Genomic DNA, 70,944 nt, shown 5'->3' with positions numbered 1-70,944 from the left:
CTTCCTTCTTCTCTGCTGGCAGTCCTAAAGGCCTGAGCAAAGATGTTTAGGCTCACAGTACCGCCTTATAAGCATAGCCAGTAAGAGTGACTGAGAGGGGGCCCTTTGCTCACTGGAACATCACATGCTTTGTATGGGCAGGGTCCCAGGCTCAAGGTTGCAGGAAAAGATCTCATGTGACAGGACTTGGGGACCACATTTTCCTGCCCTGAAAACTGGGAGAGCTGCTACCAGAGTCTCATACAATACAGTACAGAGGATTGTGTTGGAAGAAGGGAATGGCGATGCTCAGGCCTTTAGGACTGCCAGCAGAGAAGAAGGAAGGCAACAACCATAGAGTCAGTAAGATAGATAGGCTGCTATCAGTCTCCTTCCTGCCAGGGGAACTTCCTTCCTTCCCCTCGTCTCTCTCTTCTTCCCTGCATGCACCAGGAGAGGCAGCATGGTGTCGCCTCCTGAGAGAGATAGCCTACTTTCAGTCTAGCCATCCTAGCTAGTTAGATCAGTTACTAGTCCTTTCTCTCCACTAAACTTATGTAAATATATTTCTTTAGACAAATAAACAGTTATTGGTTCTCTAACTTGGATGAGAGTTTTCAGTGTGCAGTTTGTTTAGTTAACGTGCCTTAACTAACACCCAATAGATTTCCAGTTCCAGGTTGGAAAATTCCTGGAGATTTGGGGGTGGAGCCTGGGGAGGGTGGAGTTTGAGAAGGAAGCTCAGCAGGGATGTGATGCCATAGAGTCCACCCTCTGTAGCTGCCATTTTCTCCACAAGAACTGATCTCTATTCTCTACACTTCAGAGATCAGACGTAATTCTGGGAAATCTCTAGGCCCCACCTGGAGGTTGGCAACCCTAGGAGTAGCAATGTGAGTAGTGCAATGTTTCTAGCTAGTCTTGGACTTGTAGCTTCTCCATTCCCCTCCTGTTTAACTATGCCCCTTTAACTATATCCTAGCTTTGGCAAAGCCCCTTGTTTCAAAAGACAGACAATTTATTATTCATGTATATAAAACATCAAACTTGAAAGAAATGCTGCTTTTAGAGAACAGCAGGCCTGAGCCACGACCAGAAGTGTCTACTAAAAATATGGCATTACCCAATTTACCTGCTCAGAGACAGATATTGCATTGGTCTGCCTGAAGCCACCACCTCTTCTACTGTGGCTTGCACCACTGCTCTGCTGATCAGTCTGAGGGCCAAGCTACAAGTGACGAATGACACAGGTTGGACACTTGTCAGCTTCCCTCAAGTTTTGATGGGAAATGTAGGCATCCTGGTCTTGCAGCTTGGCTCTCCGACTGCTGTCCAATGGACTTTTCAACTGTCACTTGTCCAACATTCCGCCAAGCTGCCTGCATTTCCCGTCAAAACTTGAGGGAAGCCGACAAGTGTCAAACTTGTGTCATTCGTCACTTGTAGTTTGGCCCTCAGTATCACATGACTCTGTGCTGCTGTTTTTATTTACTCTGTGGGCCACACTTAGGATTGCTGGGTTCTCTGGGGGCCAAAATGGGGGGACAAGGGAGCAGGAGGAAGTGGGTACTTTCCTCATCACACACAAAGTGCACACGCGTGCACCCATGCCTACCCATCACTCCAGAAATGACTTGGTATTGGAGGTGATATTTAGTAAATTTCCCCCTCTGGTACAACCCATAGCTTCCACATCACACACATGTATGCTTCACATATGTGCCTCCCTCCCTTGTGCCTCCCACCACACACCTACCAGCCAGGTGAGCAGAAGTGGGGGCAGGAATCAGGTGCAGGAGATAGCAGCCCTGGCCAAACTAGATAACTACATGGCAAGAGCATCCATATCTGTTGTCTTAAGGCAGGGTTCAATCATATGAGGTTCACACCAAAGTAAAAGTAAATGTAATAGTTTATTACCAAACACAGTATTCTCCTGACTTCCCTGAATGCTGTCTGACCCCCCCTATTGCCCAAAACTTCTCCCTCCTAGCCAACAGGGATCCTATTGTTCCTCTAAGGATGTGTCTCTAAAGAGTGTTTGTCAAGTGTAGGGAGACGCAATGTTAGCCAGGAAGCGTAGTTTTAAAAGACAGAGCTGGTGGAGATCGCTCTTGAGAGGATTTGTCAATTTCATCTTCGCCTCTCAGAAGGCTCTGTCCATTTTACCTCTCCAGTCTAAAACTGTGTGGGATAGCAACCAGAGGGCAGCAAGGAATGGAAATGGGCTTCAGCTGCCTTTCAGAGCTGGGATTGGACCTGAAGAGGCTATAATGGGCTGAAGTTTCCCTTCTGGAATTTCACAGCCCCTTCACACAGCTCCAATGTATAGCAAAGCCTTTGCCCTGCCGCCAGCTCTGTCTTTTTAAACTACCCTTCCTGGCTAACCCTGCATCTCATGTAGAGACTCTTAATTACAACAATCACTACATCTGTTGCTCTGTTCATGGATAAAATGGGGTCAGTGGGAGGGGCTTGTAACACACAGGTTCAAAGAATCCACATTTTATAAAGGTCGTCTAATGCCCAGCCTCCAACACTGCTTTTAAAAACACTTTAACAGTCAACTGACCCAAGAACATGAGCCAAAACAAGAGACATTATGGAACCAGACTAAACACTCGGGTGTGCAACAGCGCCACCCATTGGCTGGAGGTATTTACTGCAAGTGAGGGGAGTGGAACCTCCCTCCTTTCTTGTCTTGGTTCCCTACTCTCTGTTGCCGCAGATAGAGTATGTATCTGTGATAACAATTGGATTAAGAGGAGTAAATGGAGTACCTGGAGCTGGAGGTAACTGCTAAAAGAACCGTCTTGACAAAGTGGGTACTAAACAGGAGAAGTGCTGGCATCCTGTTGAGTGGTTCTGGACAGCTGTGAATTCTCCTTCTTCTTTGAGACTGAGAGTCCCAGCAGGTCTCCCACCCGGGAGTCAGCATCCACACAGGCCACTTCCGGCCTCGAGTTTTCGCCTGGGGAAGAATTTAGAAGAGTATTTCCATAAAGATTGAACATCCCTAGTCTCAAACACGAACTCAAAGAAGAGGAAGTGCTGTGACTAATATCTCCATTGGAACTCTATCTACATCAGGCTGTATATGATCTGAGTATGATTGTATAGGAAATTTGGAATTGTAATTACGAATCTCATGTAAATTGCACTGTGCACTTTAAGAGGGATTGATAGCGAACCTTCAGTTCTTGAATTAAAGAAAGATACGATTGGATATTATTGCACGGTGCACTTTAAGTACGTGATTGTTTCCGCGATTGGTAATTGCTTGCTGCATATCATTGTAGCCGTGCCCCCCCCCCTTTTGGTCTGATCTAGATGTAACGCCAAGCAAAAGGTCACTAACCTCCACCTTCCACCTATCACTGATGGACCCAGAAGGGCAAGAAGCAGTGAGACACTACCACCACCTCACACACATGTGCCTGGATCCAGCTCCTGCCGAAGGCCCTTCCAGCGTTTACATTTTCTAGTCTAAACCACTTTGAGAATACCTTTCTCCTTAATCAAACTGAAGAACACAAACACAGCGGTCCCTATCAAGCTCACTTGGAATTAAGGAGAGAGTGTGATCAATGCATTTATTAAATGAGTTAATATACTCCAGTGTTCTTGTTGGGCAGGCACTCTATTCTCTGGCTGTGGTTTGAGAAACCTAAAGGTATTTTCGTCGAAGGCTTTCACGGCTGGAGAACGATGGTTGTTGTGGGTTTTCCGGGCTGCATTGCCGTGGTCTTGGCATTGTAGTTCCTGATGTTTCGCCAGCAGTTGTGGCTGGCATCTTCAGAGGTGTAGCACCAAAAGACAGAGATCTCTCTGTCTGACTGTGACACTGAGAGATCTCTGTCTTTTGGTGCTACACCTCTGAAGATGCCAGCCACAGCTGCTGGCGAAACGTCAGGAACTACAATGCCAAGACCACGGCAATGCAGCCCGGAAAACCCACAACAACCATCTAAAGGTATTTTGCTGCACAACCTGAGGATCTCACAGGATGTCAGACCCTATAAAAATAATGTTGGGCAATATCCTGCCATGGGCTCCAAGCCTGCTGGGAGCTTTGCACTCCAGTGTGAGCAAAAACAGGGGGCGGGAAATAATGTCGTGTCACATTGTAATGTCACTTCCAGTTTGAGACTGGACTGACACTTCCTGAAAGTGATGTCACGATGCTCTAGGAATTTCCAAAAATCTCTATGGTTTTACCACTGAGATCAAGAAATTCCTAAAGTATTGTGACATCATTTCCAGGTAGTCATTGAAGCATCACGATGTTGCTTCCCAAGTCCCTGAGCCCAAAATACTTCCGCTGGTTCCCAGCACTTGGCTGGCAACTCTGTTTGTAGCTATAAAGCCTGTATATTTGTGTGATGTATAGTCATCAAGGCAGTGCTGTTGCCTTGCTCCTTGACCACTGTGATTTAGTTTATCCTGTAAGGCAAAGGGAATAGTAATGTGTTTTGATAGTTTTAGGTATCTCCTTAATGGACCTTGAATGTTGGGAAAAAGAGACGAACACCACTGCCCCAGCTAGGGTTGCCAGCCGCCAGGTGGTATTGGCTGGAGATCACCTGGAATAACAGATCTCCAGGCCATAGACGCCAGTTCCCTCTGGAGAAAATGGCTGTTTGGAGGATGGCGTCTACAGCATTATATACTGCTCAAGTCCCTCCCCTCCCTAAACCCCACTCTCTCCAGGCTCCACCCCCAAATCCCCAGGAATTTCCCAACCTGGAGCTGACAACCCTAACCCCTGCTGAAGAGAACAGCCTGATGTTTGTCTGTGTGAAAAAGAAAACTCAGTCTTTTAATGTTGCAAGGAGGGCTAGAGGAGAAGGGCACTGATGGCGGACTGAAACACTTTGGAGATGCAGAATCTCTCTCTTTCTAGAGCTCTGATGTGGAAAAGCAGGTCTTTTGTCCTATGTGAGTGCTGCTTTGACTCCCCCATATACTCTTCTTCTTGTGTATTTGTGAATAAAGCAAGTGCTCCCCTGCTCTCCTCCAAAGAGAACTGCTCAGGTAAGCAACAGCCCTTGTAACTTCCCACAGTTGGGAGAAGTGGACCTCGCATAAAAATATACTTCTGACAAAGTTCCCTCGAGAGACAGATTTGACCTTTCCACAACGGCATGAGACCATGACAGGAGTAAAAAAACTGCATGAAATGCGCATGGCACATGGCCATTGTTTCTCCAGGAAAACTGTTGATTGTTACATAGAAAACCATGGAAAAATGCAACATTTAAATGTGAAATATCTCTCTCACACACACACAGATACATTTTTTTAAAGCCATTATATTTACTGTATCTCATTAACCAAACTATGAGCCAACAACATAACATTTGTATTAAAGCAACTGCTGAGGACGAGCTAAAAATTCCTTTTCAGGCCAGATTTGGCCCGTGGACCACAAATCAGCCACTCCTGCTTTAGAGAAATTGTTGTTGTTCCGCCTTTCTCACTGAGATCAAAGGCAGATTACACAATAACAACAGCAACAACTGCGCTTATATACCGCTCTTCTACACAAGTAGTGAACAAAGTCGGTGTTATTATTATCCCCCACAATACAGTTGGGGAGTTGGGACTGAGAGGAGTGCCTTACCTGCCACTTACTGAGCTCATGGCAGTAGCGGAATTTGAACCAGCAGAGTGCTGATTTGCAGCCCAATCACTGAACCACTATGCTATAACAGCATAGTGAATAAATGTGCATACATTGGCATGAACAAACATATACGCAGGAGGCATTTGAGGATTTTGCCCTGTAACTCAACTGGTAACCATATGCAAGCAGTTATGTGTCCATGTTGCCGTAGTACATTTGTGTGGCGTGCATTTACACATGCTGATACCTGACTGGCTGTCTCTCTCTGGCTCCTTTACTCTTACCCACTCACAGACTGATAGAAACAGATCTGCCCCTGGACATGCCAAGGCTTAAAATAGATGTTGAGAGAGAGCAGCCCGGGGTTTTTTTTTGTTTTTTTTCCCCCTCCTTCAGCAGCAACAGCGTCAGCAGCAACAGCAGCAGGGAGAGAGAAAAGGAGAGATGGCCGCCTAGATCTCACGACCAGCCTCCCTTCCAGCTGAGAAATCACAGCTTTGACAAAGGTACAGTATTGATCTGGGTGGCTCTTTTTGTTCCTGCCTCTCTGGGTCCGTCCATGGCTCTACAGAGCATGTAAGCTGAGTCTCGGGTCTGGAAACTGCACTCTGCTAGTAGAACTATGCCTGTCTTCCCTTTGAAACTGCCAGGAAAAGCAGAACCCAGCCCTTGATTATGTTTTCTACACGTCAGGTGTCTATAGTAGAGCTCTGGCAGAATCTATGCTTGCGGGAGAGTTCTGATATGTGGGGACCTAGAAGGCAACAGTGGCATTGACTGTCTACTAACTTTATTCCAGTCGTGCTGAGAAAGGAGTGGGATAAGGGAATGCTTCTGGGTGGTGTTTCAGCATGTCATATTTTAAGGAAATGCCCCTGATGGAGAAGAAATCTCCCACCCATTGCAGCCACACAGAACTGAATGAAGTATGTTTTTCCTCTGCAACCTGTCAGAGGGCTCCTTGTAGTTGAAATATCTGTCGGGCCAAGAGCCAGCAAGATGTAGCTGATAGACATTTGGACCAAGATCTAAAGAAAGATGATTGAAACCCACCTCGTTTCCAGGCTCATTGGATAACTTGAGTAAGACACATCTGTTTGGAATCCAGCCTCATTTTCCCCATCTGTGAGATGGAAAGAAAGGTGGTACTTTCATGTGGGCTGCTATGATGATGGATAAGGACTGTAAAATGCATTATGCATGGGGAATCCTATGCAAAAGATTAACAGCAACTAGAAATATGCGCATAGTGGGACACAGCTTTCTTTTGCAGGGAGAGGGTCAGGAATTGAGGAGTGGGGTTGGGGGCGTTAAGCAGGAGAAACAGCAAGCAGTCTGTCCTGTCTACTAGTGCTCTGCAAAGAACATGAACGAAGGCATTCACTGTGTGCAAAGCCATACAAGATTAAAAGGCCTCTTGCAGACCAGGGCTGGTCTTCTAGGGGTTTCAGGAGGTGAATTGCATCCAAGGCCCCATCTGTAATAGGGTCTCCCAAAATGCTAAACTCTCATTATCCAAATTGCCATCAATTGGCATTCCAGCTGAAACAAAATAGTCTCTCTGTAAACAAATAAAAGGACAACCCAGCTAAGAACATGGGTGGCCAGAATCCTGAGCCACAAATATGGCAGTTCTTACTTTGAATCTTGCCTCTGCCATGAACTCACCTAGGCAGCTTCATGCAAGACTCCTTTTCCCAGCTTCATCCCCCCCACACACCATCTGCAGTATGAGAGTAATAATATTGACATACCGTAGAGCGTTACTATAAGAATTACAGCAATATAATGCATGTGAAGTGCTTTGAAGTGCTACATGAATGTGCTAAATACTATGAGGCATTCCTGGCCTATGGGAAGGAAGAACTGAAATAAATGTAGAGCATTTACTAATATGGTCCTAAACTCTTTAGATGTATGGAATGGGAGGGGCCATTAGCTTACTACTTTATCAAAGAACATTATCAAAGAGCATTATCAAAGAACAGCCGCACACCATTTGTTTGCATGGAAAGACATATGATATTTAAACTGGCAGACCAAACCAAAATGTTTTTACTTAGAGATGCATCCCACAATAGGACTTGATTGCTAGTCAGCATGTTTAGGACTGTAGCCATAAGTCTAATTTTCATCTATATTGTCTTGCATTTGTGGCAGTGAAGCCTCCGATTGGCTGAGCTGGCAAGTTAGCACAGAACGTTCACGAACATTCCAATGATTCAAATGTCGAGAATGTTTGCAGCCCAGCTTCTGCACTGTCAGAAGAGCTTTGTGCAAATGTCTGCAAGCGCATTGCACTGTGGCCTACCAGCTAGCACATTAGAGTCTTTTCCCTGATGAAGAGTTGATGTTCCAAAAGTGTCAGAACAATTTTGTCACCTTGTCATGTGAAGTAAACACTCTTGGACTCTGGTAGGCTTCCATTGCTGTGCTTCGTTTTTCCATTGATACAGCTCCCATTTGGATTGGGCTTTAAGCTGAAGCCCATGGGGGAACAGAAGGTAGATGGTAGAAAGGAAAAGAAAAATCAGACTTTTCCGCCTCCCCTTAACACTCCTGCTTCCACTAGCCTGCAATTTTTCTAGGTCCTCAATTGTGCTACTCTAGTTCTGTCACAGGAGGGAAGGCAGTATGACAAATCTCGGAAGCTAAGCAGGTTTGGTGCTTAGATGGGAGACCATCAAGGAAGACTCTGCAGAGGAAGGCACTGGCAAACCACCTCGGTTTCTCACTTGCCTTGAAAGCTCCTTGCTGGGGTCACCATAAGTCAGTTGTGACTTGGCAGCACTTTACACTTTACACACACAGTTCTATCACAGTACATTAATGAAACTATCAGCAGCATCCACTATGAGCAATAAAAACAATCTGGAGACGTTAGTAAAGAGTGCAGAGGTGGATGAATTATGCTATCTCACCAAAGCTCATATAATTACCCAGTTCAGAATATGCATTTGCCTACCTTATAATTCTTGTATATACTATAAAGAGTGTTTCTCCAAGAAGGGCTTCTCTTACTCAGCATGTAAACTGAGATTCCGCACATGGAGCTACAAAGCATATAGACTAGGGCTGCCAACTCTGGGTTGGGAAATTCCTGGATTGTGAGGGTGGAGCCTGAAAAAGAGTGTTTGGGGAACGGAGGGACTTCAGTGGAAAATAATGCCATAGAGTCCACTTTCCAAAGCAGCCATTTCCTGCAGAGGAACTGTTCTCTGTAGCCTGGAGATTAGCTGTAATTCTGGGAGGTCTCCAGGCCCCACCGGGAGGATGGCATCCCTAATTCAGGCTGACCAGGCTGCTTTGAGGCCATTTAGTGCAAAAGTGTGCTCCATGAGAGCGGCCGACTCATTGAGCAACTAGGCAAATTGCAAGAGTTTCTAGGTGGATTCTTTCGAGTATTACAATTTAAGTTCCTTGGAGTCCTTTCAGTGCTGGCTTGAGTTTGTTTCCAGGAGGTTGCTTCTGAGTTTGGCATAAAGTGAAGTTATACATGGACTCATCAGTGCAAGAGATTCTACCTCACAACCACACAGGAAGACTGATAGTGAAATCCAAAACAGAGCGACACCCTTCTAAGTCCACTGAAGACAATGAACGTAGAAGGGTGTCACTCTGCCCAGAGGTGGGGGGGGGGTTGCTTCTGAACTGCAAGTGATGTACTCAAACTGGACCAGGGAGAACTGAGAGGGGAAGGAATGTGAGTTTCTGCTGAACACACGTGAAGCTGCTGTATATTAAATCAAACCATTGGTCTATCTAGGACTACCTAGACGGGCAGCGGCTCTCCGGGGCCTCAAGCACATCCCCTCCTGCCTGGTTCTTTGAATTGGATATGCTGGGGATTGAACCTGGGACTTGTGCATACAAAGCAGAGATTCTTCCACTGAACCACAGCCCCTCCCCCAAGACAGTTCTAATTCAACATGATGTCGAGTCTTTCTATTAATCTCCTGTGATGTCAAGTTGACTGCAACTTTTCCAGAGAAAAGTTGAGATATTAGTCAACTAGCAACAGAGCCCATTTTTTAAAAAACAGACCCCAGAATACGGGGAAACTGGGCTTGCTGCCACGACTCACCAGGCCTACCGTCCACTATGGTGCCCTCTAGAGGGATGGGCAGGCTCACCTGGCCTTCCTTACACAACAGCACCTTCTGGAGGCCGTATTGGCAACGACTCAGATTTTATCCTGGTGCTCCAGGACAAGAATGGAGGCTCAAAAGAAATCAGATTCTGAGAGCTATCCATGATCAGATTTTCCCAGTATCTAAACTACAGCCGTGTTGTTGCCGTGATTTGGATCAGGCCCATGTAGGTATGGGAGAGAAGGTTTAACTCTTTCACCCCCACAATTCTGCAAATCAAAAACTCATAATAATCCTTCACAAAGACACAGATATGTGAGAGTAAGGCGCCAATCTTGTCTTTTTCCTTTAAAATACTAAGGGCAGCACAGGGCTCTGGTTTTGATTTGGATTGTTGTGGGTGGCCATGCATTGGAGAAAGAGCGGAATGTGGCACAACCTGGAGGCAAGGCACACCCTTCTTTATGATGACTTTATACATTCCGAGACATTGAAAGATTCCAGAGCAGCGTCCTGGCAAGTTCTGGCTGAGCTGATACCCTGGTAGGTCCCTTTAGATGTTTAGTTTCAGGTGGGGAGCTGTGTTGGTCTGCATTAGAATAGTAGGATTTGAGTCCAGTGGCACCTTAGGGACTAACAAGTTTTTCAGGGTATAAGTTTTTAAGATCAAAGTATCTGAAGAAGGGAGCATAGACTTTCAAAAGCTTATACCCTGAAAATCTTGTCGGTCTCTAAGGCACCATTGGACTCAAATCCTGCTGTTCAGTCTCAACAGTTTGGGGAGTTGAGAAGATGGTCAGTTGTTTCTGTCTTTGTCCTTCCCCTCTGAGAACGCACAGCTGCGCGTGCACACACAAAATACAGCGAGCGTGCAAGAGGTAGTTTCTCTACATGTAAAACCAAAGAGGCATCCTGGAATTTTCCTTCTTCTCCCCTGGTCTTTGGCACTGTGTCCAAAGCTGCCAGCTCCTGCTCATCATTCTTGTTACCGCTCAAACCTTGGCTGCCCCTGATCCGGCATGATTGTGCTGGCAAACATTTAGGAAGGAAAGCAGCAGCTGAGCTCTCTCTGACATTACTCACTAGGTTAAAGCAGAGAAAAACAGACTAGCCTTTTCTCGTTTGCTTATGTTAGTTGCAGAAAATCACAAAAAAGGGGGGTTTTGTTGATGGCTGATTAGCAGTGGGGTGGAGAAAGAAAGAAAGAAAGAAAGAAAGAAAGAAAGAAAGAAAGAAAGAAAGAAAGAAAGAAAGAAAGAAAGAAAGAAAGAAAGAAAGAAAGAAGAGAGAGAGAGAGAGAGAGAAAGAAAGAAAGAAAGAAAGAAAGAAAGAAAGAAAGAAAGAAAGAAAGAAAGAAAGAAAGAAAGAAAGAAAGAGAAAGAAAGAAAGAAAGAAAGAAAGAAAAGATGACTAGCAATCCAACATGGAGCAAAACATGAACAAGTAAGCAGGCAGATTGAAAGACAGAGTGTTCTAACTTCTAAGCGCCTCCAAAAAAAGTACTTCTCTGCAGGCTTATGATGCTAGGTCACACACAAAGAAAATGAGAGCAAGGCCAAAGTATTCTCAGGATCAGTGCCAGCTTGATGGAACTGATGGCTTCTTGAAAATCACGTCTGCTTAGGACAGGCTCAGACCCAGACAGGAGAAGAGGTAGGGCTGTGGCAAGAGAGATGATCCAATGGGGAAGGGCTGGAGATACCAAGCAAGTCAAACGGAAACCATGAAAGCCAATATCATGAAGAAAGGAGTCAAGTGCCCCAAGGAATTAAGTAACACCTATCCATCTCACTAATAGGGCTAATTGAAGGTATCTTATACACATAAAGCTCCCTTGCTCTGAGCCAGAGTATTGGTCTATCATGACCAGTGAGTCTACTCTGATCCACAGCATCTCTCCAGGGTCTCAGGCAGAGGTATTTTGCATCCTCTATTAACTCAGGCTTTTTTAACTGGAGAAGCCAGGGATTGAAACTGGAGCCTCCTGCTTGCCAATCAGATGCTCTAATATGAGCCACAGCCCCAAATTTCGCTGCCTCCATCTATGCTACTATCAGCATAGACCACAAAGAGTTCCAGTGTTGTAGTGTGCCCCATGCTTTTCTTGGATCCAGGAAGACAGCAGTGCAGATCTACAAAAGAAAAGGCACGTATCTTGCCCAAGCCCTCCATCCGTGCTTCTACTGGCTGGATCGAGGCAAGCTCCAGAAACACTGCCTCGATAGAGTCTTGGGCAGCTAGAGGCTAGGAAGTGGAGACAGTTATGTCATAACCACACCAACTTACAATGTCACTTCCAGCACAAAACTGATTAAACTGTTGAGTTTTGGGCAAATCCTAGAGCGTTGCCCCAAAGTGATGAATCGCTTTCCAATTTTCTGCAGGAAATGTTATCACACATTGGCATTACACCAGAATGCCTCCCCCCCCCCCATTTTCTCCACCAGTCTGTGAAGGAGCAGTGGGAAATGGGGGCCAATGCTGGGATGTCCGTGGGAGACCTGCTCCTCCCTGGCAGAAGCAGTGCAAGCTGTTATTGATTACACAATAAAATTTAGGAAGTGATATACTGGCTGCATGTCATGTCTAATTTGACCAGTAGACAATATGCATCTGCCATTTTTGTTCTTGTTCATTTACTTACAAAACTCTATGGTGTTCAGAATTTGCAATAGACTTCTGAGATGTTATAACACCTGGTTTGCAAGTCAGACATTCTAATCTGACCCTCTGAATGGGCTTTTAACAGCTAAGCACCAGTATTAGGTACCAACTTAATATCAACCTTGTTTTTATCCTGCCTTTCCTCTAAGAATCTCAGACTGTGGTACATGGTCTGTTCCTCATCTCTCTTTGAGGTAGGTTGCGCTGAGAAAAAGTGACCAGATGAAAGACCCTCTGAGAATTAAGTACCACGGAGCTCAATGGGGTTAACTGACTAATAAGCTTAGGAATGCAACCCTAGTGAGTTTCTTGGCAGAGTAAATCAAATTCTGGTCTAGGCCAACAGTGAAACCACAATATCACACTCTCTGGATTTCTCTCAGTACTTTTATATGTAGGGGGAAATGGGTTTTGTGGTGGTTGGAGAATATCTAACATGATTGGATGTACATATAAAATTTAAGTTTTATAAAGAGGCTGCAGTAATAGTGGCCTTTGCAATAGTGCTGCCTTTTTGTGGCTTTTCCTTGTTTCTAGTGTCTTGTAATTTTATTTATTTCCTTATAGTCATCCTTTCTCACTGAGACTCAAAACTAGATTACACAATTAAAAACAATGGAGTAAGAAAAGCACAATACATGCCGTCAACGATGCTGCAAAACTGGATTACAAAATTAGAGGGCACACTAAAAACAGTATGATATATACAACTAAGTGTCAAAGGTAAATCACAAAATTAGAGAACAATTTGGAAAGAAGGGTCTCCGTTCTGCACAATGCCTAGTTAATTATGCAACTAATTACATAATGCGAATAGTCCCGAGATATTATGTCACATAGACAGCTTCGACACAGTGCGCCCTGTGCATTCTTAAAATGGAAAGACAATAGAACTCAAGACAGACAACAACAAAGAGGCTTCAGAGAAAAGTGGATCACTCAGAAAACAAGGTCGGTCGCCCTGCAGGTGCAGGTGGCTGATATGAGCTGTCTATCACTGCCTTGGTAGAAGGAGTGATCAAAACTGGAGGGATGCTTTGTACAAGATGATTCTCTCACATGGGTGCCTCTTTTGTATAGGAGAATGGTCTCCTGCTACACAACAAAGTGTAATGCACATTATTTTGCCACATATATATAAAAATTACAGCAGGGGGCTGCTGTATGTCACAGCAAAAGAAATGTGTGTTCAGTTGTACAACTTTGCGATGTGAATGCAGTTCTCTCACCTGGAAGCAATAACTATGTAAGATAATCACCTGGTATGAGTGAAGGGTTAAAGCTCTAGCAGTAACTTAGTATCCTCCTGAGCATACAAGGATTCTGTTGTTTTGGGTCCAGCAGCACCTTAAAGACCAACTAGATTTCCACGGTATGAGATTTCAAGAATCAGAGCTGCCTTTGTCAGGTACTTCTAAAGGCATCTGAAGAAAGGAGCTTTGACTCTTGAAAGCTCATACCCTGAAAATCTAGCTGTAGCAAATTGGTTAAATGGTTCGGCAGTGAATCGGTTCTCTACTGGTTTGAATCCCACTACTGCTATGAGCTCAGTAGGTGGCTTTGGGTAAGCCACTCCTCTCAGCCCCAGCTCCCCAGCTGTATTGAGGAGATAATAACATTAACTTGTTCACCGCTCAGGGTGAGGCACTAATCTGTCTAGAAGAGTGGTATATAAGCGCAGTTATTATTATTTAAGATGCTACTGGACCCCAATCTTGCTCTTCTACGAGAGACCAAGACGGCTACCCACCTAAAAGTATCTGTTGTTCTGGTCTCCCTCTTTTTCCACTTTTTATTTGTACATGATCAAAAATATTGATTCTCTGCCTTGCTTAACTCAGAGAGGGACAGGCGGGTGGTAATCCTAGAACTAAATGAGGTTCTCTTAACACCGTGTCTTCTTCTTCCAGTTAGAACCGACCGTGGGTCGAAGTAGCAGCAGAAACACTGTCCCATCCCAGCCCCACCAAGAGCCCCGGGATGCTCCAGGGGGCTTGGCAGCACCAATGGCCTTCACTTCCCGGTTCTCCCGGAGTGGATCCAGGACTCCCACTCAGAGGACTCATGACGACTCAATCAACCACCCCATCCTCAGCGTCTTTGAGCTGGAGAGGTTACTGTACACAGGAAAGACTGCCTGTAACCATGCCGATGAAGTTTGGCCAGGACTGTACTTGGGCGATCAGTATGTACCAGCTTAGCAGCTGAATCTTGGCCTTACTCATGGGGCTAAGGGTAAAAGATTAATGGTACCATCACAGTAGCTGGGGATATGAGCCCAAAGGAGGGAAAGAACTGGACTCAGAAGCACAGATGGATAAGACACAGGCTCCTTTTGCACACATTGGATAATGCACTTTCAATGCACTTTAGCAATTGTTTGCGGCTGGATATTCCCAGTTGCAAAGAATTGCTAAAGTGCATTGAAAGTGCATTATCCAACATGTGCAAAAGCAGCCTATGCTAAATATGATCACATGGCACCCATAAACCCAGGCTAATGGCTAAATAGTAGTGCACAGGGAACAAGCACAAAAGGGGGCTCTAACCACCATCTTACCACTGAGCAAAGTTCATTTGTTTAATTATTTAATAAAATATTTATATCCCGCCTTCTCTTTTGGCTCAAATTTGAAGTCTTTCTCCAATCCTCCTCCAACTTTAGTGGCTCTTCTTTTGGAGGAACAGCCACTTAAGCTGGAGGAAGTTTCCGTAGGCTGGAGGAAGGATCCTTGGAGGATGGTTGGGACTATCCCAGTATCCCCTGCAAGTTGAGATAGCCGAGGGAAAAGGAGACGAGGGTGGAGGTACCCGTGGAATGGGCTGAAGCAGTGGCTTTAACTCAGACTCCAAGGTATGGTCTGATAGCCACTGTTGCTGAAGTTAAGAACATACAGGTGTGGATATTGCCTGGTGAGGAGATTCCTGGGAACCCTATGAACTTCACCTTGAATTCCGCAATGGGAAAGAAATGAAGAGTAGTAAATATTTGGGATCAGGAAGCCTGGTTAAATGAGATCCCCTGCTTCGTCCTCTTTCCCATGCAGAGATATAGCAGCCAACCGTCGTGAGCTGACACGCCTATGCATCACCCACATCCTGAATGCTTCACACAGCAAGTGGCGGGGAGGCGCCGAGTTCTACGAGGGCATGGGCATCTGCTACCTGGGCATCGAGGCACATGACTCGCCCACCTTTGACATGAGCCCCTACTTTCAATCCGCAGCTGATTTCATCCATCAGGCTCTGAGCAGGAGTGGAGGTGAGTGGAAGGGAGCAGCTTTTCCCAGAGGACTCTTCCCTCTTCCATTCTCCCCTTTTCCTCTTTCGTTATCATCTTGACCACCTCTTCATTCAAAGTATGCTAAGCTCCAAATAAGCCATCCTCTTTGTCCTTGTGATTAAAATAATTATTTCAATCCCAGGGGAAGAAATGGCTTGATTTCTAAACAGTTGAAGCAGAGTTGTTGTTGCCTTGATAGGGAGAAGCACTCACATCCAGGAACAGGCGGCCAACAACATCTCAAAGGCTTTGATGTATTCGTTGTCTTGACTTTAGGCAATAGCAGTGGAGGGTGGAGCGCACCCCTAAAAGAAAACTGCATGGGTGCCACACCGTGTGCCACATGGTATGGCTTCATGGCCAACTGTGCTAGAACTCAACTTTGTCTGGAAATCATGCTAAACACTTTTCACATGGAAGCCACAATGGGCAACAGTTGGTATTCGCCAGGGATAGTCCATGGCACCTTTTTAACCACATTCCTTCAAGTTCCAGTGCAAAAGGTGGGTTGAAAATGGCAACCCCAACAACTCCAAAAGTCACCAGCCACCACTGACAAAAATGATTACATAGCTACTTTGCCACGCACAACATGTCCATTCAATCCAAGGGCCAATTAGGTTGCATAAAATGACTCTGAAATCAGTGAGCTGTTCAAAAAAAGTCATCTCCCTGATCAGTAGTACCCAGTGGCTGAGTTGCCACTTTTATCAGGAAATATATAGTGTTTCACACTGATAGGATAGTCCAGGCAAATCTTGTCAAATCTCAGAAGCTAAGCAGTGTCGATCTTGGTTGATAATTGGATGGGAAACCTCAAAGAAGACCAGAGTTGCAGAGGCAGGCAATGGTAAACCACCTCTGTTAGTCTCTTGCCTTGAAAGCCCCCACCAGGGATCGCCGTAAATCAGCTCTGACTTGGTAGCACTTTCCACTACTTTCCACTACTACGACATCCTCTTGCCCTCCCAGCTAAGTCACCATGGCCATTCTGCCTTCTTTACTCTTCAGATCCTTTGAAGGCTCTCCAGTGCTGGCTGCCATGGTTTTTTTAGATCACAAAGCATTCTCCCTTTAAAACAAAATGTGTATCATGATATATGCATTCTGAATGATTCACATACTTGCACTAATAACATTAAGGACCAAGCAAGAGGGGGGGGGGCACAGTATATGTAGCAAGATTACAGAAATTACAATGGAAAGAGCTAGTCAGAAGGTAGGGCCTAGAAGGTTATCATGGGGCAGAAATGGCAGAGGACTGGCATGTTTAAGCTTTTAAATACTGGATGGTATGTTCAATCCTATGTGAAATGGTATCTAAGGTCTACGGTACTTGAAGCTGCTGTATACCGAATCAGATAATTAGTCTATGATGGTCAGTATTGGCTATTTTGACTGGTAACAGCTCTGCAGGGTCTCAAGTCAAGGTCTTCTACGTCACCTATTTACCTAATTCTGTTAACTGAAGATGCTGGGAATTGAACCTGGGACCTTCTGTATGCAAAGCAGATGTTCTACCCCTGAGCCACAACCTACCCTATTATCAGTGGCAACAGCCATGAATTATAGACATCATCTAGGATTCTAGGTACGCACAACAGCCCTATGTAGGGTTGCCAGCCTCCAGGTGGTAGCTGGAGATCTCCCGGAATTACAACTGATCTCTGGGTGACAGAGATCAGTTCACCTGGAGAAAATGGCTGCTTTGGAGGGTGGACTCTATGGTATTATACAATTCTGAGGCCCCTCCCCTCCCAAACCCCACCCTCTCCAGGCTCCACCCCAAAAATCTCCAGGAATTTCCCAGCCTGGACCTGACAACCCTAACCCTATGTGTTCACTAAACATGAAAGGAAGTGGGGAAACACGCTTGCTGGGCCAACCCCTGCCTCTGTACAATCGTCTGATCATCTGCAGGGGCAACTGCATGGAGGAAGCAGCTGCACAAATTCTCCCTCCCCATGATTAGTAAGTCAAACTCCAAAAACAGAGTCACTGATCCTGGGGGAGGAGACTTTGCACAGCCATTTCCTATGTGCAATTGCGCCTGCAGACAATTAGGCAATTGCATGAAGGTGGAGGAAGGGACAGGGCCCCGCGCACACTCGCTCTCATTCTCCCACGTGTGGGGATGCTTTATGCACTGGGCTACTATCTAGGCCCAAACCTGGTGCCATTTTCCTAATCTATTCTGCCCCTCATAGAATTTCTATGATACTACTAGTTCTTTGTGTAGGGATACAAAGTAGTATTACCTAATTTACACACACAGAGAGACACAAACACACTTCCTTGCAGAGATGATAACAGCTTTTGTTTAGATCAGGAATGACAGGATGCATCAAGGGAAATGGTACCGGGAAGAAGCTTAAATTCCTTCTCCCACAGCAGTATCAAAGACCTTCACAGCTGTTTTAACATAAAAGAAGAACAGGAGTTCTGATCACAGATGTCCTGCATCACATCTGTTAGATAGTTTGGCTATATATGGCATTATGAGGTCAGTATCCTGGTCTCCCATGAAGATGGGGAAGAGAGGTGGTGGTGTGCTGCTGCAGGGGCCCCTCCAGAGTTTTGATAAAGAACACACCATCTCTGAAATTCCGGGCTGTAGGTCCCCTACTGATATTCAATACCAATCTTTTTCTAAAACTCAAATGCCTTTTCATCATGCAGGAAGGATCCTTGTTCACTGTGCTGTCGGGGTGAGCAGATCGGCTACCCTGGTCCTCGCCTACCTCATGATCCGCCACCACTTGACCCTAGTGGAGGCCATAAGGACCGTCAAGGACCACCGAGGCATCATCCCCAACCGGGGTTTCTTGCGCCAGCTGGCCGCCCTGGACAACTCCCTCAGGCTGAAGCAGAGACCATGAGCGGGTGGGTCATAAGGAAACCACAGATTGTTGGCGGGTATGAGGCATTTCTTTCTGGGCCAGATTTCAGGTTCCAGTGTCCCTGAGCTTCCACAGATTTTGCCCTGCAGAAGCCCAACTGTAAAGCTTCCCAGGCCTCCACCTGCCTTTAATCTACTCAGTCTTTGCTTCAGGTGTCAAGCCAGCTCAGGTTTCTGAAGGTCTTTCTCCTTCCCTCTTTGCTGGCTTTAGGAAGCCACGGAATGGGGTTCTCCTAGACAATGTGTCAATCTGAGACTGAGGCAGATGTAAGCTGCTTACATTTCTTTGGAGTGCTGCGTGAAATTGCCTGTTGCTTCCTGTTTGCTCGTAACCTTTGTCAAAGAGTTTAGATACCTCCCCACCCCAATGTACTTTATCTATAAGAATAAAATCCTGCTGAGATTATTCGCCTCAGAAGGTCTTTGATTTTTTTAGCAAATGCTCAAACTAGAAACATGGACAGAAAATGAAGTCATGTACATGCTAGGGTTGCCAGCTTCCTGGAGTTCTTCCAGAATTATGGCTGATCTCCAGACCACCCTGATCAATTCCCCTGAAGAAAATGGCAGCTTCAGACATCAAACCCCTGCTCAGCGCCCTCCTTGGCTCAGCCCTTGAATCTCCAGGAATTTCCCTACCTGGAGTTGGCAACCCTAATGCAAACAAAACATCAAAAGGGGGGGTGGAAGAGCCAGGATTGTAGGGTGATTGCTTATATTGGTGGTCCGCTAGAAAACTTCCTGCTGCAATTTGGTCATCCAAGAAACAAAGAAAAATAACCCAACCTCTAGTTCCACAGCAATGGTACATGTGCAGAGCGAGTTGAAAACACACTCTTTGTACATTTGCCTACACGCTACAAATGATTGCTTCACCTCACCTCATCATCAATGGAGCAGGCCTGACTAACAGTGGAATATGGGACATGTAGTTTCTGAGGAAGATGTGACTTGGCTAATACCAGAGAGAGAGAACTGTGACATTTGAGGCTGGTTCAGATACAGTCATGGTACCAAGCTGCAGTATCAAGCACACGTTGGCTTCCAGTTTGATTTGGGAAATCAATTGGTGTATTTTCTATAGGCCGAGTCCTGGAAATTGCCTCATCCCATCAAAGAGTTTCTGGGAAAACAAAGATAGGAAAACCCACACTCAGTTTTAAAAGATGTGAAATTTTATGGAACAATGGCCATGTTTGTCTATAGGACAACTCTTGTGACATCTCTAGTAAGGAAAAAAAGAAACAATTCCCATAAATTCCTTTCATCTCATGAAAAAAGGGTGTGGGGAGGTTGTTGTTGTTTTGCATTTTTTTACCATACTTACCAACAAGTAAGCACAGCATTTGAAGTATATCTTTGTTTTTCAGTATCAGACTGCTCCATTTTCTTTTTTTTAAGGCACTATCTCCTTGAAGTAATGTCCCCCTGCCATTCCTAGTGCTCCAAAGAATTATCCTCTGCATAAGCCCAAAGACTAAAGGCCTGAAAATATCTCTTGCTTCAATCAGATGCAAGGCCTACTTGGGCCAGAATGCTCATTCACATAACAAATGTTGCTCCTCTGCTGCTTCTTCCACATTAACAAGAATTGAGCTGTTATGCATTTAAAAATTAAATAAATATGTGAATATGTCCTGAATTTGGCATTCAGGCTGACAGTGCATAATAGCCACAAAGGGGCAGCATACTCTGAAAACATAGTCCCCCAACCAAGGTCCTGCAGGGTGAGAGAAGCAGCTCTGTTCTATAGATAACAGATCTTAAGATGTTTAGCTGTAGGTCCCGGAAGACATTACCTTCTTTTTGCTCTGTATGTTGGGAACAAGCTCAGTTTCTTACCCCCACACCTACAAAGCAACGTCACTCCAAGATATGAGGGAACAAAAAGGGACTCATCATGATTAGGGAAATAGCAAAGAGTCCAATAGCACCTTTAAGACTAACCAACATTATTGTAGCATAGGTTTTCGAGAGCCACAGCTCTCTTCGTCAACAGGACAGTACCAGACCTGAGATCATGTGTCCGACACAGAAACTGGTACATCAAGAGCATTTGAATCAATTGTCTTGTGCTATTCGATTGCAACTTTGTATTCAGCATCTTGGTCTTTGGGCAATTACTGCACATATGCAATTTCTCTTCCCGGAATGGTAGTCAGGAGACATAGGGCCATAAAATAATAATGGATTTGGCAGTTGCAACCGTGCATCTACACAGCCCACTATATTTGATGAAGTGTCCTGGGGGGGGAAAGCAAGCAGAAGTCTTCAAGACTGGATTATGAAGCAGTCAGATTCTAGGATGGCAAGTGAGATCTGATGGTGAGGTGGCAAAGGTGATTTAGGACAGGACTGCACATGTAGTTCCAAGACGAATGTGTTTGGACAATAAAAGAGGTGTTGGACAATAGCCAGTCTATTGCACAACTTTGATCTACAGAGCATTAGAGCTCGGGAGGAACCAAATTTTTCAGAGGTTCATGGCCTCCAGCATTTCATAGATGGAAGCAACTTCCTAGTCCTAAAAATCACTGCTGAAACCCCCTTGCCCCACAGTTTCACATTATGGAAGGCTCTGTCCCACTAACTTGGTGCTGCATTGGTTTGCTCTACCAAACAGCCTGCCTTCTGTGGGTTTCAGAGCCAAGGCAGTGTTTGTCCTTTGGGCTGATACTTGGGGAAAAGACAGAATTGTGTTATGATGATACATTATCAATGATTTAGACTGTGCCTCAGCAGCTGATGCAGAATGTGGAGTGGCGCTGCAAGGTACCCTAATGTTCATGCTCATGCATGTGCAATATAGAAAAGATCCATCCACTCACTTAGGGATTTAACTTCTAGAGATGCAGAGGAGGGTTTTGAATCTGGAATCTGGAAGAGTGACATTGCTAGTAATCAGGTTCAAAGTGTTGGTTCTTACTTTTAAAGCCCTGAGCGGGTTGGGACCGGCATATCTTCGGGACCGCCTCTCCCTGTACGTTCCCCGGAGATCGCTTCGATCAGCGAATAAATATTTACTTGTGGTCCCCGGCCCTAAGGAAGCCCGCCTCGCTTCAACCAGGGCCAGGGCCTTTTCAGTCCTGGCCCCAGCCTGGTGGAACGCTCTGTCAATGGAAACCCGGGCCCAGCGGGACATATTATCGTTCCGCCGGGCCTGTAAGACAGAGCTGTTCCGCCAGGCATTCGGTGATTGAAGGGGGCGGTGCCATGTCGGCCTCCCACCTTTGGGGTGGGGGAGGGTTCTCCCCACCACTGCACTTTGTTAATTTGTTTTATTATTTGTATATTGATTTTAGTTCTTGTTTTTATCAATTTGAACTGTTCACCGCCCAGAGCCCCTGGGGATGGGCGGTATATAAATTGAGAAAATAAATAAAAATAAATAAATAAATAATGTGCATTAATAACATTTTAACAAGGCAAAAACAGGGACAGTGATCTACCATAAACTGGAAAACAGACTATCACTGGTAAATAGGGAGAGGTGGAGTGTATACTGCTTACCCATGATTCCAACTCCCCAAATCTCATGGTCTGGGAAAACCTAGGAGGAGACCAAGCACCACAAGGTGTGTATCTTGTCATTGAGGTATAAATTTCATGCATCCTCAACTACTAGAAGTGGAATTTTAAATAAGAGCAATGACTGACTCGCTACCAGCTTTACAGTTTTGCATTCTAACAGATCACAGACAATATTATCAGACTGGATGCACACCTTTTCATATTTGCAGCCTGAATATAAAGCATATATTGCCTAAAGTGCACACGTGATTTTAAAATGGCCCTCTTGAATGCCACATTAACAACTCACACATGAGTACAAGATGCCAAAAGCTCTCCTGGAAAACAATAACCATGTAAGACTGTTTTCATCAGTGTATGCATATTCCAGCTATGTGAAAGATAATGCAACCCTCTTTCCAGCCGCACGATGCAGCCTGCCAGGTAATTCAGAGCCCTCATATTTGAGTACAGCCTACGACAGTGTGGTCACATAAGGGAGCCTCAGCACAACTGAGAATCTTGATCTCCCAGGAAAAATAAACAGGAGTCTTGTGACACCCCATAGGTTTTATTCCAGCATAAGCTTTCATGAACTAGAACCCACTTCACCAGCTGCATGAAGTAGGAGATCCTCAGTGACAGATACAGCTACCCCACATTTTCCAGGATTCCATTACACTGAGAAATCCTATACTCATACAGATATAAATCCATGGGTTTAATTCCAACTTTAAAACCAATGCGTGGAGTTTAAAAACAGGGAAAGCTCGTGTGGTATTGCCTCACACACAATGGAACATCTGAAGATAGAAAAGGCTTAGCACAATAAAAGTTATTATCAATAGACACAAGATGGCAGTGTTGCACTAGAACAGGGAACAGAGCAGAGCACCAGTGTTTCACACTGGTGTGCTTTTGGTGTTTCTATTGGATCCTTTTGAGTTTTGCATAGAAAGGTCACAGAGACTGTATCACTTGCATTTCATGGCCTATTAAAACCATTGCTCACAATGTTTCCTCTGCACCCATATGTGTAGTGTGAGTGTGTCTGCATTTCTCTCTCTCTCTCTCTCTCTCTCTCTCTCTCTCTCTCTCTCTCTCTCTCTCTCTCTGTGGGTGGGCAAAGGGGAGAGCTCCTAAGTAGAGAGGAGCTCTGAATAAAAACTGGATCCAGGCCATAGCAAACCCACATAGGTTTCTTGTACTGTGGACTAAGTACATGAAACAGACACAGACACAGACTTCCTGGGACTGAAGGTTTCTTGTGCGGCTGGCTGGGCAGCTGTCTGCCTGGACTATTGCAACATACAGACAACAGAGGAACATACAGATTTGAAGAGTACTGTGCTGAGGCTGGCGGATGGGAAGGGATGCTAGCAAGCACCTGCCCTGTGTCTGGATTTGCTTATAATCCCAGACAAGTGCTAGAGTTGGCCTGGTGCCTAGCAGACCTCTGGGGATTCCTTGTCCAAAGCATATCCGCTCCTTTGTCTTCTGAAAGGTCATTTGTATGTGGAAGGAGACAGCAGGTGGGGAATCAGACTGTCAGAAAAACCTCACAAAATGAGGCTGCAGCGCAAGCTGACATATCCATTCCTTCTCTTCTTGCTGCACTGGAGGCCAGCGTGTGAGCTAAATAACAGGGGCATCATTTGGGATGCACACACCATGAAAATGGTGCTCTTGGGTCATGTTTTGTCTGCTCTCTCTCCTGCTGCTCTGCCACTGTTGTGCTGAGATAAGGGGAATGTGTTTATAAATGAGTTTTCCATCCAGATTAGAGATTCAGGCAAGGCCCAAGGGGAATCATTCCATCTGAGGGATCAGATAGTGTCAAATATAGTGAGTTCATAATACTGAGGAAAAATCCCCGTGGTGCACTTGTAATACATGCAAGTCTCTCAATTACAGCCATGAGAGTCAGACAAGTGATCCATCTCTAAACTGAGGGATATTTACACACTACTTCTTTGTCATTTCAACAGTTAACCCAAGCAATTGAGGTACAGACTACTGTTACTATGTCTGAGGTCTTCTTTTGTTTCTCAAACTCCGCTGCCATCGCCCCTTTCCAACCACAGGTGAGGATCTTAACCCTTTCCTCTGATGGTTTTCCACCACCAAACTTCCCTCTCCCAAAGCTTTCGGCTCTGTACAGGGGAAAGGTACAGATTACCCATACTTTTTCCTCCTTGAGGCCAGTGTGGTATAGTAGTTAGTGTCAGACTAGGATCTCTGAGGCCCAGGTTCAAATCCCCACTTTGTCACAGAAGCTTGCTGGGTGACCTTGGGCCAGTCGCACAGTCTCAACCTAATTTACCTCACAGAGTTCATATGAAGAAAAAATGGAGGAGAGGGGAACAATGTAAGCAGAGTTGTGTCCCTATTGGGGAGAAAGGCTGGGTATAAATGAAGTAAAAAATTAACAGCTTAATGGAGGGATGATAAACAGATGGAAACCAGTTCAGAAAAAAATGTTGTTCCCCACTCTTACCAATCTCCCCTTGGAAATTAAAGGCGGTGAGGCAACTTGAGGTTTAAAAAGAAGAAACTTAAGAGAACTACACATGGTTAAAGTCATGTGTCATTTGAACCAAAGTAATGACTGTAAACAGCAAGAAAATGAAATACACCAGTAAATCAAAAGCAAACTGTTTTTCCTTGCTTAAGACTAGTGTCAAATATCCATCCAGGGCTGGATGTTTGCACTGTTCACTGAATCTGTATCAGCGAAAATGGTTATTTTTCCAGTCTGTTAGTTGCTTGAGACTGTGTGTCTCCTCCGGTCTTCACTAATCTGTATCTCTTTTTTATTTTCTTCCTTCTACTCTATTTCTGTTCTTCTCCTCATAACTGACTTCCTCCTTCCCTTGAGGTTCCTGTTATATTTTAAGCTGTTCAGTTTACTCCTTCTTTCCTTAACCTGACAGCCCTTACACCAGGGTTGCCAGGCCCACAATATGCTTCTATTTTCCACTGTTGCTCTGGGTAGCATTGGGACAATAATAGTTTTTAAATGGCCATCAGCCTGACAACATGGTATCACTTCCAGGGAAAATTCAGAAGTGACAATCAGTCCTCTTTAGGAATCGCTGGAAACTCTACAATTTTACCAAAGAGCTTCCAGCAGTTTCTAGAAGTGTGACACTAGTTCTTTGTTTTCCCTGAAGTTGTATCATGGCATCACTGATAACCAATCCCCATTTCCCCACCCCAGTTTCTACTGGCTGGCAAGCCATGCCTAGCAACTCTACCTTACAAACGTTGCAACCCCTTAAAACATGTGGTGTGAGAGAGAAATGGGGAGAGAAATGTAGGCAACCCCCAGCAGATGGAGAGGCAGAGTCATGATGAATGGCATTGTGTCAATGCCACAATGGCATTTCTGGCATAAACATGGAAGTGATGTTACCAAGTCAGTGTGATACTCTAGGATTCAATTTCAACTCTATGGTAAAATCATACACTTCTAATTTCATACCAGACATGATGTCACAGTGTCTGCATAACACCAGTTTTCCCCCACCCATTTTGCTTCCGCTGTTCCACTGTAGGACTCCCGTCTAATTTGAGTTTTTTTATTCTCAGTGTTAAATGAATTTCATAATGGCTTTATAATTTACCAGAAGGGTGAAAGGCAACAGCTAGTCCCTTTCCAATCATGCCTCAAGCTCACAGGCCCTCCTCACTTTCTAAGCTATTACCTGCCAGTGTAAGAGGCAGGGGTCCTCCTACCAATGCATTTCCCCTGCACAGATTTGTATTGTTATTTTTTAAAAAATTCATACATAGAAAGTAAACTCATTGGGAGCCCCAGCAACATACCACCAATAAACTACTCAGAAAGAGCCCATAGTTGGTTTGCCAACCTTGGGCTGGGAAATTCCATGAGATTTGGAGGATGGAGCCTAGGAAAAGTGGGGTTTGAGGAGTGGAGGGACATCAGTAGGGTATAATGCCGTACAGTTAACCCTTCAAAGTAGCCATTTTCTTCAGGAGAATAGATCTCTGTCATCGGCAGATCTGTTATAATTTTGGGAGTTCTTCAGGAACCACCTGGAGGTTAACAACGCTAAATTCACACACACACCAACAGCCATTTTGTGATCTATCATCCCCTCCCATTGGAGCAAATTTTGTGGTGGCACCTGTTCTCATAATTCGTAAGCGCCCAGAACTTAAATATCTCTTGTTGCAGATATTCACTGAAACTTTCTGCTACCATCTAGAAGACATGTCTTGATTAAATCCACATGCTATAGCATAGCAGTGTACTATTCAAACATAGCTTCTGAAGACCATTATTTTCAGAATCTGTTTCAAAATCCTCAGTACAGACTAACTTCGGTGCCATGGCAAGAAAACTGGTATTTGGAGGAAATGTTGTTTTGTGATTCCTTTAACTAATATTTCTTGTTTAAACAGACTGCAGCCGTTTGAAGTGGGAGATGAGCATGTTTTTTAAAAAGGCTTCTTAACCCTTCCCTTTGCTCAGCTGAAACTTCCAAGCTGCTTCTACCTGTCCCCTGCAAAACTGGCAGATACCTACAGGTATTCTTTAAAAAGCAACTGAGGGGAGGGAGTAGAGATTTTCAACAGGAAAATTGAAGAAAGAAGCCCATCTCTACCACACACACCCTCAAACATACATACACTAGTCTCATACTTCAAAAAGTTGAGACCCAATATAATATAGAGCAGGGTTCCCCAACATGGCACCCATGGGCACCATGGCACCCACCAAAGTTTTTGGAAAGTGGGTGGGTCCATTGTAAGGCAGGGCTTGTTACTGGCTGCTCTCATTCAAAAGGAAGGGTTTTCAACAGCTGCAATAGCTGCTGAAGTCACTGGAGGATCAGGACTGGTGAGCAGCCAGGCTTGTGGTTCCATTTCCCCCTTCAAGCTTTCCTCCTTTTTATTATCACGTCTCTTTCTCCTGCCACCAGACTTTCCTTTGCTTCTTTTATACCCCTTCTGGCTTCTGCTATTCTTTTGCAAAGTGAGGAGGGAGGCATTGTGTTTGGCTCCACCTCCTCTGGAGGCCATTTTAGGTTTGGTCCTGCCTCCTGTGGAAGCCATTTTGGGGCAGTGCTCACCACCACTTCTCAATATTCCAAAGGTGCCCGCAGGCATAAAAGGATTAGAGACCCCTGATGTAGAGTGTCAGACTGGGATGATGTATTTGGGGAAAGTGATCTGCAGCAGGAAAATAGAGCAGAGAAGTCCACTCTTCCACCACACTGGTTTCATGCTTCAGCTCACAGTCCCAGCATCTGTACTGGAAAATACTTGATGCAGTCCTCTTGCTGAAGCTAAACAGGGCTAGGTTTGGCCCATGTCTAGATGGAAATGCTCTGGAAATGGGTGTGATTTTCATGGTGGAAGCAATAAAATCAAGAGAATAAAAATGCTGATCAGACGGATCACAAATGTGCATTTTTTCTCTAAGAGCAACTACGTAAATATTTCACCACCATATAGTTCGGTGAGGCACATTCAGATCCTTAAGCACATATTCAACTTCTAACTAGCAACAGCTGCAGAATTTAGCAAGCACCATTACATTGTAAGAGTCTTATAGACAGGGAAGGTTGGGAACAGCAGAGAAGGAAGAGAGAGGACTGGACAGAACCCTGGGCAAGATCTCTGAATGTGCCTTGCCCCTTTTTTTATGGTTTCATTGCCTGTATGTGGCGGCTCAGCCTGTCCTCTTGCTCCCATTGTGTATTTTCCTGCTTATCAGAAACACATCTATTGTTTGCTAAAGCTGGGATCGAGGAGGTGTGGAGCACGAGGGCGAGACTGTTTGGCTGAGGATCAGCTGTTTAATCTTGGAGGTAGATGGAATCGTCAGGCAAGGCCAGGGCAGCCCCATTCCTCGGTGGGCTTTTTTGTATGATTTGAGTCTGCGCAAAGTTCAGGAGCAATGAATCCAGAGGCTGACCTAGCCTGAGACGCAATGAACTCAGCCCTTTCATCCTGCCCTTCCTCCAACCAGCAATGGGTATACATAGTTCTCCATGAATGGGAGACAAACTGACCCACTTAGTAGCGTGGGTTACCACACTCAAGGTGGAGCCTGGAGTTCTCCTGGAATAACAACTGATCTCTAGAAGACAGAAATCAGTTTTCCTTGAGGAGATTTGGATGGTGGACTCTATGATATACCACAGAGCCTAAGAGAAATGTCCTAGAGTGAAATCACAGCTCCACTAAGCTTGCCAGCTTCCCTTCCCCTCCTAGAGGGAGGGAGGACCCAGTGCTTACCTTCTGCCTATTCCCAGCATGCTTCTCCCACACTGGTACAATGGTGTCCCTTCCAGGAAGTGACATCATTGTGCAAGGTGGGGGAGCATGCGTGCTTTGCAGGGGGCCAATTTGGGCCCCAAATGGGTCTGATTCAGGTCGTTTGGGTCCCAAATTGGCCCACTGCAAAGCGCAAGAGCACTCTCAGGGCAGCACAATAACATTAGTGATGTTGTTGCGCGGACCCTGGGAGCACACCCAGGAGGCCCGTTTCCCACCTTCAGTACCACCCTCAAATCTCCTGAAATTTTCCAAGCCAGAGTTGGCAACTCTAAAACTAAGATATTCTGCACAAGCCCCACTGAAATATCCAGAAGTTCCTGTTCATCTCAGTGAGACATAATGGATTGTTCCCCATGTTATTTAGTGTGGACAGACTGTACCAGAGGCAAAACATCTGGAGCCAGCTCTGAATACAGATGAGTTGGGATTGGGAACAACTGCAAAACTCGGCTTCCAATCTTTGTGTGGCTTCCACATGACTCTCCCAAGCAGTACAAGATGGAGGTTGCATCAGCAGCATGGAATGGAAGCAAGTAGGAACAACGTCCACGTGCCCCATTCCCGTGCCACTCTCTGCCCTCAGCATCTCTCTCTCTCTCTCTGTGCCACAATGGCACAGAAACCCCAATATAACACAACAAACTGTTTCCTCCACCCACAGTCTGGCAAAAAACCCATTTTCCTCTTCTCAGTTGTGTTGTGGCATAAAGAAGCTCAGCTGATAAAGTTTTTTAAAGCCTTGTAGAAACAAGGGAAAGAAATGCAGAGCTTAATTCCACCATTTTGAAGGTGGGGCTTACTTCCACTCCCCTTCCTGTATTGGCTGAGGGCAGAATGTCCACATGGTTGCCCCACTCACATCCACCTCATAATTTCCCCAATCAACCAGATTACAGTTTTTTTAAAAAAATGATCAGGACAAAACATGGGAGCCGCATGACCCATGCCTGGATTGGAATCTATAGAATACGGATGCTCCCAAACACTGTTGGGGCTCCTGCTTTCCACAGGGAGGAAAAGACTCATGTGGAAAGCAGCCCAGTGTCAAACAGCAGCCCATGCACATGTTTCGACAGCTACATGAGGTGACAGAAGCATCCAACAAATGCAAGGCTTCACTCTGCAGTGCAGAGCTGGAGGTGTGCCATGACATGATAGGTCCCACCTTGTTTAAAAGTAAAAAGCGGCCCCAATCCCATCGCTTGGGTTTATGATGCCCTGCCAGCTGCTTTCTGGCAGGGGAAGGAAACAGCAGTGGTGCCTGCACTGGTGGAGGGAGAGAAGCATAGCTATCAGGGTTGTGAGGCGTAGGCCCGAGCATGCCCATGTTTTCTACAAAGATGTTAAGTCTTAGATTCACGTGAACACATGAAGCCAGGTAGGGTAAACCATATTGCCCTTAATAGACCAATGGTTTGACTCAGTATAAGAAAGAGGTTGCCAGGTCCCCTTAATCTCCCAACAAGAGTGGGGGCACAGTGCTTACCTCCCTCACGTCCCCTGTAAGTTCCTCATATGCAAAGCACATGCATGGTCCTAAACCAGTGCAATGATGTCACTTCCAGGAAGTGATGTCATCGTGCAAAGCGGGAGCAAGCGTGCACTTCGCAGCAGGCCAATTTGGGCCCTGAATGGGCTTGTTGGGGACCCAAATCGGCCCACTGTGAAGCACAGGAGCACTCTTGACGTTAGTGACATCATCGCTCTAGTCCCAGGAGCATGTCGGGAAGGCCCATTCCCTGCCTTTTCCCCCGCCAGCCAAGTAAGCCCCCACTCCCACCTAATAGGAACCCTAATAAAACAGCCTCATATGTATGCCAGGGTGGTATTTCTTTCTGTTCCCTCTCATTTCTGTGAAATGAGTACTGGTTTGTGAGATTAGGATTAATGGTGTAATCCTAAACAGGGAGACACCTCTAAGGCCGTTGACTTCAATGGATTTACAAGGATGTCATTCTGTTTAGGATTGCTTTGTAAACACAGTAATACAAATCCAAAGTGGAAAGCAATTTAACAACAAACCATGAAAACTACAGAACATCCTGTATCAGCAGAAACATACAGGCACCGAGAAGAGAAAGTGAAGGGAAGTGGAAGTGTCCAGGGAGGGGGGAGAGGCATTTTAAGCAAAAGTGGTATTCTTTTTAAGAGTTTGTGTTGTGATTAAGTGAACTAACGGGCCCATATTCACACTGTTATGATAGTCATGTTTCCTTGGTATATTTGAGCACTACTTAAGTGCACTCAAATGTTTATTTTAAAATAGAGCTTGTGTAAACTCCTCAGGGCTCATAATAACATTCCCGGTTCTAAAAGGAGGGGCTCATTGGCAGCGATGTGCACACGTACACAAATACACACACACATACAGCTTGCATGCAGAAAGTCCCAGATGAAGATAAAATCCCAGGTAAATCTCAAGTAGTAGCAATGGGAGAAGACTATGGCCTGAATCTTTGGAGAACTTCTACCAGTTGTCAGATTCCCTGACAAAGGGAGAGTTGGTCCTTAAAAGCTCATACTCTGAAAATTTTGTTGGTCTCTAAGGTGCCACTGGACTAATCATATATACTAACAGCCAAGTGGCCCTGATTTGAGGATACTGAAATCTGAAAACTGGAGCCATGAACAGGTCTTCCTACACACCTGAAAAATTCTACAGGTTTGCAGGAAAAAAACCCTGAAATCTAAAAAAAAAAAGTTTTAACCCCCCCCCCCATAAAATGGTAAAAGGAGCACTTGTAGCTTTAACCAGATGCCCTTAGTGGTTGTTGCTAGGAAACCATAGCTGTATTGCTAAATTTCTAAGCTCAGTTTCCAGGCCGGGCTCTTTCCAAAGCTTTGGGCCTTTGAGGGAGGACTCATTGGGGCCAGGCCCAAAAGAAACCAGTGGGTGACTTGATACCATATGACTTGCATGACTCGCCCAGGCCCAGCTATTTGCTGCTGTTCAACAGCAGCACCCTCCACCCCCCCAAAGCCAGAGCAGTGTAGTGGTTAGAGTTGTGAGAATAAAAGGTGGTGAAAATGATTTAAGCTGCCTTGGGTCCCCATTATGGACCCAAATTAAGTAAATTAATAAACATAGAGATGAAGATGGGTAGATAAAAAGTAGTATATTTAGTGGGTTTGTAGGAGAGAAGGACATAGGGAAAGATGAGCATATGGAGGCTACAAGGAGGGAAAGAGGAAATGGTTGAGGGGAAGGGGTACCGCGGGAAGTGAAGTACCCCACCACACAACTAGACCATAGGGGAGAGGCTGCAGGTGGGGTGAAAACGAGAAGGCAAGGGTGGGTGGGAGAGAAGAAAGCAGGGAAAGGAGGTCGTTTCAGATGCGTAGCGGTGTTGGTCTGTAGCAGAACAAGATTTGGGTCCAGCAGCACCTTAGACCAACTAGATTTCCAGGTCTGAGCTTTTGAGAATCAGGGCTCCTCCATCAGGAGAGGCTGTGGGAGGAAGGAGGAAACAGACACAGTGGGGTTCGGAAAAATGAGATGCCCGCAGCAGGTCCTTGAGGGTCCCCCACATGTATTCTACTTTTAATTATCCGAAGCAGAAGTGAGCTGTGACTCACGAAGGCTCATACCCTACCACAATTCTTGTTCGTCTTATAGATGCTGGACCCTTGTTCTTTTCTACTGCTACAAACAGCCTAACAAGACTACCCATCTTGGATCTATCTACTTTGAACCCGTTAACCCGCCCAAAGACAATCCCGCGCTCCTGCCCATCCTCCCTTTCCCGCCCCGAACTTCAGTCCTCTAGCAAAGTACTTGGGCTCAACACAGCCGAGCGGCTGACCTGCCATTGGCCGCAGACCGGCTACGAAGAGCCAGCCTATCCCGACGCGGCTCTTGTGGACAAAACAAAAAAAGATATGCAAATACAATCCGGTAGCCGGGGCTCCGATTGGCTGGCATGGAGGGGCGGGGCCGGTTTGCAAAGGGCCACTTTGCGAAGCGCCGTCGAATTTCTCCGCCAGTGGCGATCCCTTCCCCGGGCAGGCGGTGGCGAGGAGCGCGCAGAACCGTAGCGCAGCGGCCAGCCCTTCCTTGGAAGTTTCCTTTATGGTTCGCTCGGAGCCCCTCTTTGGCTTGTCTTGATGCTCCTGCTGGGGCGAGCGGAGTCTCTGGGGAGCTGCTAGAGGCGCCGAGGGAGAGCGCCTTTCCGCCGCATCTCGATTCCTTGCAAGGAGCTGCGCTGGGGACTCTGATGCACCCCTTCCAGTGGTGTAACGGTAAGCCAGAGGGAGACCCCGACGGGCAGGATCCGCCTCTTTGTCGCTTCCCTCCGTCCCCTCCACGAGTCTTGTGTCCGCCGTTGGGGTGGGGAAGCAGGACCCGATTGCTGCAAAACAGCGTTGCGAGCGAATGCGCCCGGCTTGTTGTTAAGGAGCTGCTGATCGGGGTGGGGAAAAGATTCCTCTGCGGGCCTCCCTTTGTTTCCACTTTCGGTCTCTTGTTTGCAAACAGCACCGTCTCGCGGTCCGGGATCCAGCGATCTAGCAAGCCCGGCGCTCTCGCCTTCCCCCCGCGCCTGAAACAGGATCCCATTTTCATCTGTGGGGCATCCAAGTCCGGAGAAGCCTTGCTTTGGCTTCCAGGCTCTGGTACTTTTCCTCCAAGCCATAATGCTTGCATTTTTAAAATCTGTATATTATTAAATATCTAGATATTTCAAGCGTGTTAAATCTGCCTATCACTAAACAGTTATTACAGTTTCAGGTGGGCAGCCCTGTTGATCTGCAGTAGAAGAGCAAGATCTGGGTCTAGTAGCACCCTTGGACCAACTAGATTTCCAGCCTATGAGCTTTCGAGAGTCAAAGCTCCCTTCTTCATATACATTAAGAAATGGGAGTGTGTAGGGATTTTATCGAGCCAGAAGGTGGGAGAAGTAGTTAAAGTAAGGTATAATAATACTGTAATTAGCATGATGGAATCACGATGTGAAAAAGAGAAAATCAGTGTTGGTGAGAGAGAAATCCAATGTCCCTATTAAGCCCTGGGGGATCCATTGTTCGGTCCAGCACAGAAATGACTGAAGTCCTAAGAATGGCTTCTCTGCTTTCTGCCTCCAAACTTTTCTTCCCCCTCTCAAATCACGTTCTTTGCTTGAGGAGATTTTTTTTTCCAGAGAGGGGGGAAATAAGAATGAATGCCCACCCCCAGGACTGGAGAGGTGGATCAATAAATTCTCCTGGGGAGGGACGCCTTTGCACAATTCAGCATCCACTTTTACTTTTTAAAAAATCTTACTTCAGCCTTCAGTCTGGCAGAGTGAATTTCAGAAGGCCTAGCAGATGGTGACTTGCTTTTTGTGAAGGGCTGGTGGTTAATTAAAAAGAAGCAGAGCTCTTGCTTGGGATGAGCCCGAATTAATTATGTCAAGCCGCTTTTGTTCCGACCCTTCTGGCTTCTGCTCCCCTCCCCGGCCAGCTATAGTTTCAGGAAATTTAACTTAAACCTGCAGCCGCTGGGCCATGTGCTCCAAAGACAATGGGTTGGTCTATTTTGAGTACACACAGACAGCCAGGCATTGGAGTCGGCTGCTGAATTCACCTTTTGCTGTTGCTTTTTATAGCTATTCTTCTCTCTCCCCCTCCATGTTTTTGCATGGAATTGGAACAAATTTGTACAAAAAGAAAGCCCTGTCCCTCAGCACCAGTTATAGCTCACTGCAGAGTGTCTTTCAGCTATTCCCAAGGAGTTTGAAAATTCTCAAAGCCATGGCTAAGAAACAGAAGTGCAGCCACAAGTAGTGTTCATGCGCTTCTGCAGCCATTGACTTGAATCAAGCTTCTAATTCCATCGAAATCCACTCTGTTTAGGGTTATCCTGCCACTTATTTTTGATTTTTAGCATCCCTGCAGCCTTCGCCCATACCAGTCTGCTTTAGGCCGAGCATAGTTCTACTTTAAAGTAAATTTCATTTTAGTCAGTGGGGCTTACTCCCAGGAAAGTGTTCTTAGGATTGTAGCCTTAGTCTGTTGGGGCAGCTTTGAAACAAGAGGGGGTTTTTTCCTGACCTAACAACAGCTACCCATGAGCTTTTTTGGAGATGCTAGGGATCAGATCTGGGAATTTCCATATGCAAAGCCTGTACTTTACCACAAGACTCTGACCACTTGCAAAATGTTGGCAGCAAGAAGAAATAGCAAGGCTCAAACCCACAGCAGAGATCTATCCCTTAACGCAGTCACAAGAACAGCCAGATAGCCAAAACCTAATGTACAAAGGCCCTCCTCCCCTTCATCTGTCAAGACATCTGCTGCCTTTGTTACAATAAAAACTACTCATGTGGCACTTTGAGGATCAACAGATGTACCATGGCAGAAACTTTCCTGGGCCAGAGCCCACACCATCAGATGCATGGCAATATACATTACACAGGCACATAAATACAGAAATTTAAAACATGCAAAACAGTAGTTTTTGAAAGGCCATCATACTATGCCACAATAAATCTGTTAGTCTTTAAAATGTCACCAAGTGTTTGTTTTTTTCAGGAACAAAAACTCTAGAATAGAACTAGTAATATGAGCCCATCAGGGTCTTCCTTATTCAGAGTGGCTTGATGGAAGAGGGCGATTTCCACAGAACCGAGAAGCAAAAGCTCGTCATGAATTATTAAATTGCCCTCTCTGCAGGAGATGCTCTTCTGTACAGATTATCTATCTCAAAAATGAGGCTTGATTGCTGTAACTTTTAAAGTCGTAGATGAAAGCTAATTAGCTGCTCCAAATCTTTAGAATCAGATGGGCTATCCATTGAAGTTAACCTCTGGCCCTGATCTAGGAACACAGATAGCCCAGTGAAATATGGTGCACTGTGAGCCACTAATAGCAAATAGCATGCCGGGCTTGAGTTCAAGTCTTAACTAAGCCACCGACTCGCTGAGCAGGCTTAGGCAAGCTCCTCTTTTCCAATCTCAGTTCCCCACCTGCAAACCAGGAGTGTGAGCACGATCTCATGCAGGATTGTTCTAAGAATGAGCAAGCCATGGCTTAAATTAAGGCCAAGTTCAGATCACTCTAAAAATGGATTAAAACATAGGTGCTTCTTCTTAGTCCGCTTGTCCCCTGTTACACCATCTCAGGTAGCTGAGCTTATATTCAAGGTTTTTTTTCAGGTGCAGCTGCCTGCTGTCTTAGAAACTGAGCAAAATATTAATAATTATAGCTATTCATAAATAAAAATCCAAGTCCTAGTTGCAGATTCTGAACTCTGCCAAGCTAGCTCACCATTCATGATGTTCAGTCCTCAAACCAAGGAAACTGCTGGAACTTCAATAGAGTTTTGTGACAGACTCATGGTCTAAGCTTTTGTGGATTAGATTCCACTTTGTCAGGTGCATGAAGTGTGCTCATATTGGCACGCAGAGCAGTCTGTCTGTCTAATATGCCAGCTGATTAGTCATGCATTCTAGTCCATGAAACTTCTGGCACAATAGATTGGCTTGTCTTTAAGGTGCTTCAAACCCCATTCTTGGTGTTTGCAACTAATTGACTTGACCTCTGCAGTTGCTGTCCCTACCTGTATGTGCTCATTCCTTCATTTTGGCATTTCTGCTCCCATTGGCACCTGTCTCCAGACATCAGGTCTCAGTTTGGGGCCAGATGCTCAGCATTTTGACCATTTGGGGCAGATGCCAGCAGTGGGATCACACCAGGGCCAGTTTGAAAAAAGTGCAGTTTGGCCCCAAATTTAGTTTAGGTTCAGAGCTGTTAAAATCCCAGTTATCTATTCAGCCTGCCACCATCTGCACCTCCAAACTGGATAAAGAACTATGAACCAACTTCAGCGTAGCCTCACTGGTTCTCTGGAGAATAATCACAGCCTGCCTGTTGTTCACTTTCACAAAACCAAATTGCAGCAGCTGCTCACCCATCACACAAAGCTTCATATCCTCCCCAGTCATCTTTCCATTTCTCTCTGTTCAGTGGCTTATCCACTGTCGCTCTGGCAATTAATTGGCTCTCCAGGTGAGTAATTAGCATCCCTTAAACAAGGCTGTTCCTCTAGTTATGTAGGCGAAAGAAAACTGTGTAAATAACTTTAGGACTCGGGCAGGGATTTTCCATAAAGTGAGGTAATCAAGTTCTTTTGTTACTGGAATTTCCAACTCTTGCGGTATCTTTATGCCCCCCCTCCTTGCCACAATGTTACCTTTCTCCTGATTTTCTTTCTGTAACTAGGAGATTCTATGTACTGTAGAAGTTGGGGTATCAGACTAAATGTTGGGGGGACGTCTAGGTTGAGAGCTACAGACAGCCTGGTCCTCCCAACCTGCTGCAAGGCTCACTGATCTTGGATCATTAATTTTCTCAGCCTCGCCTACCTCACAAGGTGGTTGCGAAGATAAAATGGGGGGAAGAGTATACTCTGCCCTGAGGTCCTTGGAGGAAGCCTGAACATGTGAGCATTAGTAATAATGCCACAGTAAGGAGAAAAGTTGAACAAGATATCATAGCAGCACCAGGGCATGCAGTAGGATTACTGTTTTTCATGCGGTGGGACTCCTGTACTTGAAACAGCCACACGACTGGCAAAAACTCAGTAGTTGAAGTTTTCCCATCATTGCATTTGCTTGCTGTGAAAAGCTTCAATTGTTCATCAGTCAGGTGTTCAAAAGACGGGAGACTTGCCAAACAAAAAATTGGCAACTCTAAGCGGGTCCCGTTGCCTTGATATCTACAGACATTCTTGTCTTCCTTAAAGAAGTCTGGAACTTCAGGCTTTGCAATGGCAGCAGTTTCTGAATATCTGAGACTTCGTTGGGAATGTTGGTTCTTACATGCTCTGAGGTCAGTGGAAGTTCCTGAAATCCATGATTATTTCGTTTTTACATGCTGTTACCTGGTAAACCTAATAGACATTGACTCTTTTTATGTTTTGACTGGGTGACCAGGGCTTGTGAATGCTGTGGTACCTGGCTTACTATGATTAACAATTCTGTACTGTGCCAAGAATTAATAGGAAACCTGTTTAGGCTGTGTTTCGATATCCCAAGAGTTTATAAACCATGGTTTGATCAAATCATGGTTTAGGCGAGATATCTGAATACAGATGGTTCAGTTTACCAGGGCTTGTTGGTTGGCACCATACCGGGATTTCAAGTTCAGGTTGGTAGCATATTTGTTAGCCTTGGTTTATAATAATTGTGTTTTGTTGGGACCTTTGAATTTATAAACCACAGTTCATTGAGTACCACCACCCTTTCAGCCACCTGCTCACACTCATGAGAAGATGTCTTCCCTGTTGGGAGGTGGTGAAGAGGTCAGAAGCAGTCTAATCATGGCATTAAACGGTTTCCTGATAAGCTAATCAGAGTGTGTAGTACAAACCACATGTTATCATGATGCCTAAATAGAACCTTGTGATGGCTAGATAGTTAATACCATAGAGTGTTACTTCCCTACAAGCATTTGTGAAAGATAGGACTGCGATCAGGTTAGTTTTGCTTAAACATGGATGTAATGACTTGCATCTACAAGCTACGTTTTAAGAAAGATGGAAACCTTTGATCATTTTGGGGGCTGGGGGAGCAGCATTAAGCAAGATTGTAATACTCAATGCCATGTTCTCTCGGCCTGTTGGAAACTCTCTGACAATAAAAATGTGTACTCCGGGCTCTCTATTCACCACCTCCTGGATCCACCTGCAGTTTTGAAAGTTCTCTGGGAGACAATGAACTGCAATCCAGAAATGCTTTGTAAACTCCCATCCAGCCCCACTGAAAGACTCGTGACTCCACTAGATAAAACCTGTCATGTGCTTGATCCCTAAACAGAGTTGAATGAAGCATCAGAAGACACCAGTGTGATGGTAGCCCTAAAGGCATGACCTTGGCCCGTGATCATACCAAGTACAGCTCGCCTGCTGCAGAATAGAACGTTAGGGTTTTATCCTTTTGTGCTGAGCAAGCTCATGGTGGCTGGCAGCTGAAAGCAGCAGTTGTAGTGAAGTGTCAGAGGAAGGTTTAACTCAACATCAAAAACTGCTCTGCGGAATCAGACCAAAAAATCCATCAGGCCCAGCGTCCTACTTACCACAGTTGATAACCAGAAGCCCCTGAGAAGCACAGACGCAGGACAGAACGGCTTTAATTCTCCCATAAGAACCGAAGAGGTACTCTGTTGGATCAGACCAGTGTTCCACATCGTCCAGCATCTTGTTTTGCCCTGTGGCCACACTTAACCCTCGATCACTGACGAACAGGGCACAGAGGCCAAGGCCTCCCTAGGATAATGTTCCTAGTGCTATTCTTGACGTTCACGGTCTGAGGACATGGAAGCTCCCTTTTAGTTGTCGTGGCCATTGGTGAATCTATCCTCCATAACCCTTTTAAAGCCACCTATGCTCGTGGCCGTTTCTACACACTCACACCATGTTTTTCTGCCCCAGCAACTAGTAGTTAGTGACGAAACTACCTCTGAGCATGAACCATGATAGCCAATAACCATAGACAAGTCTACCCTCCATGAGTTCACCTAATCCCCCTTTTTTGAGGCATCTAGGCATTAATGTTCCCTTCGATTTAAAGGACCTATTTGAACATAATTATAAACCTCTTATTAGAAAAGTAATTAGACGATTGGGCACAAATAATAGAGCTTCTTAAAACAATAATTTCCCTACTATTTTTATTTCCAAATTTACCCCTAAAAATACAAAAAAGTGACATTAAACTTTGGCAATCTAAATTAAGCAACTTCGTTTGGTCCAATTGAATCCCCTTTTAAAAAGCCATCCATAACCCTTTTGACACATTGCATGTTTGCTGTATGCACATAGAGACTGTGTGTGCACACACACGCTTTAATACATTGCATTGCTGCATTTCATTCAACCCAGCTGGTGTAGTAGTTAAGAGCAGGGCTTTTTTTCAGCAGGAACGCGGTGGAACGAAGTTCCGGCACCTCTTGAAAATGGTCACATGGCCGATGGCCCTGCCCCCTGATCTCCAGACAGAGGGGAGTTTAGATTGCCCTCCGCACCGCTGAGCAGAGATCAGGGGACGGGGCCACCGGCCATGTGACTATTTTTACCAAGGGTGATTTAAACTTTAAAAAAACTCCTCCCTTGTTTCAGCTGACCCGAAGTGACATCATTGTGTGGTCCTGAGTTCCACCACCTCTCTTCCCAGAAAAAAAAGCCCTGGTTAAGAGACCCAGGTTCAAATTCTCACTTTGCTGTGGAAGTTTGCTGGGTGACCTCTCTCATCCTAACTGACGTCAGAGGGTTGTGGTTGTGAGGATAAAATGGAGGACAAGAGAATCATGTAAGCTGTTTAGAGTCCCTGTTGGAAGAAAAGTGGAGTATAAATAAATATGTTTTAAAAAATCTGCCCCTTGTAAAACTTGCTCCTAATTTCTGTTTGTCGCATAATGGCTTTAAAAAGAACAAGTTGGCAGCCTTAGCATGCCTGAATTTTTTGCATGCAAATAGTTATGAAGAGGTCTGGCCTGCTTTTGATTCATGATGTGTCCATATAAAGTTCCCTATTCTTTTCTTTTCCCCTACAGTTCCTTATTGATTTATGACAAATGCAGATGGTATCTAGGTCGCTCCGGTACATAATGAAGTGAGCTTCTTTCTTTGTCATTGCCAGAAACTGGGCAGTCTTTTATTCGCTACAGGTCTTTTCTATTTAGTCCACTTAACAATGGAATGAATAGAGACTTCAGCTTGTTGACATAAACAAACCAGGGCAGCTTCGAGGTATTGGTTCCACTTTGACCTCTTAGGTTCCAAATGTGTGTGTTTCTTCACCCTTGTGGGTCAAGGGCAAAAAGGCAAGATGCTCCTGCCCCTCTGAACTGTGACTGGCAAGATCTTGCTCATGCTACTTTCCATCCAGATCATCCCATACTCAGTGTTATGAAATCGTCAGTCTCAGCCTACAATAACATTTTGGTAACTGTTGGTTTTCAAATGTCCATTAGGAGCCCACGCAGGCTGTAAAAGGCCGGTTCACAGACAAATATATTTTTCTTAACCCGCCTTTTGGATGACTTGCAATTGAATACACACATGCATGTGAAGCTTATCCTGAATCAGACCATTGATCCATCAAGGACAGTGTTATCTACTCAGACTGGCAGCAGCTCTCCAAGCTCTCAGGTAGTGGTCTTTCACATCACTTGTTCCCTGGTCCTTTTAATTGGAGATGCCAGGGGTTGAACCTGGTACCTTCTGCATGCCCAGCAGATGTTCTACCACTGACCCCCCCCTTCCTGAATACATAAACAGAATCCACTGAAAAGTACTACTTTTGAGACAGTATGTCTATGGTGGCTGTCTGTGGTCATCATGAACATTAAATTTTAATTTATACCTTTTCTCTCCAATGGGGACCCAAATCAGTTACCTTCTTATCCTCCATTTTTTCCCTCAACAACTCCTCTGTGATATATGTAAGGCCACGGGAGACGGTGATCAAGCTAAGATCACTGAGTGAGCTTCCATGGCAGAGCAGGGATTCAAATCTGACTTTCCCAGATCCTAATAGAATATTGCAATCAGCGCTTTTTTGCAGCGGGAACGCCGTGGAACGGCGTTCCGGCACCTCTCGTGTCTGGTGGCCCCCCCCGCCCCCCCTCGATCTCCAGACAGAGATCTGTTCCCCTGGAGGAAATGACCATTTTGTAAGGGGGCCTGTGTGCTTCTCCCTCATTTCCCTCTTGAGAGTTCCACCACCTCTTTTACCAGAAAAAAAGCCCTGATTGCAATTATTAACCATGTATTGCTGTGATCATTTCTCACTGTAACTAGCACTAAATGGAACTGTGCATATGAAGCTGGCCAATACCAGTTTCACTGTTCCATCTAATTAAGTATTGACTATATTCTAACAGGCATCAGATCTCCAGATACCTAATACCCTCTTAACTAGAGTTATTGGTGATTGAACCTGGGACGTCCGGCATGCAAAGCACATGGCTTACCACCGAGCCACTGTTTGCCTTCATTTCTAGAGCTGCTTTATGCTAAGAGTCTTTCTACTCAAGAGGAACTTTGCAATTCTTCCCCCTCCCCCCCACCACCACACACACTGGGTGGAATTGCAAAGTTCCTCTCCCCCAGCGATCTCCTGCTGCTCTGTCTTTGAAAACTTTTATTTTACGATCTGGCAGATTTCACCCAGAGTGACGTGAGGGGTAGGAGACTAAAGGCTTGTGCCCATAAACTACACTAGAAAAAGCTTCTAACTTAATTTTGCTTGTATTTTCAGCCTTCCTCTCCATAGCGATCCCAAGCAACTCTTTTAAAACTAAAGTTCCCAGGAAGCATTGCATCACCAGACAATTAAAGAATAGATGCCAGATGTCTTGTGTAGAGACTCAAAGTCAGGCCTTGTCAACTCTGACATGTAGTGGGTCTTTTTACAGTGCCTGCTACCTAAGATCAGTTAGCTGGAGATGTCAAGGATAGAACCTAGGACCTTTTACATGCAAAGCAGGAGCTGTATCACTGAGCCATAGCTCTGCTTGGTCTGCAGCAGTTTAGTATTAAATTACTGCTGGCAAATTGACTGGTCACTTGATGATGTTTCCCCTAGGAATGCTTGTAAGAGGCATTGCATGTAGTTGGCTAGTACCATGTAACTTTGTCTCTCTTCCTGGTCATAAACAGCTAAATAAAATGCTTTTTCCCAAAGGCAGCATTCTTTCCCAGGGTGTGGATAATAGTATTTTAAAGGACAGGAATAAGGAGAGGAATGCAGTGTGACGATTTCCCCATATCTTACTGGTTTTATTCATGAGGCTGGTGAAGGAAATTGGGGGAAGCATGGTAACTAATGCAAGAAGGCAGAGTTGCACACTGTTAGCAGCTGTGTCTTTTTGCAGGTGACAGAGTTGCACTAGTCGATTCATACTGGGAAGGAATAAACTTTCTGACACAGTGCAAACACTTGAAGGATTAAAAAACTGAATGGGGAAATAATATGGTAATGCAACAGTTTGGGAGAAATGTCTGGATTTTCCAGCCTGGTTCACATATGCAAGAGAATGAAGTGATAATAAGGACTGCACCATTTCAAAGTGTAGATGGAATTTCTTGCAAATACAAAACTAGCATTTGTATATGGTAGTGGTGAGGGTGTTGGACATGGATCTGGGTGACCCACGTTCGAATCCCCACTTGCCATGGAGTTGCTAGGATGACCGTAGGTCAGTTGCAAACACCCTCAGCCTAACATACTTCACAGTGTTGTTGTGAAGATAAAATGGAAGTGGAGAGAACGATGGAAGCCACTTTGGGGGTCTCCATTGGTTAGAAAAGTGGGATATAAATGTAGTAAATAAATTGCTGTGCTGACTTTCTGTTTTCATGGGGTTCTGTTTAACAAATATTCCAAGCTAGAATCTGCCACCCGCACTGAAATGGTACAGTCTGTTCTACCACCTCATTGCCCGGCATGTATGACCTGGGCCTCCATAATAAATGAATGAGCAAATAGTGTTGATCAGTTATTCGCTTCATTGAAATGGGAGTTAGCTATAGCTTTTCTTGTCAAGAGGCAAAAGCAAAGAGATGCAGCTTCAGCTGACCTACTGAAGAGACTGTGCAAGTTTTTCAGAGGTGAATGACCTATTGCTTAAGTTAATGCAAGAACAAACATAAGAACTCTGGGTGCTCCCTTGGGAATTGTGCTTCGGAATGCCCAGGGGCTCCCATGAGAAGATGCATCTGTGGGAGGGGGAATAAGAAAATGGCTTCTGTGTCTGTTTTAGCCCAGTTCAGAACCCATTCCATTCACAGAAAATCTGGAATGTAACAGGATCAGAATCCCATTTTCCGAGCCCCACATACTCCCCTCTGAGCCCCAAAATCTCCCTTTCCTGGCTAAGCTGCAAGGAAGATCCTTTCCCTCCCTGGCTCTTAGAACACTGCTATGGCATCCTGGGAAATGTAGTTTTCCCAGAGTCCTTGGCCCCTGGGATGCTGCCATAGCAGCATTTCAAGCAGAAGACCTGACTAATAGCAACAACAGCAGCCATGTGGGTGGAGGTGGGAGGGAGAGGAATTTTTCCATGGCTCAGATTGCAATCCAAGCTCAAGAACTCTGGAGGCCATTAGCACTCTTCTCAGATGGGAGGCATGCATTAGCTTCATATGCTGAACAGAGAGTTACAGGCTTCGTCGTGATCTGTTTCTTTTTAAGCTGCCCAAAGTCTCCTTTTGAATTCCAAAGCTCTGAGGCTAGAGATTCGTTTCATCCTCCCACAAAAGGCTAAGCTGCAATCCTGTGTGCAGGAGTAACCCCTGCTGAATTCAGAGAAACTGACTTGTGAGTAAACATAGGCTACATTGGACTGGGCTGAGCAGCAGGTAAAATGTTGCCGTAAACTGAAACCCTCTTAAAGAGAAGACTGCTTTTCCTCTTTCAGGGCTTTACTTTGAATTGATAAGGCAGAGCAGCTGAAGTGTATCGATGCTGATAGCACAGCACTTGGGACACAAAGCCAGAAATGTTACTGTGTGGTCATCCACATTATGATACCCGCTGATGAGTTTCTTGGTGCCCACATGCTTCTTGGGAATAAAAATCCAAAGGGTCTTCAATGAAACAGGGCCAGGGGGGCGGGGCTGGATAGAGAGCTACAGGTCGCTCCCTACAAGCTGATAGACGAGCCACCTGCTGAGCTAATCTCAAGCTGATAGGCTGTAGTCATGCACCCTCTACTTGGTAATGGACTGTTCTCCCTGTGGCCAGACTGGGAGCAAACCCTCCCCTTCGTTTGGAAACTGGAACCCAACAGCATTTCTTCCCCCAAGCAAAAAGCCATCCCCAGTTTCCTTCTGCTTCTTCAGTGCACAACGTCCTTTCAAAGAGCTCATCTGGTCTACATGGAGTAGCCATTTGGAAGCAGTCGTCTACATCAGAGGAAAGTCCTTGGTTTGGAACCTTCCAGCATTTTGTGCTTGACCCTATTCCTGTGTTGGCCATTTTGGGTTGGAGCTCATTGGTCTGTCCCAAAACTCCAACAACTTTGACAGGCTCAGCAAGGTTGGGGACTCCTTTTGCAGAGGTTTTTTTGTCGAATGTCTTGCATGAACTTTTCTTTGAAAGTAGAAACTGCTTCTAAAATTACCATTTTTGTGGAGGATTGATGCTGTGAATGAGTCAAAAGGATTTTGCCCCTTTTGGACCTAGGCAGTCCCAGGTTGGCTGGCATAATTAGCACAAGGGGAGCCGTGACCAAGGATTCTTCTTCAGGTTGTTCCACTGATAGGTGGCAGATAGTAAAAAGGGAAACCCCTTGACAGTGTAGGGCTCGAGCTGCAGTTGGCATTTGGGGAGTAATTCCATCTCCTTTGTCAGTTCTGGTTGATCCTGAGAACCAGCAGCGAATAGATAGTTTTGCTTCTTTGAATGGGTGGCTTCTTGTGCTGCTTTTATACATGCTGGATAATGCACTTTTAGTGATTGCTTGCAAGTGGATTTTCCTTTGTGAAACAGAAAAATTTGCTTGCAAACAGACGCTAAAGTGCATTATCCAGCATGTATGAAAAAAGCTTGGAGTTCATCAGTGCAGGCTTATTGGTGAAGAAGCTCTTTGTGGCTTCCACAAGCTGCTGAAACAGGAAACCCCCTGGGCTATCAAGGGCATCTATGATTTCCCATTGCCGCACCTCTATTTCTGGTTTGGCACTGCTCTAGCTCCTTTGGTTGCTGGAAAGGGGATATTTGGAAACAGTGATATCTCCCTCTGTGGGAGATGGATATTTTTGGAATCGTGGCTTGGCCTTATGCCTCCCAAATATTACAGAAAGCGGAAGCAGTGAGCTCCACCAAGTGAGAGAGAGGCTGTCTACATCAGCTATCTTTCAAGGGCTAGACTTCAGGATGTCTAACAACAGGTGGTGTAGTCTTTCCCTCCTGTTCAGGTTTCAGAGCAGTGACATCTGTGCCTCATTAAAAAGGTGCCCCTGTGTTCTTTGCAGTGTCTAGACAGACGAGGGGGTAATCATATCACTTGACAGCCGATGTAGGGTTGTGATCAGAATGGTAGACCAAGAGTGCATACTTAAGAACAGAGATTTTCAGAAAGGCAATGGAGCAAGAAAACCCACTTGTCTGCCACATATCCTGCAGATTACAGTCCCAGCATCTGTATAGGAAGGTACAAGGTATAGCAATCTTGCTGAAGCTAAGCAGAGCTAAGTCTGGTCAGTACCTGGATGGAAGATCTCCTTCAACGTTCAGCTGCACGTTCTGTGAGAGTTAGTGCGACTAGCATGTTGGGCTAGGATTTGGGAGATTTAGATTCAGATCTCCACTCTGCCACGAAGTTCAGTGGGTGAATTTGGACCACTTGCACCCTTTCTCTCGGTCTAACTTTCTTCTGGGGATTGTTGAGAAGATACAGTGGAGAAGGTGCAATCTAAATACCCTGGAAGAAGGTTGTTATTAAAATGTACAAAATCGAGACTTGCACCTGCAAGATGGGAGGCTGGACTGAGGGTGCACCTGCTTGAAGAAAAGCTTCGATTGCTAACATAAAACTTGATTTGCTACAGGAAATCTGTTTTTGGTAGCATCCCCGTGGCCAATGGAGTGTCCTCTCAAGTGCATGAGATTTGAAGGCCTGTCGGAACAGTTCAACAACTGAGAATAGAACTAATAGCAGCTACAGGACAGACCATGCAGCTACCCCAGTTTACAACGGAGAGCCATTTCCCCGCCCTTGTACATAGCCAATAGAAATTCACTAAGCAAGATTTATATTATTTACTTGACGTATGTGGTGCCTGCCTTTCTCCCCAATGGGGGGCCAAAATACCTCGCATTGTTCTCCTGTTCTCATTTTATCTTCATAATAAACCTGAGAGGTGGGTTAGGCTGAGACTGTGCAGCTGGCTCAAGGTCATCCAGCAAGTTTCCATGGCAGTGGGGGGATTTGAACCTGGTTTTCTCAGATCCTAGTCCAACACTAGCCATGCAGACTGAAACGAGATCCTCCTGCAGTGGGGTCAGCCTCCCTTTTAGTCAATGGGACCAAATTGGCTCCCAAAGCAAGACTTGCACTGTTACCTTGGCCTGGAAGTACTGACCAAGTTAGCCTTTCTTAAATGGTCTTGAATCTAATAAAAACTTGCTACTGCAATAAATCTGTCAAATCTTTAAAGTTCTGTGTAGTGTTTTCATTGCATGAGAACGAGCATAGCTGAAATTCAACAGTATGTGGACTTCTTAACAAGGCCGAGTTCCTGCAGTAGTGAAGACTTAAGCCAGAGCTCTGTTATTTAACCCGCTTTCCCCCCTGCATTGGGGGAAGGATTGCATTCTAAGAAAGCTTCCTGTGACCAGTGTCCTTCTCTAATTTGATTCAGGAGGGCCAGTAGATGGGAAGTATATCCAGATAGTATCTGCACCCAAATCTGAGCCAAAGTCCCTTCTTCTCCTGTACCAGAAGCAGTCTCAGAGTCAACCACAAGCTGGAAGGGAGAATTGGCCAGGTAGGAGCCTTCCCATGGGTCTCTCAACAGCTCCAATGGATCAGCAAACAAGAGAACCCTGAGGGGACTGTTATCATAGTCTGTCAGGACTGTTGTACCATCTGGTATCTCCACTGCACCGGCAAACAGAGGATTCTGGGGAGATTTGTGCTGTGGTCCAAGTGGTGTCAAGACACTACAGTGGGTCACCTCAGGGCAATTTCCCCTCAACAATTCCTTGCCGACAGCAAACGGTTCTTCCTTTCCTTTAGCCAACAGTATTCCCCTCACTCCCATCTGCATGGGCCCTCCAAATGTATGTTGCCCTCTGCTGCTAGGGATGTTCCTCAGCCTTGTGAAGGAAGCATACATGCACAGCACTCTCCCCAGATAGTGTTTTGGAGGAGTTAGGGATTATTTCAGGCCAAGCCTCACCGTTTATTTACCCCTTACTTTCCCTCTCCTGTCAACACCCAGGGTGTCTGCATATGAACATCCAATCTTTGAAACTAATTTTCACTGTGGTATAGTGTTGATATGCGTGCAACTTGCCAGGTTTTAGTCCATGCGGGTAGCAACACAATAAACATCAGCTTTGAGTGCTCTGGACCAGTAGCGCGCACACACTATCAAAGATCAAGGTCTCCCACATCCATGATTCTAGTCTTTATATAAGATAGCAATTTCTCCTTGAAGCCTTTTATTTTTTTGGTAGAGACATGTTGCTTGGTGCTGAATGGCTGGTGCTCAGCAACTGCTTAGAGAGAGAGACTTGTTTCTGACTGAGAATTGAACCCCCCATTTTGCCATCCTATTTTTTCCTTAATAGATTGTTTATGATTTCTGAATTGCTATTAATCGCCATTGGGGTTTGGGATTTCCCCCCCCCCCCTGCTTTCTAACAAGCTTTCCTGTAACCAGCTCCAGCTGTTCTGATTCTCAGAGAAAATGCAACATAACCTCTTGTTGTGTAGTGATTCTTTAAATAGTGGATTTGATCATGTTTTGATCATTTTCTATTTTTGGCCAGGAAACAGACGGCTGTTCCAGGCAAGCTGTCTTGCCTTTGTTGCTGCCGCTGATGAGGATGATGAACAAGAACCCCCCCAAGGCTGCTCCACTTCTCTTTGAGCAGAACCACAAGTGACGAATGACACAGGTTGGACACTTGTCTGCTTCCCTCAAGTTTTGATGGGAAATGTAGGCAGCTTGGCGGAATGTTGGACAAGTGACAGTTGAAAAGTCCATTGGACAGCAGTCGGAGAGCCAAGCAGCAAGACCAGGATGCCTACATTTCCCATCAAAACTGGAGGGAAGCAGACAAGTGTCCAATCTGTGCCTTTTGTCACTTGTGGTTCTGCTCTTTGTCCCAGTTCATCTGTTTGCTGCTCTTTGCCCTGCCACCTAAATTTGCAAAACTCCTTTGGACCCTTAGGTTTCTGTGCTTGGTTTTTTTTTCTTTCATATTATTAAGTATGGGAATAGCGTATAGAGGGAGGGGATGTGGTGCCAGCAAATTATAATGTGTTGAGCAAGAACTGGGGAGTTCTGGGTTCTAATCCCCAGTTAACCCTGAAGCTAAATGATCACTAAATGATTTTTTCAATTTAGAAGCCTCTCATAATCTGAGTCCCTCAACTGTAGTTTGCTTAGCTTGTGCATAAATCTAGCTCTGGAGATATTTTTTTCCCTGCTTTTTCTGTAATATTAAAACTTGGAGACGTCCAGTGAAGTTGGTGGGCAGTAGGTTCTGAATAAAGGAAAATGCTTCTTCACACAGCGCATAATTTACTCATGAAACGCTGTTACAAGATGCAGTGACCGTGACGGCCACGAACTTAGACGGCTTTAACAGGAGATTAAACCGATTCACGGAGGACAGGTGCTTTGATGACTTCTAGACATAATAGCTAAAAACATCCATGTTTGGTGGTAATATACCTCTAATCTTGAATCTTTCATTTTTTTCTTAATGTTTAGTTACATGTTAAGTTAAATGATTGCATTGTTTTAGTGGGGGGGTCCTCTTAAGAACGTTTAAATGTGTGACTGATATATGAAGACAAGTACAATTTTTCCACTTGTGTCACACAATCTACCACCTCCCTTCCCTCATTCACACCTGCCAGTATGCTCTCTATTCATGCCACATCCAAAACCACCTGGCTTTGAGCCAATCAAGTTTGCACGGGGCTTGGAATACGTCCCTGTAGGAGCCTTTGATAGCCATCCTTTCCCTGGGACACCAAAATATGTGGGCAGTTTGCTCTGATGAACTCATCATGAATAGTTTGCCTTGGCGCTATTCTTTCTCTCTCCCTGTTTGAGCAAGCACATACAATCAGAGATCCCATCATAGAAATGATGCTTTAATAGAACTATGTTGCAATCAGGTGGCTCCAGGACAACATCAAATTGGTAAATGAAATGATTGCTTTGCCTTACTCTGAGTGATTGCTTTGCCTTACTCTGAGTTATGGGGGCAACAAGCTGACATACCCCCCCGTAAATATTTTCATGCTCTTTTGACCCCCCCCCCCGAAAAAAAAGCTTTAAAGGGTTTTTCTGTTTTGCAGCACAAAACCATACAAAATTTGGCCTCTGGTTTTTGATCAGCTGTAGTCGTGACCAAGCCATCTATAATGCAGTCGTGACAGAGTACCTCTCAGAGGTCACCTTGTTCACTGGTTCGTGGCTCCAGGCAGAACAGTGTTGGGAGGAGACAGATGCAGTTAATAGCACAGCTAAAGAGTTGCCCTTTCAAGATCAAAGGCAGTGAGCTCAAGATACCTCCTCTGAGTTCTTCAGGTGCTTGATCAGTTGTCTGTTCCACTGTTGACTCGGCTACATATCCTAATCAGTGTAGCGCATGGAGGATTGAGTACTGAAGTGCATAAGCACCCTTGTAGATGAACAGCTAATGTATTCATTATTGTCATTTGCAAGAGTCAATATTTCAGGATTCTCTGTAGATGGCTGAACATGAAGCAGTCTCAGTGAGAGTAGCTCTATTTGTCTGTTGCTCGAAATGAACAGGAGTCTCAAGGCACCTTAAAGACTAACAAGTTTGTATTCCAGAATAAAGCTGCAGTCCAGGAACGCCTGTGTTGGAATAACACCTTGTTAGGGTCACTCTACACGTTACTTCTTTTATGAGTTCTTACCGGAGCCAACCCATGCTCTGGGCAGAAACATTTCAACTCCGGGGATTGGCTTCTATAAACACTATGTTTTTGGCCAAGGCAGGGAGAGCTTGGAAGTGAGTTTGGAAAGTTGCCACCAAGGCAGAGATAGCTCCTGCCTTTCTCCTAAGCCTTTTTTCCTGCACAAAAACCATGTGGAGGAGAGATATTTCCCCATTTCTGCTGCTCCACATGGAAGTCTGTGTGCATGTGTGGTACCAGAAAGTAGTAATGTGTAGAGTGACCCTTAGTCTTTAAGATGCCACAAAGACTTGTTTTTAATGTAAAACAAGTGTACCTATTTTCTACAAAATTAAAGGGGTATGTTCATCCATAGCTGTCTGAAATTGATACCGTGCCTTCTGTGCCGGTATAGCTAGTGGATTGCTCAACACTAATTCATACAAGCCTGTAAAAAGCTTATCTGTTCACTTGATAACTATTGTTTAGTAGTTAGTGTGTCAGACTAGGAAAACTCAAGTTCAAGTCCCCATTCAGCTATGGAAACTCACTGGATGACCCTGGACTAATCACTCCACCTAACCTACCTTGCCGGATTGTTGTGAGGGGCAAAATGGAGGCGAAAACTCTGTATGCTGCTCTGAGCACCTTGGATGAAATGAACAGCTATCCTCTGAGTATTGTGTGTGATGGAATACAGAAGTGTAGTCTGGTGTGTAGGCTTGCTGTTTCTCACGTAAGAGCTCATGTTGATGTAGAACTCATAGAGAGATGGAGGTGCACCTCTGATCTTGTCAGGTGAAGGAGGCAGTCTTCAGTGGCATTCTGTTCTTCATTTGTTGTCTGGCCAAATCAGTGTTGTAGTTAAGAGTGTAAGACCAAGATGGGTGCCCCATCTCCTCATGGCTGCCATAAGGATGCCACTGACACTTTAATTTTAAAATGCCACAAAAGCCCATGGGACCCACGGTGTGGCAAACTGAAGTACTATCATACTCCCCTCATGTCTTATTAAGGGTCAAAACTGCCACACTCCACTGTTTTGGCACTTTAAAAGGGAGGGAGGGGGAGAGCACCATGCTGTGGGCCCAATCAGTAATTTTTAAATGACGGCATCACTAGGGTTGTCAGATCCTCCCAGCAACCAGTGAGGAGTGGTGATCTTTGTCTCTGCATGATGATGTCATTTCCAGCACAACCTGGAAGTGATGGCATCACGCTGGGGCAATTTTTTTAAATTCAGCCAAAAACATAGTGTTTTGGGTCCAAAACACAGTGTTTTGGATCAAGTACTAAAGAATTAGCCCTGGCATGACACACAGTGAAATCCTAAGCAGAGTTACTCCAGTCTAAGCCCATTGATTTCAATGGGCTTAGACTGGCATGACTCTGCTTAGGATTTCACTGACAGTCACTTCTGGGTTGGGCCAGAAGTGATGTCCTCATGCAAAGACAAAGATTGCACACACACATACCTTATTTCACCGGCCTGCCTTCTCCCACCACTCAGCTGGATCAGTGGGCAGAGGCTTTAATTGCTAGGAGTTTATCAGCTATAAGTAAGTCTTTTTGGCCCTCGTCCTAACCTACTTCACAGGGCAGTTATGAGAATAAAATGGAGGGTGGAGAGTGATGGTGTAAATTGCTTTGGATCACCAATTAAGAGAAAAATGGGGTATAAATCTCTAAACAAACAAATGGGCTCTGGAAGCATTTGTTTAGCCACCATGAGAAGTGAGATGGTGGCCTAAATGGACCTTTGGTTTTATCAAGCTGGGCTTCTCTTGCATCCTTATGTGTGTGTTACATGCCATCAAGTCACCTCCAACCAATGTTCTTCATTTTTCTTATCAGTTTTGTTTGCAAGCCATCTTGAGGGCATTATGTTGAAAAGCAGAATATATATGAGAAAGTCAACTAATTCTGGCAATTCCCCAATATATATTATAAATCGTACCAGGGCCAAGGGAGAAGAGACGGCTAAAATTTATTGTTTAGGTGAGGAACATTCCCTCTTCTGTCTTCACTCCAGTGATTTATCTTTTGTCTCCTTCCTTCCTTCAAGGATGCTTCTGCGGTTTGGGGCTGATTTATACCAACAAATCGTGCACGATGCCTCCCATCACCTTCCAGGATTTACCGCTGAACATCTACATGGTGATTTTTGGCACTGGCATTTTTGTCTTCGTCCTTAGCCTCATTTTTTGCTGCTACTTCATTAGGTGAGTCATAATCTCGGGGGACTTACACGCACAGATGGTGCAGCAGTGGGGAACTCAGGAGAGGTGCACCTGGGTTTCTGACTCCAGTTGACTCTTCCGATCTGTCTCCAGTGCAATAAGGGATTAAGGAGGACTGAAACTTCACATCATTCAAACCCAATCAATGAATTAATCCTTCTTTCAGAGTCAGAGCTGAAATCAAATGGGGTCTGGAGATGTTTTGCCTGGAGCACAGATTCATCACACCTTTGGGGAAGGGATGTGGCTCACTGCTAGAGTTCCTGCTTTGCATGCAGAAGGTCCCAGGTTCAGTCTCTGGCATCTCTAGTTAAAAGGATCAGACAGGTAATGGGAAAGACTTCTTTCTGACGCCCTGGGGAGTGGCTGCCATTCACTGTAGACAATGCTGACTGTGATAGATCAACAGTCGGACTCAGTGTAAGGCAGCTTCATGTGTTGTTTTAAACTTTGGGATATGACAGCTTGTTTTTAGAATAGGAAAAGAGTTTTCTCTCTCTTTTTTTAAAAAAATAATTAATTGGCAACAACTGATGCAACACCAAAAGCATTAATGCTCCAGGTGTCACCTGTCTGATCTGTTCTGCTCAACCCTAATCGACTTTTCAAGATCCACGACCACCCTTTGGCCCATTCTGCATGGCACACTTTAACCTGGTGCTTCTACGTATTAGTGCTGATCGATGCTGAATCAACTTGAGCTCCTGGCATTCTCGCCGCAATGTGATTTTATGTCTGCTTTCTTATTACAGATGAGTTGAGATGTCTCTTTGAAGTTGCATTGGGGGGGGGGGGCTGGAGCTGACGTTGCTTTTTAAAAAAAATTCAGTGCATGCACCATAATGTTGCAATCCTGTATCCCAGTGTGTCCACCACCACCACCTCCTTCTCCCTGTCCCTGTCCCTGTATTTGCTGATTGGGCAGTCCTGGGCCCACCATTTTTTTTTTATGCTGGAGAGGCAATTGGTGGTGGAGTTCTCGGGGGAAACCTACAAAGTACTCTCACACTTGTTCCACTAGCTTCTAGCAGATTGCTCAGGTGTGGTTTGAATTGTCTACTTGGCGCAAAATGACACCTCTCTGCCAGAGAAAAATGTTCAAATGCTGCTGCCCCAACAAAACAGCATTCTCGTTGGCCTCTGCCCATCACAGGACTATATCCTGAGATGGGGAAGGCAGATTCTTGAGACATGTCCCCCACCCCCATTTCCAAATCACCATGAACATGAGCTCCGGATGTAAAGAAAGGAAATAAAAAAGTAAGCCCAAGAAGTGATCACTGGGGAACATGGATTGCCATCAGGCAACAGTACTGACATTGTGCTTAAAGAGATAGAATGCACGAACATCACAGCATTGTGATTCTCCCCTAATTAAAAAAGAGGAGGGGGATCAATGCTCAGTTGCTTGGGGCTTGTTTCAGGCTTCTCCTAATGCCAAAGAGTCGATCAGTTGATAAAAATGTAATTTGTGGGCACAGTTTGCAAGGTTATGAATTTGCAATATTGATTTCACAATACAACCATATGAGGATACAAAATAAAGAGGGGGTGTATGGAGAGCTGGGGAGGGAGTGGTTTCTCCAGCTGTTTGATAAACAGTGCTGCAGCGTTATGACTCTTTCCCTCACTTTACAAAAAATAATAAATGAGGGAGTGTGTAGAGAGCTGGGGAGGGAAAGAGTGGTTTCCACCGGGTGGCCAACCAGTCAGTACCCAGGGAAAGGGAAAGGTGGTGGTTGCGGGGGAGGCACAGTTAGGGACTAAGAATTCTGCACATACATAGGACGCAACAGCGGCTTTAAAAAAAGTCATGTGTACACAGAAAAAAAGTTAGAGGAAAGCCAAGTAATGCTCGATTCTGCATCACACATCTCCTTTCCTTGTGTGGAAATCTGGCGATCGAGAGAAGCAGAACGGAATCTGAATCACCCTAAACTGACTGTGCGGAATGGGCCTGAGTAGCATAATACTAGGAAGGAATCTCTTTCTCTAGTGCGGCAGTAAGTAGATGCTTAAAGAAAGTAATGAAAGAAAGTTCTAATTAACTTAAGGATGCTGCTCATTCTGAGTAGATGAGAAGCTTCTGAACTTAAATAATCCATTGAGCATAGTTCTTTAGTGCCTAGAAAGAAAGGAGAGAATCCACCAATTGTTGATAATTGTAAGCCAGTAGCCTTAACGTTGGTTGGAGAGAGACTGTTGCTCAGTGGCAGAGCACTGGTTTTGCAGGCAGAACGTACTGGGTTCAGTCCCCAGCATCTCTGCTTTTAGGATCTCAGATAGCAAAAGTTGGAAGAGATCATTTCCCCACCTGAGAGCTGCTACCTATCAGAGCAGAGAATACTGAGCTAGATGAACCCAAGGTCACATTCTCTTGGCATACTGCAAATTCATATATATGTTTAAATGGGATTCAGGGTACTACATAGGAAACCCCCCACAAGCAAGTCTACAAGGGCTGTGTTGGTTTCCAAAGTGAGATAGGATGCAACATTGCTTTCTTACATTGGATCAGAGGTTAGGGAATAGCAAGACTAGTTTAGTGCAAACCCACAACCTTGCTTCATACCAGGCACAACTGGTCAATAAAAGACACCAGTAAAATTATTTTGGCTCTTGGCACAAGGCCCAGAAACCTGAGGAAGAAAAGAACATAGCCTGATGATTTTAACCCAGTGGCATTCAAAGACAGTGTCATGGCCGCCCCCCAGCCCAGTGTCATCATTTTGTGAGTGTTTAGTAACCTGTTTGTTCTAGTATATTGAAACCACTTCCTTGTCCCCCACATAAGCCCAGTTGAAATGAACAGGCTTCGTTTATTAAGGTCGTAGAATTTGTCCCTGGCATTCAAAACATGCTCTGGGACCGTGCCTTGGAGGACTCGAAAGGAGGCCCTGACCAAAATCAAGCAACTGTGCAGACAGTGTTCAAGACTGGCCGAGTTTTTCCCAACCAGGTTTGACAATTGTCTCGGTTTGGGTCATGAATGTCTAGCATCTGGTGGGTGTTGGAATGCCGTGTCGAGTGCAGCCTTGATAGGAGGAGACTTTGGCCAGTGCCACGTAGGATGTGCTAATAGATTAGCGCATGTATGAATGTGGCTCTGTCATGTGAAGTCCTTGAGCTCTTGGCTTTAGATTTCTGAACAGTGAAGCTTTTTATCAAGTCTTCTGAGCAAATACAAATTTAACATGGTTTTAGGACTACTTCTAGGCCTGGGTCATTAACCTCCGAAGCGGCTCAACCCACAGACAGAGATGTCATGGCCAAGCAGACAAAGGGCTCTCTGCTCATAGGATGTCTGCTGCCTGCATTGTGTACCCAGATTTACTTTTCCCCACCACCCCTGACACCATCGCCCACAAAAGAGTTGCTGAGGAGATTGCAGCTATTAAGTCCAAATGCTTTGCATTCCACTAATGGGGTGGGCTTCTGACATCTGAGAGGGGAGCAGGGGGGTCTTTTTGTTTGAGGAAGCATTTTACCATAGTTTCTGAAGATAGTTTCAGGTGAGTAGCTGTGTTAGTCTGCAATAGCAGGAAAAAAAGAGTCCAGCACCACCTTAGAGATCAATGCATTTTTCCAGGGTATACGCTTTTGTGAATCAAAGCTCACTTTGTCAGATATAAATGACAAAGTGAATATTGATTTATGAAACCTGATGTGAATCTATGTACTGTCAAGTCACAGCTGATTTATGGTGACCCCAGCAAGGAGCTTTCAAGGCAAGTGAGCAGAGATGGTTTACCATTCCCTGCCTCTGCAGAGTCTTCCCTAGTTGTCCAAGTACCAACCCGGCTTTGCTTCTGAGATCTGACGAGATCGGGCTATACCATGCCACCTTCCCTCTCTTATGAAAGCTTATACCCAGGAAAATTTTGTAGATCTCTTAAGATGCTACTGGACTCGCATAGTTCCTGATATTCCCAAAATCTTCACCTTTGTTCTTCAGCCTCTGTGAGTTGGCAGTCATGTCTCTCGAACATCAAACGGCCAATGTGCTGCAAGGCACACTGCCAAGCCGCGATGGCCAGCACTTGCTCTGATGTCGCAGGAAATGACAGGAAGTTGAGGAAAAGTATTGTTCATATGGCCAGGCCCAATAGATGCATTGTTTCTGAAGAATGAAGGGGAGATGTTTTGGTCCCATCCTCTATTTAAGGAAAAGTTATTTTTAAACTTTGCATTCATCTGCAGCTGGACCATCTAGAAAAGACCAAGCAGATTGCATAGGGCTACTGTCTGCCAACAAGTTGGAACTTCCGTTCAGTGAGCCATTTGGAGGGGGGTTACATCAGGCTTTTGTAGACCTGCCATCAGTAGCACTGCTTTAAAAGGGAAACATCCCGTTTTAAGGCCAACCTTCCCATCCACCCCTCCAGTTTGAAAGTGAGCTGTGCTGCCATTTAAGTCAACTTTATGAAGGTCTCTTCAACATTATTACGGGAAACTCTGGGATGCATTTCAAGAACTGAGTTTACTCAGGCCAAAGCCGATTGGCTGGCTAAACTAGAAAGCTTGGGTCTAAGGCCTTGGAAGCAGGCCAGGCAACAGAATCTGGGCTGCAAAGGAAGGAAGGCAGAGGGGAAAGATAGAGGCTGTTGAAAAAAAAATGGAAACCTCTTTTTAAGCATGTGGTTCTGTTTCAGCACCCTTATTGCTGCTGTCCAGATGTGTGAGATTGGTCAGCTCTCTTTGGTCCCTCTGGTGCCAGAATGCTGTTAAGCAATGCTTTCCACACTGGACAGAGGAAAATAGGCCTCATTTTGGCATTTCTCATGAACCACAATGCACCTGAGCCAGTCCCAAGAGCTGGCTGGTGCATGTTTTCCCTGGCCTCTGTAGCAATCGTGGGTTAAACTAGTCCAAATTATCCAAGACAGAGGGAGAGGATACTCTCACCTTCTTTTCAGGATTCTGTTCAGTGGCAAAGAGGAAAGGCAGTAAGGTGAAGGATTCCCATCATTGGCTTGGATGCTACCCAGCTCTGGTGGAAGAAACATAATTGTCACATCCTGTTTTGGTATGTCATTATGTATTTTATTTATTGAACAGTAGAGGGAGACAGACGAATCTCCATAGAGAGGAAGTTCCAGTGTTGTTAGTGGCATGACCGAGAAGGCCCTTTCTCAGGTTACCTCCCATCTAGCCTCAGATGGTGGGGACATCCAAACCACCCTCCTCCTCCCCAAAAATGACTGCAGTGGTCAGGTTTGGGTGTAGGTGGTCCTTAAGGTATGCTGGGCCCAAGGTTGAAAGGCATCCTTGAATTCATCCTGGAAGCAAATTGGGAGCCAATGTTGGTGGAACAAGACTGGTGTGATACGGTCCCTACAACCCACTCCAATCAACATTTTGGCCGCAGCATTCTGTACCAGCTGTAGCTGCTGGCCAGTCTTCAAGGGCAGCCCGCACAGAGTGCATTGCAGTAATCTGAACATGAGGAACTAAGGAAAGGCAGAGGAAATGCTATCGCCGTTGTCGAGGTGATGTTCTCCCTCTTACCCCTTCAGAAGTGTTGGCTGGAGTCTGCAGAGTTAGTGGGTCAAACACATGTCCAGCACTAGTCTTGTGTGTAACTCAACCCTGCACTGCAGGAAAGGCAAAAACATCTAACACTGAAACGACATCCAAGATATGTGGACTGAAGAGGCATTGAGATCTCTTTCAGATGGGCTGTTTAATCCGTCTTGGTATCTGATGGAGAATGTGGGGTTTTTTTCAGACCTCTTAAAGGGCAACTTTTTTTTGTCATGAAGGTTTGATTAGTGTAGGGGTGGGTTAACCATTTTTCTTGAGGTTTTGTGGTTTGGTGTTTCTTTGTCACTACAGATAACTATCTGAACAGTTTATAGCACTTTGTCATGAGCCACTTTATTTTTCCAGCCCATTTCAACTTTTTTTAAAAAAAAAAGTCAAGCATTTTTTCAATATACCAATATGGTGCAGAATTGCACTAAAAAAAATTTATTGGTGGGCACCATAAGAACGCACGTGACAACGTGGCACCATCTGAAATTCAAAATCCAGTCTAAATGCACTGTGCATATAGTTTAAAGAGCCTGTATGAAAGTCTCTAATATGACTTGATCCCACGTTGCTTTTACAACATTTGGGATTGATACAGATTCAAAACTGTATCCTCGTGTAAAAGTCTCATGAGCTGCTGCTTTGTTCTGTGTTCCCTTACTAAGCAGCGGGGCTCATTTTGAGGGGGAACGCACAGGAATGCAGTTCCGGTAGTTCCCCAAAGAGATCACATGACAGGTGGCCCCGCCCACCTGACTCGGCCATTTTGGGTCCATTTCGGCCTGGATTGGGGCCTAAATGGCCTGGATCAAGTCTCTGACAGGTGGTGGATCACTCTCCCGCTCTGCAGCGGCACAATCATTTTGGGCCCCTTTTCAGCCATTTTCATCCCCTTTTTGCCATTTTGGGCCCAATTTTGGCCCTAAATGGCCAGGATTAGGTCCAAAATAGCCGGGATAGGTGATGTCAGGGGGGCGTGGCATATGTGAATCAGTTATGCTAATGTCATACTTCTGGCAATGACAAGGGGCATGGCTTATGCTAATGAGTTATGCTAATGAGTTCTTCTAGCTCTTTTTCTATGAAATTACCCCTGCTAAGCAGCAGAAAGAGATGACCATATGTGGGGCTGCAGGAATGGTCCACCCCAGTCTAGAGAACAGGTGGAGATATTCTTGATTCTGAATTCTTCCTCCGTGCTACAAACTCCTGGCAGATAAAAAACCAGCACAGCATGCATAGGGCTAGACTAGACCCTTTCCTCCTGATGTGCTACATTTTCTTTTTGCCAGTTTTTTTTAACTTGGAGAAACATGCAAAAGTGCATAGCCTCTAAACACTTCTCTCTCCAAAATAAAGACACTGGTATATATCAGTCTCCCCTGCTCTTTCATCCAGTCCTGGATGCCTTTCCTCTTCCACTTTGGACACATTGCTTGAAGGTTCTGTGACAGCCTGCCTTGCGTGTGTGCGTATTAGTGAACTGACTGCAAGAATTTTCTTTTTAAAAATACCGACAAAGGTTTAACAGAATATGTGATCTCATGACAGATCTTGTTATAGAATATCTGCAACTCAGACACATTTGGCAGTATTTGCCATCTGCTGTGGGGGTGGGGTGGAAAGAAAGTTGAAGGAATCTGCTTTAAAAAGCCATTTCTACAATCTCCTCAAAATAAGGGAAACATTTCAGTAGGGACAGTTAATCAGAGAACAGGGACTGTACATGGTACAGTGTGGTATAGTGATTTGAGCATCGGAAAGGGGTCTGTAAGATCTGAGTTCAAATCCCACTCTACTGTGAAACTTAGGTCACTCATTGACTGTCTCTCAGCCATAGCAATTTCACAACATTGAGGCTAAACTAAGGAAGGGAGAATGATAAGCACAATCCATGTGGCTCCCAGGGTCTTCTCCCTTTTAATTTTTAAAAAAAATTTACTTCATTTATACCCCACATTTCTCTCCAAAGGGGGCCCAAAGCACCATTTTTCCTTCGCAATAACCGTATGAGGTAGGTTAGGCTGAGAGGATGTGATTGGGCCAAGGTTACCCAGGAGCCTTCCATGGCAGAGCGGGGAAATTGAATCTGGGTTGCCCAGATCATGTCTCCCTTTGAACTGGAGTAAAATAAACACCCTCTTTGCTCTGGCTCAAAGAATAACTAGCAGGATAGCTTTGGGCAAGCACCCCTGTAGATGCTCAGCTGGTAGCCAATCTGGGGAAGAGGCAAAACTAAGCTCCACTTCCCTTTCCCTTCTGTCCCTTTAATGGCTTCTTTAATTTTATCAACTATTGAAGAGGAAGGTGGGAATTGACAGGCCTGGGGGTGGGGATCAGGATTCTCATCGTATCACCTCTTCTTTGCCAATATGATAAAGGGGCAGGCCAACAAGTTGCATAGGGACAGGGCATACAGTCACTTCCCCCCTTTACTCCCTGTCTCTATGAGGGAAGTGGCATTTCCCTCTCACATGGAAGACGGTTGGGATAGTTGGAGTGTCCAGAAATGAGAGGGTCCCATTTGTGTTGGAGGTGTTGGTTGACTCACAGTATTCTGCTACATGTGCAGGCCAGACTTCTTATTGTGGCCCACAGTGCTCTGAAGCATCTCTTGAGTTGATCCAGCAGATTTACCTGTTGACTTTCCAGGAAGCCCCACTCCTTGTCAAGAGAGCCAATAGCCAGCACAGGGTGAATACTCTTATCGCATCTCAGCCTGCCTTCCCTGGAGTTGCAATGCTGGTGAGATGCTGCATGCAGCTCAGCAGTGAATGCTGCTGCTGCTGTTGGGAATGGCCACGGCAGGAGCCGCATCAGCCGTCTCTCAGCCCACCTCCGGCCCAGCCCGGATTGCTGCTTGGATACAAAGAATCTGTGTCTGCGCAAAATAGGACTATTATTCACGGTCAATTTTCTGCCTCCCACAGCTCAGGCCAGCTGGGTTTTCTTCCCCAGCAGCAAATGGGCATTTGTCCTCAGCTTTGTTTCAGCTGAGCCTTGACCGGAAGCTCCAGGCTGCAGAGGGGGAGCCCTTGCTAGCATCCGTCAGCATTTCACTGCGTGTCTGGGAGTCGCTGCTCATTCTCCATTGAACCCCAGCGCTTGAAGCATACGGCGGGCTAGAAGCTGCGTTCTAAGTTCCTTGTCACAGCTACCCTAGAGAAAAATCTGGAAATGCAAACTGTTTCATAAGAATCTCTCTACACAAGACATCTTACACAGGAATGCTCAAGTGAAAGAACCTACATTTGTTCTCCCATTGTGAATACACGTGCATTGCTAGGGAGACAGAGTACAGTTGAATATAAAACCACACAGAAAGTAAATCACTTGAACATCCCTGTGTAAGATGTCTTGAGAGACTCCTAGTGCCACCTGCTTGGCCGTTCAGATTTACCAACAGCCTCCACCACTCTTTCCATTAGCTCTAATCAGCTATCACGTGAAAAATCTAAACTATAGAAATATTGCCTGCTGATTTAACAGCGGTTGCTAGTGGAACTTAAATTTTTCAAATGCATGCTGGCATAAGAACAAAAAGAGCCCTGCTGGATCAAACAAGTGTTTTGTCTAGTTCTGAATTTTGTTTGCGCAGCAACCAACCAGTTGCCCTAGAAAGCCCCAAAATGGGGGCATAGAGTGGGGGCTTAGAAGCCAAGGCCTTCTCCTGATGTTGCTTCCTGGCACTGGCATTCAGAATGTGGAGGTTCCCTTTAGTCACCCTGGCTAGTAGCCACTGATGGACCTATCCTACATGTATCTCTCTAATCCTTTTTTAAAGCCATCTATGCTTGTGTCAATTACTAGGTCCGCTGGCAGCAAATTCCACAATTTAATTATTCTTTAAGTATCGAAATATTTCCTTTTGTCCATCCTTAATCTATTGCCCCCAAGTTCCAGTCCTAAGATGTCCTAAGCTAGCAGTGGAAATTGAGCTCAAGGCACAGAAGGATTCTGATTGTTTATAAACTACCATCATGCTGGAATCATGGCACAATGACCTGGGTGGATCTACTTCAAATGCTTATAAAGGCCCAAGGCCAAAACCATTACTGACTCTGAGTACCTAATCAGGCATTTGGACCTACAAGACGTCTGATTGACAGGGCAATCAGCATTTGCTTCCTCTGGGTAAGCTTTCAGGCTATACTAAGCTCCTTCCAGCAGGCAAAGGCTTCAGAGCAAAAGAAAAAAGGGGGGGGGTGTCATTGCATACCTACATTCGGTATTGTTTCTAGTGATTCTTGAGTGGGACATTTATAATGAATCATGCTTGTGTTGTTGAACTGATTTGAGTCAGCTGCTGGGATACCATGGCATGTTCACAAACATTCCAGGTACTTGGGGAAACACAGCTGTGGGTATGTTTGCAATCCAGTCTCTGAAGTGAGGGGCAGTTGGTCACTTGGTTACTCAGCATAAGGTATTAACAGGTAAATAAAATGTTGAAATGGGAGTTGTTTGTCAGAGTGAGTAAAAGGATAGAAGAGTGTTATTAGGAGCATAATGCCTGGCTTACAAGATTTGGGGGTGGCGTGGCTGACCAAGTATTAGTGCTTTCCAAGAGGCATTGAATTATTTTGCTGACTTTTAATCATGTTCATTTTCTTTTCAGCAAACTTCGGCATCAGGCTCAGAGCGAAAGATTTGGGTACAAAGAGGTAAGGGAGCTGCAGGGGTTGTACATTTTTTTTCTTGGTGCTTTCTGGCCTGAGATCAAATGAGTGGTTTTCTTTATGAATGAGTCTCGGAAGAAGCAGAGATGCCTCCCATTCAACCTTCAGCTAGTGGCTTCTGTGGCAGGCGCAGCCCCCTTAGGACAGTTTGAAGTGCAGGGAATGTTCTGGGCAAAACAGGCACGCTCAGCTACCTGTGTAGGTTATATAGCCCACTATTTCCTATCAGTCATATCAGTGGTTAACTATCCTGTTTCTCACCATGGCCAACCAGATGCCTACAAACAAGTCATGGAAGCCAAAGCCTTCTCCACTTCTTGATCTCAAGCAACCGGTGTTCAGAAGTGCACTGTCCTGAACATGGAGGTTCTATTTAGCCATCATGGCTTACAGCTATTGATGCACCCCTCCTTCCTGAATCCATCTCATACCCCTCTGAAGGACAGCTAAACTGGTAGCTATCACTGTATCCTGTGGCAGTGAGTTCCCTAGGTTAACGTTGCATTGTGTGAAGGAGTGCTGTCTTCTCTCTCCTAAATCTGCCAGTCAACTTTATTGAGTCCCCTGCCTGAGTTCTAATATTATGGGAAAAGGAGGAAAACTTCTCTCTCTCTCCCCACTTTCTCTCAGTGTGCGTGATTGTGCTGTTTTTCCCCGATACTTGGTTGTGTGAAAAGCCCCAAACTTTTATGAGGAGTAGTAAATGGGCTGAAATGAGCCACATTGGTGGATGCAAACAAATGAGGAAATAGAGCCCGTTTCTCCTGTTCCCTGACACTTGAACCACTGGGAGGAAAGTTTTGCACAGCCTTTATCTACTTCTGTTCCATTGACTAGAAATCCGCCAAGAGGAATAGCTTTATAACTTTGCCAGGCTTGCTTTATCCTTCTCCAAGACAGGATGCAGCTGCTGCAGCCCACCTGCTCAGGGTTTAATCCAGGCTTAGAATCCCAGTTCATGTGTGTTGGGAGGAAGAACTAGCTTTGGTTAAGTTGTGCAGCTGAATTCATGACAAAGATGGTTTTAAACACGAGGGTAGCATTGCAAACTGGCCTGGAGAAAAATGTCCTGTCCTTACAAAAGAGGCTTACAGGGATGTTACTTACCATGAGTTGCTCTTTACCTCCATGCCATGAAAAGCTTCACCCTCCCATTATCTGACGAAGGGAGCTTTAACTCTCAAAAGCTTGGAAATCTTGTTGGTCTTTAAGGTGCCACTGGACTCGAATCTTGCTCTTCTGCAGATTAACACCTGAAACCATTTCCACACATTAAGCCTCTGTTAAAGGGACAAGGATATTTTTCTCCAGACCAGTTGGCATTCCTACAAGAGCGAGGAACAAGTGCAATCATTGGTGCGGCTCCCTGTGACGCCTGAATGAAGCCTTGGAGATCTGCCCAGAAAGTGGCCAGTGGTCCATTAGCAGACCACACTTTCGGCCCACCCTGCGTACATTACCAGCCCTGTTTCATGACTTAAGCTGCAGTTCTATAATACTTATGTACAAGTATTACTGGATAGGAATTTCTTCTGAGTAGACCTATTTAGGATTAGGCTGCTAGCTGTACAATGTAAACCTCAGGTGGGTCTTGAGAACCGATGCCTTGCATAAAGTTGCCTGCAGAGCAGAAGTTCCAAATGATCAAGCAAAGAATCAGCTGCTGGAGCAGATTTTTTTTTTAAGTTTAGGGGACTTTGGTAATGGGGGAAATAGTCCACATTCAATGGATGTGTCAATTTCATTTCAGTTTTATTGTTATAGTCATTGACCAGCTCAGCCCATCAAGTCTGTTTGGTTTCTGTATAAGCCAAGATTTTCAGTGTTCGGCAGTTGCCGCTGTCTGCCCGAACACTGATCAGCAGGATCAAAATACCTGCCCTGGTTATTTAGTACCATGTACTGATCCTAATCTGCCTGCTTCTGTCTCCTGTCTTCCTCCCAGGTGGTTTTGAAAGGTGATGCCAGAAAGCTAAACTTGCATGGGGTGAGTGTGGAACACGCTTTGATTAACTTAAGAGTCTTTGGAAAACCGGGCTTCCTTGTGTTTTCTTCCTGGGCCACACAGAATACAAAGGGCAATCATTACTTGCTGAAACACGTGCCTGTGAATCTGCACAAATATTCAGTAACCCAGTGAATATCCATGAGACTGAGCGAAACAAACTCATCAAATTGTAAACCGTTCTTGCCAAATCCATGGTAAGAAGTAAAATAAAATCCTGAAACAGATGAATGAGAAATTGTCCTTTTAGGTTACCTTTACACAGATATTTTGAATGGCTTCAGAAGTGTGGTGTTAGTGGTTAGAGTGTTGGGACTAGGCTCTGGGAGGCCCAGGTTCGAATCCCCAAGGGGTGTCCTTGGCAAGTCACATCCTGTCTGCCTACCTACCTCACAGGGTTGTGGTTTTTCCAGCCCCTCCCCACTCCCCAGTGTTTACATTTCTACCCATTACTGTTCCAGCCTAGCATCACAAATCCACACAACTCACATTCTTGCCACAATAGCTGTATTGTGTATACAGGACTTGGGAGGTCATCCATGATATTTATCATACATCTGACAAAATGGCCTCTGGCTCACGAGAACTGAGGCCATGTTAAATTTGATAGCCTATAAGGTGACATGAGACTCTTGTTGTTTTGGCCACAGCAGACTAAAATTTCTACTACTCTCAAGTCTGGGGTAATTGATAAGCCCCTAGTAGACTGCTGACAAAATACATTGGCCACCAGTGTCAGTGAGCATGTAGTAAGAGCCTCTGGAGTCCTCTGTTACTCTGGGAGCCTCCAAGGTCAAAGAAACCTTCCTCAGGCAGAGAGGATGGTGATTCTCTGCCCCCATTCTGGAGGGTGCCCTCAATTTCTGTTTTATTCTGTGCGTTTCTCCATCTCCCACCAATCATGAATGAACATGGGACCCATCTTTTGCTGCCGGTTCTGCATTGGCTGAGGCACAGTCCAGCTCTGTAACGCCTGCTGATTCTGTCTCCTTTTCTCTCCCCGCAGCAGACTTGTGCCGTCTGCCTAGAAGACTTTAAAGTGAAAGATGAGCTGGGAGTGTTGCCATGCCAACATGCCTTCCACAGAAAGTGAGTAGCTGCCAAGGACAGCCCAAATAGCTGCTTTGTGCACCCGGCTCAGCCAACCACCCAGCACTTGCTCAACACCCTTTGTGCCTGTCGGGAAAGGGAGGTAGGCACTCCTTCCGCTGGCAAGAAGCCTGACTTTAAGATCTCTTTGGCCCCGAGGCAGAGAGTAGGCCTCAGCCACAAGCTTCCCGGATAGTGGAAATGGTGCTGATGATAATGATAGTAGGAGTGCCACAGGGGTCAGATACGATTGTTATCGAAGGAGTTAACCCCTCAATGCCTCAAGTGTCAGAACTGTGGGGATTAAACCTTCAGAAGTATGGCCTCCTGGGTTAAACTTCCAGGACACTGGGGAAGTGGGGAGGCTTTCAGCCAGTGCGATGTAACAGTTGGAGTGTCAGACTAGGATTTGGGTGACTCAGGTTCTGATCCTCATTCTGCCCTGTGTTTCACTTAGTGACCTTGAGGGAGTGCCTCTCTTTCTCAGCCTAACCTGCCTCACAGGGTTGTTGGGAGGACAAAATAGAGGAAGGAATAACTGTGTACACTGCTCTGGTCTCCTGGTAGGAAGGAAGGGCGGGATAAAAATTCACTGGCTAGAGGGACAAAAGAGGAAAGCAGTCCGCAGCTGTTCCTTTTCAGCCTTTCTCGCTGACTCCTCTCTGCCATTCTCCTCTCTGCCATTCTACTTTCGGTGCCCCGTGTGAGCTGGGAGTAGCATCTGTGATGTCACTATTTGCGGGCGCAATTTTATTCGTGGGGGGAAAAATGGGGATGTTTTTACCCAACTTGGGTACCACAAAATCATACCAAGTAGGAACCTGTAGTGGATAAACCTCTCTGCTCTAAGGCATAGAAACATCCTGTCATAGGAAGTAATGGCACAAACCTTTGGTATCCCAAAACTGTCCTTTCATTTGACCCTCCCCCTCATCTAATCAGTATCTCCTCTGGGCACTTAGGAGGGCAAAACTGAATATGATGAGATATCCAAAAGTGTTTATTAAAGTGGGTGGGTGGGCTGTTTTTTTAACCACTGTCCTGTCACACCGAGTTTGGTCCCAACATCCAATGCTGGAGGGAGGGGGTGGGGACTGATGGTGGATTGGTCACTAACCAGATCTTGTTGGAGCATGATGGGACATGGACCAAGTCGCTGTTGCCGAGACTGTCCCATTCTTGTGGGAAAGCGTGACAGTGGTTCTTTTGTAAGTAGCGTGCTTTTGTTTGTGATAAAACTACATGGCAAAAGAAAGCCTTAAATGCATTGTTTTAACTCTTGTGATTTTGAAAGCAGTTTTAAAATTTCTTTATAATCTAGATACAGTTTATAGGTATAGACCCTGGATATCACTTACAATGTAGACATGAGATGGACACTTTTGAAGGGGGAGGAATTATAGTCAGCTGGGTGACCTTGGGTTTGTCACAGCTTCTTGGAGCTCTCTCAGCCCCACCCACCTCACAGGATGATTGTCGTGAGGATAATAACAACACCCATTATAAACCGCTCTGAGTGGGCATTAAGGGCGGTATATAAATCAAATGTTAAGTTAATCGCTATAGGTTTTAAAAGGGTTGAGTGAATCAGAGTGTTCCTGTTTCTAGCCCAGCCTAATCTAAGGCCACTTAATTTACTCAATAAGAGCATAGCTGGGAGGCTAACAAAGGAATTAGTCCAAAGATGGATGAGTGTAGAGCAGTAGGTTATTGCTTAGTCTTTTCCCTGACATGCCAGTTTCCTACTTGGATGGAATTTTCTTGCAAAGAAGAGCATTCCATCCTGTGAGTGTGGTATAGCCCAGACATGGTTTTACTACCTTGGTGAGAAGGCCACCAATACCATGCAGCCAGTGATGTGTAGTGCTTAGAGTATCAGACTAGGACGTGGAAGAACCCAGTTCAAATCCTCAGTCTTCCATGGGGACTCACTGGATGAACTTGCAGTCACACACACTCAGCCTAACCTACCTCACAAGGTAGAGCTTGTGAGGATAAAGTGGAGTATGGGACAACAATGCTCTAAGCTGTTTTGAGTTCATTGGGAAGAAAAGTGGGATATAAATAATAGATGGGTAAGAGAAGAAGGAAAAAATAACACCCGGAATGGAACTGGGTTGGGGGAGGTGGCAAGTGGTGGCAGAGGAGGCCACACTGTGACAGCCAAGATGTGGATCATTCACTACAGGACACACGCACTAGAAGAATCATATATAGGTTTCCGTCCTCTTACTTTCTCCTTTTGGCTCGCAGGTGCCTCGTGAAGTGGCTGGAAGTCCGATGTGTCTGCCCCATGTGCAACAAGCCCATTGCAGGCCCTGCAGAGCCACACCAGAGCATTGGGACTCTCCTAGATGAGCTGGTGTGACATTTGCCTCCCCCCACCCGTGATGGCTGCCCTACAGCAGAATCTCTGCCCAAGTGAACTGTTGCCCAGAGACGCTGCACTTACACTTGCTTCCCAGCCAGAGAGACATTATGCCGGGCATCATCTTCTCCCTCCTAGAAGGCGGGAAAGAAGGGCCGTGCTGAGTGCCAAGACGGAGGGCAAGCGGGCCTTGCTGTCTGTCTGCAGTCTGGGAGCAATTGCAAGAGGACGCTGGACGCCGACTCTGAGAGCTGTGCGTCGTGCTTCTCTGATATACGAAGCGCTTGGGCGCACCTCCCATGAGGACAACTCAAGTCTCTGCCACCAGATTTCTGAAACTGAACACTTTGGGCCAAAGCCGTCAGCTTCAGCCGCAAGATCAAGTCTTCCCTTCATCTAGGAATTACAACCAACAAATGGCAATCGCTCAGCATCTTTTACTTCTATTTTAGCAGGTCTAATACCAACCACGCCCCCTTTTTTGTAGAAAGTCAGGCCTTCACCCCCATTTTGGGTCTTTGGGCTCATCCTTGGGATAGGTTCCTTTTTCCAATTAAAAACAAGAGCTATAGCTTGGGTGCTGCCCAACCAAGATCAATCACCAAGTTCTGCTCAGGTTCTTGTCTGCAAAACCTACAGTCCGTGTGTTGAGATAGAAAAGCAGTGTGTTTGTTGCTGGAGGTGCTCTCCATCTGGCAGGCAGAAGAACAAGGGGTCAGTCTTTGCCCAGCTGCCCCAGACTCAGTGCTCGGGCAGGTGGGAAGGGGCGCCATACTTAAACTCTTGCCCTTTCCTTATTGGCAGCTAGTGGGGAAGGAGGGAGGCATCAGGAGAAGACGACGATGCTTCTTTTTGATCTGGAAAATGGGTGGGATGTATTTTCTTAAGTGGCCTTCTGAAGTTTTATTTTTTTTTTTCCTTCCTGTTCTGTCCTTGTACAGAAGAAAAAAATAAATCTCCTTCCTCTTGAAACCTGCATGTTCACGTTTCTAAAATGAAGAGTCAGTCCTGTGTATCTGAATTGTATCTCTTCTGCCCCAAGTGGAAAAGCCTTGGGAGGGTGGGGAGGATTTTGAGTAGGAAAAGGGCCAGACGGTAAGGAGTTAAGCAGCCTATTCCTTCCTCCCTCCCCACATTCATTTCTCTTCTACTGAGAATTGCAGTCGCACAAGGCTGCTTTTCTTGAAATAAAGAGGGCCGTTACGTCCCTCTCCCACCTAATGTCTAGTTTGGCTTTTCCAGTTTTGCACCTCCAGGCTGCTGTCACAAAGGGGTGAGAAAGGCCACACCTTCTGCACAAGCAGCAGTGAGCAGGATTGGGACAAACGGGGACAGCTGCGTTAATTGTTACTGGTACAGCCCTTCCTGCTCATCAGGACCTGACCATAATCTTACTGCCCCTGGGCTGAGGCTCACAGCTGAGCATAATGGAGTTTTTGCTGTGCTAAAAAAAGCCCTGTAAACAGGGGGAGGGAATGCCTGAGCTGAGCATGGCCATTTTAAAAGCAGCACTAACCTCCAATCCCCTTGTGGGTTGGCTGCAAGCAGAGCTTTCACACAGAGGCTCTGCCTACAGCTGGTGTGCGGTTTTCCCTAAGTTGTACAATCCCTTCAAGCTGCACTCAGGAAGAGTATGATGTCACGTGGGAGCTCCCAAATAAATCAGGAACATGCTGTGCGCCACTCATGGTAAAATCCCCATGTGGAAACAACCCTGGAATCAGGAGAAGGGACTGTTTACCTGCAAAGTAACTTCTGTTTGGGCAGGTGATAAAAATGTGTCTACTGAACACATTTGGCTTGGGTTTACTCTCCAGTGGGGCCTCCTTCCAGATCCCTGCAAGACGCTTCTGTGAGTGCGTGCGCACGTGCTCGGAAAGATGAATCCACCAGGTGAGATCATAGCTGTGCGTGCACGTTCACACCACAACTTGATAACTCCTTCGCACCCTCTGCAGAGATTGTATATCTCTGTAACCTCATTTCAAGGTGACGGTCACTTAGTTTACTCAGATTCTGCTTTGACTATGTGGTCTTTGGAACAAGAGGGAAAGCTGCCATCTAGAGAAAAAGCAAGGCTTCTGCTTTACATCATCTGTACCTTGCGATGATATACACAAGTTGGTAATTCCAGAGGGGCAATTGGGCTGCAGTCTTAAGGACACTTTTCTAGGCGAGAGCCCCATTGAATAAAGTGGGAATTATGTCTGAGGAGGTTGCTCTCAGACTGTAGCTGCTACGTAATAGGCAAGGGTGGGTTAAAAAGACCCCTTCTGTTTCGGATAATTCTAGATGTGTTAGTTTGCAGCAGCAGCAAAATAAAACGCGCTCAGCAGCACCTTAAAGACTAACAATTTATTCCAAGCGAAGCATTTGTGGGTGATCGGCTGCATTGTAGTGTAAATCCATAGGGCTGAATGGTACACACAGCAGAAATGTGGGGGGTGCAAGGAGTAACCTCTACTGAGATCAGTGTGACTTATTTCTGAGTAAACGTTCTTGGGAGTACAGTGCTAACTCCCTTTATTTGTTAATTATGGTGAGACTTTGGTTGGAGCATATTAAGGGATAAGTGAATCTTGTTCAGCCTTCACACATGAGGCTTAAAACAATTGGGTGTATAATGAAGACATAAAACCAACCCAAGGTAAACGGTAATGTGGGGGAGGATTTTGAATTGAAAAATAGTCAGAGCAGGAAAGGAGCAGCCCTTCTCCCAAGAATTCCAGGTAAGTAGCCATGTTAGACTCTTATGAGCCGTCAAGTCACCTCTGACCTATGGTAACCCTATGAATGAAAGACCTCCAAAATATCATTAACAGACTTGCTCAGATCCTGCAAACGGTGTGGCTTCTATTGAGTCAAGCCATCTCGTTTTAGGTCTTCCTCTTTTCCTACTGCCTTCCACTTTTCCAAGCATTATTGACTTTTTCTCTGGAAAAAAACTCTAATAGCAAGGTAAAACCAGGAGGCCAGGAGCACTTTAAAGTCTAACAAAATTTATTCCGGCAGAAGCTTTCCTGAGTCAGAGCTCTGACTCGCAGAAGCTTATGCTGAATAACAGGAGATGCACACT

General features: G+C 45.4%; 2 protein-coding genes across 5 annotated transcripts; both read left to right on the top strand.

The window, feature by feature from the left end:
• Positions 1-6,000: 6,000 nt before the first annotated feature.
• On the top strand, positions 6,001-18,948 carry DUSP26 (dual specificity phosphatase 26). 2 transcript variants are annotated; one of them, XM_054998096.1, is made up of 4 exons: positions 6,001-6,111; positions 14,275-14,545; positions 15,408-15,622; positions 18,323-18,948. In XM_054998096.1, exons 2-4 carry the CDS (start codon positions 14,367-14,369, stop codon positions 18,520-18,522), a joined length of 594 nt encoding a protein of 197 aa, XP_054854071.1. In that variant the 5' UTR covers positions 6,001-6,111; positions 14,275-14,366; the 3' UTR covers positions 18,523-18,948. The 2 variants fall into 2 exon arrangements, with proteins under 2 accessions (XP_054854071.1, XP_054854070.1); XM_054998095.1 differs by having other exon boundaries at positions 6,021-6,111; positions 14,271-14,545.
• A 13,421-nt stretch (positions 18,949-32,369) lies between these two features.
• RNF122 (ring finger protein 122) lies at positions 32,370-68,777 on the top strand. 3 transcript variants are annotated; one of them, XM_054998231.1, is made up of 6 exons: positions 32,370-32,603; positions 52,021-52,177; positions 62,346-62,391; positions 64,352-64,393; positions 65,421-65,500; positions 67,754-68,777. In XM_054998231.1, the coding sequence occupies exons 1-6, from the start codon at positions 32,579-32,581 to the stop codon at positions 67,866-67,868; spliced, it is 465 nt and encodes a 154-aa protein (XP_054854206.1). In that variant the 5' UTR covers positions 32,370-32,578; the 3' UTR covers positions 67,869-68,777. The 3 variants fall into 3 exon arrangements, with proteins under 3 accessions (XP_054854206.1, XP_054854205.1, XP_054854207.1); XM_054998230.1 differs by having other exon boundaries at positions 65,418-65,500; XM_054998232.1 differs by lacking the exon at positions 32,370-32,603 and adding an exon at positions 43,618-43,701 and having other exon boundaries at positions 65,418-65,500.
• The last annotated feature ends 2,167 nt before the right edge of the window (positions 68,778-70,944 follow it).

This window comes from Eublepharis macularius, chromosome 14 (genome assembly GCF_028583425.1).
Source record: "Eublepharis macularius isolate TG4126 chromosome 14, MPM_Emac_v1.0, whole genome shotgun sequence".
Classification (NCBI taxonomy): domain Eukaryota; kingdom Metazoa; phylum Chordata; class Lepidosauria; order Squamata; family Eublepharidae; genus Eublepharis; species Eublepharis macularius.
The sequence above is the reverse complement of the archived record's forward strand: the minus strand, read 5'-3'. Positions and strand labels throughout refer to the sequence as shown.

What these genes read in the sequence shown, in the direction of transcription:
- RNF122 (XM_054998230.1), top strand. Translation starts at nt 32,579, where the DNA reads ATGCACCCCTTCCAGTGGTGTAACG. An exon ending in CCCCTTCCAGTGGTGTAACG is followed by an intron (nt 32,604 to 52,020) that starts GTAAGCCAGAGG and finishes CCTTCCTTCAAG; the next exon opens with GATGCTTCTGCGGTTTGGGG. An exon ending in TTTTGCTGCTACTTCATTAG is followed by an intron (nt 52,178 to 62,345) that starts GTGAGTCATAAT and finishes TTTTCTTTTCAG; the next exon opens with CAAACTTCGGCATCAGGCTC.
- DUSP26 (XM_054998096.1), top strand. Translation starts at nt 14,367, where the DNA reads ATGGCCTTCACTTCCCGGTTCTCCCGGAGTGGATCCAGGACTCCCACT. An exon ending in GGACTGTACTTGGGCGATCA is followed by an intron (nt 14,546 to 15,407) that starts GTATGTACCAGC and finishes TTTCCCATGCAG; the next exon opens with AGATATAGCAGCCAACCGTC. An exon ending in GGCTCTGAGCAGGAGTGGAG is followed by an intron (nt 15,623 to 18,322) that starts GTGAGTGGAAGG and finishes TTCATCATGCAG; the next exon opens with GAAGGATCCTTGTTCACTGT.